The following is a 71,579-nucleotide window of genomic DNA, read 5'->3' as shown; positions in this document are numbered from 1 at the left end:
GAAGGAAAGAAGGAAAGAAAGAAGGAAAGAAAGAAGAAAGAGAGAGAGAGAAAGGAAGGAAGGAAGGAAGGAAGGACAAACAGCTTTCCCCTCAGATTTCCTTATATCTGCTAGGTATATGTATATATACATATGCAGTCATTTGCTAGTGACAATATTTTTGCCTTTCTTTAAAAAACCAGAGCCATGGGTAGAAACTACAGAGAGGCAGATTTGAGCTAAATATAAAGGAGAACTTTATAGCCCCTAATGTTATCTAAAAGTGAAAAGGGCTGCCTCCAGAGGTGGGTTTCCCCCTCATTGGGATTTTCAAACACAACTGAGACAGCAGCTCTTTGGATATGTTGTGGAAGTGATTCTTGGTTGAACCTGATTGTCTCTGAGATGCTTCCCACCAATGAACTTCTGGAACTCCATAACTTTGGTAAAATGGAAAGAGTGCTGTCTCTGGATTCAGAAGTCCTGGGTTCCAATCCTATCTTTGATACCTACTACCTGGGTGACCTTAGGCAAACCCCTTAACCTTCCTCAGTCTCAGTTTCCCCATCTATAAAAGGAGGGAGTTAGACCAGTTGGCTTCTGAAGTTTTCTAGATTCTATATACCATGAATTTTTGTTCAAATCAATTTGTGAAGAGCAGAACCGTAGTATGGGGTCAGAATATTACCAAAAGCAATATTGAAAACATTCAGGTTCTATGTATGAGTTTAAAAATATCCCTCATACTAGTGAGAGGTATGGAGAGTTTACTCCATCTGCCAGCTCAGTAGCTAAAGCCTCAATTCCACTTATAACTACTTAACATCAGTTAGCTTTTACAAAGGGACACTTACTTTTTTTTAACATGTTTTCAAGAACAAATACAGAAATGTTCCTCCCAGCCCACATCACCTCAGGGAAATGGGCCTCCATCCCACCATCCCACTACTCTCTGGGGAGAACAGGCTCACTGTTGGCACTCATTCCTATGTTTATTTTGGTCCCACCAAGTTCGTGTGCAGAATACACAAATGTTGTGTGAGTCCTTGTCTCCACTGCCTTCCGCTGGGGTCCCAAAGGTCACTCCTTGCTCCTCTAGCCTCTTTGCTGGGTTGACTGCAAAATCTATTTTGTCTTCTGCCTCTGAGACTCCTGTGACTTGCTCTTCTGACTTCTAGATTAATCTCCTTCACCTATAAGGGAAAAAAGCAAATTCAGATGCCCAAAGCTGAGGCCCATTTCTTGGGACCACATGGCTTGGATGCCTTAACAGCATAGCCTAAAAAGTCCAACCAATGATGCGGACATGATTTGGGTTGTAGACTCTAAACAACCACCCTAGAGGATTATCAATAATATGGAAATGGGTCTTGATCGATAACACATAAAGAAACCAGTGGAAATGCACATCAGCTACAGGTGGGGGTGGGAGTGGAGGGGAGAATAAGAACATGAATCATATAACCGTGGAAAATTTTTTTCTAAAAAATATAATTAAAAAAATAAATTAAATAAATAAAAAGTCTGGCCAAGAATAGAACATCTAAAAGGACAGAAGCAAGATAAATGGCTCAAAAAGGTTTAAACCAAGATGGCAGACCTTCTTAAATGCTTCTTCCACACAGTTAGCATACTTCTTCTTTACCACATGGTTAGCTAGCAAAAACACCTAAAGACTATCCACACAGGCTCCACATTCTCTCCAAGACATTTCCATTCCATGTCATCACAGCTCTCTCTCCCTCGCCTCCTCATCTGAGCCATCCAAGGCTGCCCTTTCCTTAGATTCCCATTATAGAGAACCAATTCCCTTCTGGGACTCCATAACTTTGTTAAAATGGAAAGAGTGCTGGCTCTGGATTCAGAAGCCCTGGGTTCCAATCTCATCTTTGATACCTACTACCAGGGTGACCTTAGATATTTATATACTACCCTTTAAAAAAAAACAAACAAACTTACCTTTCATCTTAGAATCAACACTAAGTATTGGTTCCAAGGCAGAAGAATGGGTCATGGCAAAAGGGGTTAAGAGATTTTCCCAGGGTCTCTCAGCTAGGAAGTGTCTGAGGCCAAATTTGAATCTGGGACATTCCTTTCTCTAGGCCTGGTTCTCTATACCTGTAGGTCCTAGCTGCCCCTACATGTTATTTTTAAGTGACTCCAGCATTTAAAACCTAGAACAGCGGTTCTTAACCCTTTTTGGTGTCTTGGCCTCCTTTGGAAGACTGGCAAAGCCTATGGACTCCTCAGAGAAATGGTTTTAAAGGCAAAAAGTAAATAGAATTACAAAAGAAGTCAATTGTTTTAGAATACAATTCTCAATTTTTTTTTTAATCCAGACTCCAAGTTAAGAATTCTTGGATAAGAGAAAGACATAGTGGGTGGTATGTAACCTACACATCATTATACTAAATTAGGAGGGGCCATAATGGTTTAATGGCAAAGCACTTTTGTTGGGGGGCAGCAGGGTAGTGGCTCAAACATGCTCTTAGTTCAGGCTTGATATTGGAATGAAATGGGCCACTCAATGGTCATTGAACTGTTTACAAAAGGAGGTTTACTTAGCTCTAGTATGGGAAGAATATTTGACAAGAATATTGTTGCATTTAACTATAAATATATCCTCCTCCCTCTCTGGTCTATGAGGCAGGTTGTGGTGGCTCCTGTGGTCTCTGAACATCTACCAAGTCTGAAGCGTCAGACCCCATGTGAGTGGACCTTTTTATGCCATTAAGTGACCAGAAAACCACATCACTATAACCCAAGCTACCAAGAAGCTTCATCAAAGGAAATATAGCTTGAACCTGTCCGGTCAAATCTCAGCTTTGTCACCTCTGAGAGGGAAATCTAGCCTAACCCAACCAGGAGAGAATTTTCAAGGGAAATCTGGAATGTTTATCCTGTCACAACTCTACAGACATCTCATTGGATCCTCGCAAGATCCCTGGGAGGTAAGTGCTATTATTTTCTCATTTTACAGATGAGAAGATGGAGGCTAAGAGAGTTTAAGTGATTTGCCCAGGGTCACACTGCTAATAAGCATCTGAAGCACAATTTGAACCCAGATGATGTCCTGGCTCAAGCCAAAGCTTGTACCTTGTACCTTGTACCTTATTGGGAGTCTTCAAGAACCCAGGGTCCCCTGTCCTAACATGGCCTAAAATGTGTGTGTGTGTGTATATATATATAGATACATATATATATATAAAAATATTAAAATATATAAATATAAATATATGTTAGTATGTTTTCCCTTGACTCTGTAGATAAGACAAGGAAATTAGTAGAGGAAAAAATGCAGTGGCATCATCATTATAGAATAAATATGAAAACTATGTTCCACATCAGACATTTTTTGAATTGATTAGTAATTGTTTCTGATAAGTTGAGTGACTGGAGAGAGAAGTTTCTGTCAAAAGGGCTCAAGTCAGTTAAAAATGCAAAACCAGAGTTCTGTTGGAATTCCCAGATCGGGGTTCTTAACTGTCACAGGGAGTTCTGAGATTCTGAGTAGTTTGCTGGCTGACTGGCTCTCTTGGATCTCAACTTGTCCTGGAGATAGGGAAGTTTCTGTGACATTTTGGGTTCGTTGATCATTTGGCTGTGATTAGAGAGAAGTTACTGACAGAGAAGAAACCAGAAGATCTTGTTTTTCTCTGGGCTCTGTAGAACTCACAGCAGAGCTTCAGCGAGGCCTCAACCAAATTGCTCTGGCTGGTCTTTTTGATAATTTTGGAGACAGAGATTTAAGATAAATATATTACTTATAAGTTACTGAAAATAAGTTATTTAGATAGAAAATTTGGGTTTTATTTAGTAATAGGGAGAAATAGAGTAGCCTGGTTTCAAGGAGAAGAAAACCCCTTGAGGGGAATCAGTTGGAAGCAGGTAAAAGCTTAGTATCCCCTTAGTTTTTTAGGGTTTCCTGTTTATCCATCACCTTCTTAAATCCTTATAACTTTTATTAAATTCAGATTAATTTTTTATCTGTCTCCTACATTATCCATTGTGCAAACCTACAAGGTAGGCCCAATACTGCTACCTTGGCCCTTTTATCTCAAGCAGTGATTTCCAAAGTGGGCGCCACCGCCCCCTAGTGGGTGCTGCAGTGATCCAGGAGAGCAGTGATGGCCACAGGTGCATTTATCTTTCCTATTAATTGCTATTAAAATTAAAAAAAAATTAATTTCCAGGGGGCTAAGTAGTATTTTTTCTGGAAAGGGGGCGGTAGACCAAAAAAGTTTGGGAACCACTGATGGAGAGTATCTGACTAACAACAAAAAAGAAGAAACTGAGTCTAGAAAGGATCTTAACACTAAAAACTTTTTTTAAGTTTCTATTGTTGTGTTTCTTTTCTTTTCTTTTCTTTTCTTTTTTTAAACCCTTACCTTCTGTCTTAGAATAATGGATTCTAAGGCAGAAGAGCAGTTAAGGCTAAATAATTGGTGTTAAGTAACTTGCCCAGGATAACATAGCTGGGAAATATCTAAGGACAGATTTAAACCCAGAACTTCCCATCTCCAGGCCTGGCTCTCTATCCACTGAGTCACCTAATTGCCCCCAAAATAGGGGTTTTTAAATAGATTTTAAAAAGTAAATGTTATGGACAGCTAGATAGCACAATGGCCCTCTGGTCTGAAAAAATCTGGGTTTAAATTTGGCCTGGGACACTTCTAGCTTGTGGGACCCAGAGCAAATCATTTAATCCTGTTTGGTTTGTCCTTGCCCTTCTGTCTTAGAGTTGATACTAAAGCTGAAAGTAAGAGTTTAAAAAAATTTAAATGTTAATAAATAAACAAATTAACAAACCAGAACTAACAAATGAATGAATGCAAGGAAGAAAGCATTAACACCTGGGCTCTATTTTCACAATAAAAGTTTTCACACTTTCCAGAGGAGGGGGCGTATGAGCCAAGCCCTGAAGGAAGATTCTTAATTGGAGATAAAGAACTAATTTGTTCCAGGTGTGAGTGATGGTTTGTGAAAATCCATGGAGGAGGGAGGAACCATTGGTAGTTTGCTTTGCTTATAATATAGAATCTGTGAAGGAGAGTAAAGCAGAATCAACCTGGGGAAAGTAGATTGAAGCCAGGTTGTGAAGGCTTCCAATCTCTAAACTCCCTTCTAGCCCTAAAATTATATATTCTAAATGTACAGCTAAACCGCAATCTCAGACAAAGGAATTTTGGATGCAGAATTGAAGTGAGGAACAAGGATCAAATTGTTCAGTGCTTCACAGGGCCTGGGTTTGAAGCCTTTTAAAGTCCGTTCCGATTGTTTCTAGGTTTTAGATCTGTTTCTTTATATTTCTTCATCCTAGTCTACCCTGTTTCAAACCAGAAAATGCATGGTCAAATGAGCAAATAAATGGGAAATGCTTTATGAACCTTAAAGTGCTATCTAAATGTTAGCTGACTGTTAATTTTATTTCCATCCTTCGGTCCATGGTCCAATTATTTCTTTTAACTTTGTGTTTCTGTTTCTGTATAAGATAGATAGATGGATAGATGGATAGATATATGCACTTTTCTCCTCTGATTGAACGTAGACTTCTTGAAGGCAGAGATTGTTCTATTCTTTGACTTTGCATGTCCAGCACCTAACACAACTCCTGACACATAGTAAGGGCTAAATATAGACTAGTGGACTTGGGAATTAATTGATTGGTCGGGAGGTAAAACTTGTCTCCTACTCTACCTCCCTCATGAATGTAGTTGGGTTCTCCTGGTTTTGCCACTGAGGATTTCAACCCTTTTTCCTTTCCTTGACCTTATTCACAGATGCTTCTAGAAGCTGTTCTCTATCCCCTACCTCTGGATCATCTCATCCTCTGGCTGTCAGTCAATCAGGAAGCATCTTTTTATCAATAAATATTTATTGCACATGCTATGTTCTAATCTGATGAGAGAGACAACATGATGATAACTAGGGCCAAATAAGTGATAGGACGAATTAGTTAGAAATAATCTAGCCAAGGCAGGTAGGTAGTTTGGCAGATAGAAAGCCAGGTCTGGAGATGGGAGGTCCTGAGTTCAGATCTGATCTCAGACACAATCCTAGCTGTGTGATCTTGGCCAAGTCACTTAACCTATTGTCCAGCCCTTATCTCTCTTCTGCCTAGGAACCGATACTTAGAATCAATTCTAAGAATAGGTAAGGGTTGTTTGTTTATTTTTTAAAGAAAAGAAAACAACCTAACCCCATTTCTTCCTGTTCTTTCCCCAGAAAGGTTCTTGAGCTCAACATACCTTTTTCCTTCCTCTGAAACTTTTGAGGGGAGTTCCTTTTTTGCCATTGCTCTGTCACCAGTCTTCTCCCACTCTCCTCCTTGACATATCCTCTTCGGTTCAGTGATCCCTGACTTCCTGGACATTCTATGTACAAGATACTCCACCCCTTGGCTTCAAGCATTTTCTTTGATTGTTCCCCATGTCTGGAATGTTCTCTCTCTTCTACTCTGGCTACTGATCTCAGATTCCTTTAAATCTCAACTAAAATCTCCCCTTCTACAGGAACCTTTCCCCAATCCCACTGAATCCCAGTATATTCCTTCTGTTAATCATTTTCTATTTATTGGATCTCTGTCCATCAGGTTTTCTTGGCAAAGATACTGGAATAGTTTACCATTTCCTTCTCCAGTGGCAGTCAGAGAGTAAATGACTTGCCCAAGGTCACACAGCTAGGAAATTTCTGAGGCTGGATTTGAACTCAGATCTTCCTGACTCCAAGTCCCATATTCTATCTATTGTGCCACATGCTTAAGAAATATGTTAACTGGTTAATTAGCTTTGTGACCTTGAGTGAATCTTTTATCTTCTTTGGGCTTCAGCTTCCGTAGTAGTCCAACAAAGGGGCTTGATTAAAGTCCTGGCACATAATGAATGCCTGTCAGCTAAATGATTTGAGCAATTTTTGAAAGTCTCTGCTTGCTCTAAAATTCAAAGATGCCATGACCATGACAGTCTTAACCAGCAAGAATTAGGATTATTTTTTCATATGCATCCCTAATGCCTTGCATACAGTTAGTGCTTCATAAATATTTGATAAGGGGCAGCTAGGAGTCACTGTGGAAAGTGCCCCAGATCTGGAGTTGGGAGATTGTGGGTTCAAATGTGGCCTTAGACACTTCTTAGCTGTGTGACCCTGAACAAGTCACTTAACCCTGATTGCCATTTGCCACTCTTCTGTCTTAGAAATATAGGTATGGTTTAATATATATACATATATATATATATATATTTGATGAATTGAATTACATTTGAGAAATTGTGAAGTTCCCTAAAATCACGGGTTATAGAATCCAGAGCAGGACTTCTTTCCTTATTTCACAGCCCCCTTACAGTCTGAGGAAGCCTGTGGATCTTCTCAGAATCGTGTTTTTAAATGCATAAAATAAAATATATACAATTACAAAAGAAGCCCATTTTATAGAAATAAAGTTATGAAAATATTTTTTAAATAGTTCATAGACCTCATATTAAGAACCTTTGATCTAGAAATAAAAGGGACCTTGGGGGATGTTCAAGTCAATCCCTCTCACTTTATAGAAGAGGGAAAGGAGAATCCATGGAGGTTAAGTGACTTGCCCCAAATCATACAGCTAGTTGATATTAGAGGTGGGAAACAAACCCACGTCCTTTTACTCTAAAGAGCGAGTGTTCTTTCCAATGTATTTTAATCATCTCAGATTGACTGAGGCTACAAAAGTTTGTGTGTCTTTAATAGTAATATTCCCCTGGTAATACCATACATTGATAATAATGGAAAATCACCTTCTATAGAAGTTTTTCTTAGATCCTCTGAGTTCTAATTCCTCTCCTTTGTTAATTATCTATAATTTATCCTGAATGTAGATTATTTGTGTGTAACTATATGTTGTCTCCCTCCCCATCTAGAGCTGGACTATCTTCCACTCTTCTTGGTATTCCTTGTAGTGCAAAGGTGCAAACAACCCTGCAGAACCTTGCTAACTGCAGAATTTTTGGCAGTTAAGAAGTGTTTATAACCCTGACTAGAGGCAGTTGGTCCTAGAGGCTCGGTCAGAGCAGAAGGGTCAACTGAGTTTGGTCTTGGGGCTGAAACCTGGCCTTGATTCCTTGATTCTGTGCCTTTTCTCTTGAGACTTTGTACCTTAGCTAATTCCTTTGGATCTCCCTGACCTTCCCTATTCCATTCCCCATTTCCTTCCTAATTTCCTGTGGGTTCTGGGAGAAGGGTGGATTTGGGTGGTAGCATTCAAACTTTGAAGACTTAGGTTTTCCCCATAGTCAAGTAGGGCTTACCCTTGATACAAATTATCTCCTGATTCATTGTGTGCAACTTTCCTAACCTAAAAGGCAACAAAACCTCCAGGAACTGAGTGAGGCAGGCCCTTTCTCAGTCTCTCATTCCTGTATCTCTCCCCCACCTGAAGCTTCTCCCTAGGCAGTTGTTATAGAAACCTTGTATCCCTCTGTCCTTTATAATCAACCCTGAAACTCAATAAACCCTGTTGTCATTTAATCAAACCTTTTGCTAAATCATTGGTTGAATGATAAAGGAGGGAGAAGGAGAGAAAGGAATAGTTTCTCTCTGGGTCCTGAGGGGAGTTAGAGGCATCCATCTTGGAGGAAGCGGTGATCTCTGTACTTCCTCTGAGTAAGCCCTTCAATTTCACAGACAGGGAAGAGCCTTGAGACTCTTCATTTGTGAACCTGAGAAATTGACTAGAAAGCCCTCTAGTTAGTTTCAAACCATTTCTGGCTGGTCCTAACCTTTGTCTGTAGAGGAGCCCCTCCTACCTAAAGGGTTCAGCCTGTTCCCTTTCAGTGTCCTCTGTCTCAAGCCTGTGTACCCAATCTGTGTCTCCCTGTTACAGCTGCCTGCCCAATTACCTCAACCTCTTCCTTTGCCACTCATTCTACTTCATAATCTTATATTTCCCTAAACTCAGTCATTCCCTTACATCTCCTACCACCTCAATTTACTACCGTCCACTATTGCACCCTCCTTTCCTACCTACTGACTTAGGGACCTACAAACGCCATCCACTTGTTTTATCCCCTTATTACATCCTATTGCTTAGTACTGTGCCTGGCACATAGTAGTCACTTAATAAATGCTTGTTGACTGACTGATAGATAACCTGCAAAGAATGAAAATAACAACCCAAAGAGCAATGGTAAGATAAATGGTAGGTGTAAGCAGGCTACAGAGTGTTTCCATGATAACCTATGTTTGAAAAGTGATATTATAAACTTTAGGGGCAAATAGGTAGCACAGAGGATAGGGTTCTAGGCCTAGGATCAGAAAGATCCTTCTTTGTGAGTTCAAATCCAGCCTCATATACTTAATAGTTTTGTGACCCTGGACAAGTCATTTCATCCTATTTCCCTTAGTTCATCATCTGTAAAATGAGCTGGAAAAAGAAATGGAAAACAGTATCTTTTCTGAGAAAACTCTAAATAGGGTCATAAACTGTTGGACATGATTGAAACAACTGAACAACATTATAAAATTCATCAAGTATATGCATGACTAGAAATGGGTCAGTTGTGTTCCAGGAATATAAAACAAAATCTGGAAAACCTCAGTGAGTTGCTACTTTGACACCCATGGGGTAGGAAAAGAGAAAAAAAAATGAAGACTTCCAATAATTGGATTATTGTTACTATTGTTTGTCTATCCTTTGGGTTTTTTAAACCTTAGAATTAGAATTAATACTCTGTATTGGTACCAATTAGAATTAATACTCTGTATTGGTCTCAATTAGAATTAATACTACATATTGGTCCCAATTGGAATTAATACTAAGTATTGGTCCCAATTAGAATTAATAATCTGTATTGGTCCCAATTAGGATTAATACTCTGTATTGTTCCCAATTAGAATTAATACTCTGTATTGGTCCCTATTAGAAATAATACTCTGTATTGGTCCCAATTAGAATTAATGCTATGTATTGGTCCCAAGGCAGTTAAGCAATGGAGGATAAGTAACTTGCCCAGTATCACACAGGTAGGAGGTGTCCAAAGTTAAATTTGAACCCAGGCTCTTTATATACTAAGCCACCTAGCTGCCATCTAGCCTGCAATTTTGACATCATAGGGTAATGTCTTGACTTGCACATGACTTGGGTTCAAGTGAGGCAGAGTTGCCCAGAGTTGTCAGCCTTACCTCCTCTTCCAGAGTCATCAAAGTCCAATGGCAAGACTAAAGTCAGGGCTACTGGCAGTGGCCTGGGATACAGTGGATGACCTTGTCATCTTTGATGTCTGATCGAGCTCTAAGTGTTCCACAGGAGTCGGGTTCAGCCGGCCTTCATGGCCATTGGAACAACTTGCTTTTCTCTGCCCATTCTGCAAGGGGAGGTCCTCACATCCCAGGCTGAATCACCCTCCACTTGGATTAGTTGTCCTCCACCTGGATTAGCCTGTCTGCTGAAATGGCTTTTATCCAGTGAATTGGGTAGGTTTCCTTGCAAGGGCTTAGGGGAAATCATGGATAAGAGCCCTACAGGATGAGAAGTCACTGATGGATTTCCAATTATGTAAAGTAGAAGTACTTGTAGCAGAAAAATCTTTCAAAATGGAGGTACATTGGATGTACCAAAGTACCTGTGCAAATGAGCACAGTTGGAACTCCTAAAGAATTTATTAGGCTGCAAAAGCCATCAGGTTAAAGATTAGTAAAAACTTTAATATGAAAATGTTCATGAATGGAGGCCCTAGTCTTGGGCCTTTCTAGGGATTCTTTTTACTGTACAAATTATCCTTGATCCCCAATATCCTCTTGACCCCAACCCTTAATATCTGACAGGCTCAGCCTACAGAAAGTAATTATGGGGACTGGCTGTGATAAAGTAGGCAAGTCCAGAGCTCAAGAGCAAAACGTGCAAATTAAAGAACCCCCAAGAAGGGCATGGTAGGAGATGTACTAGCTTTACTTAAAGAAATGGGACTGGACTCTATTCCTCTGGAGGAGGACTCATATTTTGCTTGTATATCTTTCTGGTATAGGAAGGAAGTCATGCAAATATAGTGCACCAATACATGGGCAAAAATAAGGATATCTGCCCAGCAAAACACTCTAAAGCATTTTTGTTTTTTGTTTTTATGGGGGTTTTTAATGCTCATTCAAAGTCCAGCACCGAATATCTCATAAAGAATTTAGAATAGACCCTTTTGTTAGAGTCAATCTGTTTTGTGGAAAACCACCAGTACATCTAATGTCCCTTTAAGGTGTCAGTAATGCCTGAGGAGAGAAAGAAATCTCTTCTGTACCTGGTACTTCCTGTCTCTGGATCATCCAAAGCTAGGAAAAGATTGGTGAAATGGAATGAGCAGTGGTCTAGGATTCAGAAGACTTAGGTTCGAGTCTTGATTCACTAGCTCACTCTATAATCTTGGGTGAGCCAATTAACCTTTCTAGGACTCAGTTTTCTTTTCTGTAAAATGAAAGTGAAAAAAGTTGTCCCCAAGGTGATAGGCTCATAAATCTAGAGATAGAAGATAGATAATCATGAGTCTTCTCCCACTGTATAAGTCTATGACATCTGGTCCTGTAAGTGGGAAAAATCAAGATCATATGGAATCTCAGAAGTAGAAAGGAAATCCAAAATCTTTAAATCCATCCCTTAGCTGAAAATAAAAAGCATGCCTTCTATAACATATCTGAGATGTTATCTAGGCTTTGCTTGAATATTTCCAAGGAAGGAGAACCCACTACTGGCAGAGGTAACCTATTCCATTTTGGGCATAGCAATAATTGTTCAAAGGTTTCGTTTTTTTGCTAGGGTGGGGATTTTTTTTTCCCCACATAAAGTCTAGATTTACCATTGCAACTTCTAACTCATTTTTTCTAGTTCTTCCCTCTAGAACCAACAAGAATCTACTGTCACATAACAGCTCCAAAAGAGAGGATAAGAGGGAAGATTTTGTGATACTCCCTAGTAGAAATGTTTCCCACCGCCAGCCCCATCACCACTTAGGTCCCAGCCAGAAAGAAAGCTTTAGGCAGAATCAACCTGTTAGCCCAGCCAGGAAAAAAAAAAAGAAAAAAGAAAAAAAAGAAAAGTCAGCAAGTCACCTGTTTAGAAAGTATTTAACACTGATAGGATATGGAGTATAAGAAAAGACAGCCTATTTCTGAGCCTTCACACTAGGGGACCACTCCAAGTCATTTGTTGCCATTATCTCCTTGACATCAGTGTGAAGCTCCCCTAATTTCTGTGGTCATTTTATATTTGTCTTCAATTCAAGGTCAGCAGCTATCTAGAGGAAAACCATTTGTATGATTAGGGTCTGGAAAAGAATAGAAAGAAGATTTATGAGAAAAATCACCCTTCAAATGATTGCCTCTAAGATGAGCTTTCAAAGCATTTAGGAATTCCATAGGACCTTTGTGTTTTCTGTTCAGACAATATTAATTGGCAGCGTGCCATGGAGGAAAGAACTCTAGACTAGGAGTGAGGAGAAATGAGCTTTAATTGGAGATATAACTAGCAATCTTTTTCATTTCGCAAAAGAACTTGAGTAGGAGAGGGTGAGCAGAGGCTAGAAAATCCAGATGATGGTCCAGACCAGTGGTTCCCAAACTTTTTTGGCCTACTGGCCCCTTTCCAGAAAAAATATTACTTAGACCCTTGGAAATTAATTTTTTAAAATTTTAATAGCAATTAATAGGAAAGATAAATGCACCTGTGTCCATCACTGCCCTCCTGGATCACTGCAGCACCCACCAGGGGGCGGTGGCACCCACTTTGGGAATCACTAGTCCAGATGCTGTGGTTTGGGGAGAGGGGAATGTCTGATGCTCAACCCAATGAGGCTTATTTCAGTGGAGGTGCACCAATATGGAAGGTGGAGGCAAAGAACTGAGTACTTTGTTACTGGATAGAGTCCCTGTGGTTATTGCAGGACGGAGAACTTCCAAGAGAAGAAGGTTCACCTTACACCATATTCGTGTCCCAGGGCTCTGTTAAGATTTTAGTTTTAACTCTACCATTAAGTCTCTGTGTAATTTTAGGAAAGCCAAAATTCCCTCAGTGGGTCCTAGTCTCCTTACCTGTGAAAAGGGTCCTTAAATATCTATATCTATTTTTCAGTCATGTCCAACTCTCCATGATCCCATTTGGAGTTTTCTTGACTGAAATACTAGTGGCTTGCCATTTCCCTTTCCAGCTCATTTTATAGAGGAGGGAACTTGGGCAGAGTTAAGGGACTTGTCCAGGGTTACATTGCTAGTAAGTATCTGAGGACAGATTTGAACTCAGGAAGATGAATCTTCCTGACTCCAGGCCCAGCCCTTTATCCACTGCACCACCTCACTGCCCCTTTCTATGATCCCACAGAAATTCCATAGATACACCTTTTCGTGTCTCAGTTTCTTTTTAACTTTAACGTTCCATGAACAACATCATACTTTCCAGAAAGAGTAAAAAAATATTATCCCCATTTTATGGATAGGCAAATCTGAGCTCCAGACCAGCTAAACATTTTGACTAGGTAATCCAGCATTCAGTTAACACTCAGATACAATACCTATCTATGCAAGAGGTACAGACTATTATGCTAATAATAACAGCTGACAATTCTAGAGTACCATAAAGAGTTCGAAGCTCTTTGCATACATAATCTCCTGTGAGTCTCACACAAAGGCATTATCATTATCCTGATTTTACAGATAAGGAAACAGGTTTATCTAGGGTTAGTGGTGCCATGAGGCTACAAGTAGCAAATGTCACAGGCAGGATTCAAACCCAAGTCTTTGTGATTCTCAAGCCCTGTACGCATTCTACAGTAGTATTCTGTACCACCAGTATAGGAGTGGGGAAAAGAGGGAAGTAAATTTCAGAAGTTTTCAACTCGTAGAGCCACATTCTTTGAGCAAATAAGACCCTTTTTACTCGTTATTATAGATGCATCCAATACATTCATTAGGACAGTATGTGGAGAGGTGCAAGAGTCCTTGAAGCTAATCATAAGTTTCCATCATAGAATTAACTGAGAAGCCCTCTCCACGGAGATCACGGAGGTCTCTTCTATTAACAAAAAGCATTTGCTGGATGAACCATGCAGCAGCTTGTCGAAAATATTGGAGATTACACACCAGGTGTTCCAAGAAGCATCCTTCAAACCCAGTCAAGCATCGTATGCCTCAGGGAGAAAAAATTAAAAATCTATAGAATCTCCTTCAAAAACTAAGGTTTGCTTTTCCCTCCTTAATAGGAAATTAAAAAGACCTCATAAAGAACTGAGTTTGTGTACTATAGTCTTCCATATGGGCACTCTGCACTGAGGATGATTTATTATATTATTAATTTCTTCCTATGGGAGCGTCTTCTGTTGATGTGAAGGAAAACTAAATAAGTCATTAATCATGGAGACACACCTCTTTGAAGTCAATTACTTGGGTAAAAAAATTCAGGTGGGTCCATTTTGCATTCTCCCTCCAGCATCATTTTTTTCTTGTTGTTGCCATTCAGTCAAGTCTGACTCTTTGCATCTCCATGGACAGTACTGTCTATGGGAGTCTGGGGGGCAAAGATACTAGAGTGTTTACCATTTCCTTCTCCTGTGGATTAAGGCAAACTGAGGTTGCACAGGCTCACATAGCTAATGTCTGAGGTTGACTTGAATTCAGGTCTTCTTTACTTAACTAAGCCACCTAGCTGCCTCCAGCATCATTACCCATATTTAATTCTTTTTTTTCCCCCCCAAAATCCTCACCTTCTGTCTTAGAATCTATACCCTATTAAAAAGAAAAAAAAAAGTAAGGGCTAGGCAATGGGGGTTAAGTGATTTACCCAGGGCCACACAGCTAGGAAATGTCTGAGGCTAGATTTGAACCCAGAACCTCCCATCTCTAGGCTTGGTTCTTAATCCACTGAGCCACCTAGTTGTCCCTGCCTATATTTAATTCTCTTTATTGTAATGGAAAAAAACCATAGTTGTTTTTTTTCAATCAAGACTTAGATTCTAGTTCCAGCTTTGCTGCTAAGTTATTGGGTAACAATGGGCAGCACCTATCATGTCTCTGGGCCTCAGTTTCCCTGTATGTAAAAATGAAGAGAGGTTGGGTCAGGAGTGCAGTATCCAAGATTCATAAGATCAGATTTAGAACTGTAAGGAATCTTAGAGATCCAGTCCATCTCCCTTGTTTTACACATGAAGAAACCAAGACCTAGAAAGGGATAGGGATTTATTTGGGGTCACATAGGTAGTAAGTAGGAGAGCTGAGCTCTGAACCCAGGTTCTCTAACTCCAAATTCATCACTTTTTTTTTCACTTTTTTTTTCTTTTTTATTTTAAACCCTTAACTTCTGTGTATTGACTTATAGGTAGAAGAGTGGTAAGGGTAGGCAATGGGGATCAAGTGACTTGCCCAGGGTCACACAGCTGGGAAGTGTCTGAGGCCGGATTTGAACCCAGGACCTCCCGTCTCTAGGCCTGGCTCTCAATCCACTGAGCTACCCAGCTGCCCGAAATTCATCACTTTTGCCAAAAAACTGAGCATAACTCAAGTGGTCTGTCACTTGGAGAAAAAAAACCCATAATTTCACAATATTTATAGTTTAACAAAAATGTATAATTATAATATATAACTGTATTTAATAAACCAAAAATTAATTATTTAACTTACCTGCTTAGTGACTTCTTTGTTCATCTGTCAGTTGGTTTCTTTTGTTGGTCTTGATATTATTTAACTTGTGTGGGGTGCTGTGAACTAAAATAAGTGAGGGGGAGGGGGAATTCTTTAACTGACCTGCCTATTAGTGACTTTTTTGTTGCTGAATTTCATTGGCTAATGAAAATTCATTTAGCCAGTAAATCTTCAATTGAAGGTTGGTATTTTGTATACTTCAAGCCCAAGCAAGCACTACTAACTTCATCTGTCAATCTGTTTTGTTGGTTTTGATATTATTTAATGCTGAGAATAAGGTCTCACAAAAGTACATAGAGGGAAAAATTGTGAGTAAAGCCATTGCTATATTTTTCAGGGTACTAAAAGTATCTGGTAATTGGGTCCAGACACTCCAAATTTCCTGTTCGTAGTGGCACTCCTCTTGATTTTCCAAGCGGCACCTTTCCAGATTCTCAAGCTTTGACCTCAAGTCAACAAACACCTGAGCCCAGATGCTGTCTTGAAATTCTGTAGGTTGCATCTCCTTATCATCAATTTGTATCCATTGGAAACCATTTGATGCCAAACTACTGCAGACTACTACATCAGGATACGTAATTATTTTCATGGTCTGTTCTAGGCTTCTAAATTGATTAACTCTATCACTGAACTGGTCAAGTAATGAGTCTAAAACATGCTGGTACTTTATATGCAAGGGTTCTATTTCATTTTGTACAGCTGCACTGTATTTTCCATTGTTACTCATGGAAAATACTTATAAGTTTTAGTTTCTACATCTTGCTTGAACATTTTAAGTTTACTTTCCAAAGCTTTTATGTATCCAAACATAATCTCAATACTTTTGCCAAAACCTTGTAACTTTAAATTCAGTTCATTAATATGAACAGAGACATCTGTAAAAAACATCACGCTGTTGACCCACTTATCATCATTGAGCTGAGGAAAGTTTCCCAGATCCTTATCCTAATGAAATACCTTAATTTCTTCAAAGCACTCCACAAAGCACTCAAGAACTTTGGCTCGGGTTCAGCATCTTACATTAGTGTACATCAGCAGTCCACTGTAGGTGGAATCAACCTCCAGTAAAAGCACAGAAATTTCTCGCTTGTGAAGGGGGCGTGTAGCCATTAAATTAACTATTTTTGTAACAATTGACATTAAGTCGTTTAAGTTGGTGAATCCTGCCTTGGCACATAAAGTCTCCTGATGGATAATACAATGAAAAGGCACAATTGGATGTCCAATAGCTTCGGTAAACAATTTGACAAATCTGACTTTTTTCCCACCATTATTTGGTGCCCCATCTGTCATCACTGACATAACTTTAGAGATATCCATGCTTAAGTCACTGAATGTTTGTATAACAACCTTACATATTCTGTTTCCTAATGTACTTGTTGGCACTGATACTAATTTTATCAACTCTTCTCTCATTGTGAGATCATCAGAATATCGACCAATAATGGTCAACTGAGCATGTGATGTGACATCAGTAGTTTCATCAAGAGAGGTCGAAAAATATTTACAATGACTTATGTCTCTCTTTAATTGATGTACATTTGTGTTCAGTCTCATTATTCAGTCTTTTATCATATTTCTACTGTGTGGTAACTCAGATATTCTCTTAATAATTGCATCTTTATTCTATATATTGTGAAATAGAACTGGTGCACATCTTAGGAGAGTTTCTTTAATAAATTCTCCCTCGCTGAGTGCTTTTCCATGCTGAGCTATGGAGTGAGCAATGCTCAAACTTGCAGATATTAAATTTGTAGAGCCTTTTACAAATTTAAGGATGGAATTAGATTGGCTCTTATAAAGGTGTAGCTGCCTGGAAATGTATTCCTTCCTTTCATCCTCACTTTTTTTCAAGAGCTGGGAATGATTAGTTTCAAAATGTCTATTTATATTCCACGTTCTGTTTGCTACTGTTTCAGTACATAGAACGCAAAATGGTCTGCCATTTTTTTCTATAATGCCACACATCTCTGTCCATGTCTCTTGAAAGGGTTGGCTACAGCTACTACCACTTCCTTTACTTAACCTTGGTTTTTTTATTTTTGGGGTTTTCCATCAGGGAGGCAATGACAGAAGATAGAATTATAGTCTATAAGCCCTGCAGGCAATTAGGGGTTAACTAGCCTAACTGACCACAAGATGTCACACGTAATTGTCTTTTAGGAAAGAGCAGGGTTAATAAGCAGAAATAGGGGTTAATAAGGATGCACAATAGTAATAGTGGTGAAATGGAGTTTGTACTATGCTGCAAGATGGTGTTCCTTATGTAAAGATGGCTGCCACTTTTTCTAATGGCAGGAAATGGCACCTATAGCACAGGCCCTCGCCTCTCCCAGTCTCCCCATCACTTATCTCAGTAATGATGGTCAATTAGAATCCACAACACCCCAGAACAGTAGATTGGATGATGGTTGCTGTGGTTATATAGTTGCTGGCAATGGCGATCGTAGGGAACCCAGAGATGCGTCCCCCACAGCATTCCGCTGCTCCCTGTTCCAGAAGTGAGGTCAAAGCTCCCCTGATGGCCTGGAAGTCTCAGAACTAGATGTTCTGTGCCAGAGTTCTATTCTTTCGGCCTATAGACCTCCGGCACAGAGTGTCTACACTACACTACAGCAAATGCTTCATCCTCGGCATGTGGCCCCATTCTTCTCTGTATGTGGCTGCATGCGGCCGTGTGTCATCAAAAATGGCTACACCTGTCAGTACTGACACGCATGTCATAGGTTCACCATCAGGGACCTAATCCTTACAGTTCTGCTTTGGAACCAATACACAATATTGATTCCAAGATGGAAGGTAAGGGTTAAAATATATATAACCTGATTGGTGCCCATTGTTGGTAAAGGCCTGAGAGAAATGGATCCCTGTCCATCCCTCCCCAAGAAAACCACAAATGGGATCACAAAATGTCAACATGCCTGAAATGACTGAACAACAACAATGAAGGGAAAAGGTTGATAGAAAGTGTTTGACAATTTGACTAAGAATTAGGGGGCTTTGAGCTAACTCCCTTTAGGAGGCAGAGAAAAGCCCAGATGGCTTAGATAGCCTTTGGTAAGCTCATCCATTCAGACCAACAGTGTCTTACAAGAGTCCTAGAGGAAGCAGGCATGACCCATGACACTAGACACTGCCTTCCTACACATGGCATCCAAGACAGATCATCTCCCTGCTTTTCCTTCCTAGAAATCTTTTTCACATCAGTAAAACCCAGGTGAATTGGAGGAGAAGTTCTGATCTATTATTTCCTCAGCTTGACATCTTAGTGGCAATTCTCACAGCCCAGCAGAAGATGGCCCAGGTGAAAAACAGAATGAGAAATAGCTGTAGGGATGCAGCTTGTAATAACTGATGTTACTTCCCATTAAATCTGTAAGAATCGGCAACAAGAAAACCTGGGGACTGGTGATCTGGTCTGGTTAATTGTCCTGAGACTGACCAGACAGGTTTTGATTGAAGTGAATTCGTTTGATCAGTTGCTGCAACATTTATAGGCCCTTGTGAACCAGGAAGCTCCTTGCCTGGACCTAGAGGGAGACCTAGCGTTTGTTTTTTTTGTTTTTTGTTTTTTTAAACATTTACTTTTCATCTTAGAATCAATACCGTGTATTAGTTCCAAGGCAGAAGAGTGGTAAGGATTAGGCAATGGGGGTTAAGTGACTTGCCCCTTGGTTGGTTTTCAGGTACTTCATTAGCTCCTTTTCTTCTGCTTAGAATCTTAGGGTCTCACTAAAATTAGAATGCTCCAGATTTCTCTTCCTTGAACCCAGATAGTTTTAGGGACCCCCCTTTTCCTAAACCATCTTATTTTGTACACTACCTAAGTCCAGGGACTAAAGTTGCCCATGTCCCAGGCATGGTCTTGGGTTCAACTCTGCTGACCCTAATATAAACTCTTTAGACCCATCTCTGAATTCTTGATTAAGAAATTTTTCCTTGCTCTGGAATTAGAAATGGCATGTGTGCGAGTTTACCTCTTTTCCATCCCTTAGGAGGTCAACAGTATGTTTATGTAGCATAGATGGAAAATAACAGAAGACCAGGGAGTGCTCCAGGTCATAGTCCTCAGACTACCAGTTATGGTGGTCCGGAAATATTTTACTCTAGTCATATTTCTCTGTAGCGCTGATTCAGAAAGGTCATCACTGCTTGGAGCAGCCATAATCCTGTGGTTTGTGTAGTGGTCAGCACGCTGAGTGAATAGCAAGCTGGAGCCTGGATTTAAATGGGTACTTTTGCTTTTCTGAAACAATTTTCTTGTCTCTAAGAGAACATCTGGTGGGAAAAATATTAGGTAACATCTAGGGTGGTTTATGATAGGGATGAGGATGTTATAGATATAAAAAACCATCACTACTTTTCGGATGAATTCCAAAATAGGCTTCCTCTATGTTGAATCTGACTATGGAGGGCTCTCTGGGCGAGGCTATATCTTTATGTTTAAATGTTCTATAAAGAACTCAGCATGTAAACAACAGGGAGCAAACTTTCTTCCTTCAAAGCTCATCTCAGGTACCATTTTATCCATGAATTTTTTTTCCTGATCTGCCCCCAGCAAGAAATTTCTCCCTTATAGAAAATCTCTCATGCTGTTTTTAAACCTCTCGCATATATCTAATCATATTCTAACTCAAATTATAATTGTTTCTATTTGGCTTTACCCTACTAGCTCCTTGAATTGGGGGGTGGCATTATTTTTTCGTTTATATGTCTAACACATAGTAGAAACTTTATATTTGTTGATATGGATTGTCAAATGATAGTCCTAGTAAATAATAGCAAACATTTATATAGTGCTTCCCTTTTTTTTTTAAACTCCTACTTTCTGTCTTGGTAACAACTCTAAGAGAGAAGGGCAAAGACTAGGCAAACACAGTTAAGTGACTTGCCCAGGGTCACACAACTAGGAAGTGTCTGTGTTCAGATTTAAATCCAGGTCCCCCTGATTATAGAACTGACTCTCTATCTACTGTGCCAGCTGGTTACCTCCATGATGCTAAGCACTTTACGATTATTATCTCATTTAATCCTCACAGCAGCTCTTGGAGGTGGGTACTATTATTCCCATTTTTTAGACAAGAAAACTGAGGCAGACAGAGATGAAGTAACTTGCCCAAACTAAGAAATGTCTGAGGCTAGATTTGAACTTGAACTCCAGTCCCAGAACTCTGGGCACCACCATCACTTAGAGCTATAATACTCTATCAAGTTCTCTGTGAGAACAATCTGGCTCAGATTGAATACCAAATTATTTAGACCACATCGAGGGTATTGTTTATTTTGAATATTTTTATTTCATAGAGACTCATCATGACAGGGACAATGTTATGTCTTCTTTCTTGGCATCTCTTACATTCTGAGTGCTTACTAAAAATTCATTGATAATGACCAGTGACGATGCAAAACCCAAAAGATCAGCCCATGTTTCCTTTCATTCCATTAAGGGGGAGCAGCTGTAAGGTGATAGGAATAGTTCTGACTTGGAAGTCTCAAAGCCTGGGCTCAAGCTTTTTGTCTCTGGGCAAATGATTCAGTCATTCAACAAGCACTGATTAAATATTTCTCTCAGTTTACTTATCTGTCAACTGTGGATGATGATTAGAAGAATTCAGTTCAAAAAGCAATTATTTGAAAAAGGAAGGGTCAGGGGAGATAAGCGAGGTGTCTCATTGGATAGAGAATCAGCCCTGGAGACAGTAGGTGCTTAGTTCAAATCTGACTCCATATACGTCTTAGCTGTGTGATCTTGGGCAAGTCATTTAATCTCAATTGCCTAGACTTTACTGCTGTTCTGCCTTGGAGTCAATACTTAGTATTGATTCAAAGTCAGAAGGTATGGGTTTAAAAAAAAAATTAAAAAACATTTGTTAAGCGTCTATTCTATGCTAGATATTGTACACTGACAAACTCTGGGGAGACAAAGACCAAACATGAAAGAAACTCATGCCCTTGAGGATCTTACAGAACTTCATAAACTATAAAGATTTCTATAAATAGCTTACTGTTTGTGGACCAAAAAAAAATCTCCAAAATTATGAATACAGATACTCTTTTTACTCCTAGTGGATAAAAAGCTAGCCTTAAAACCAGAATGGCCTTGTTTCAAGTCCCACCTCTGACATACTGTGGTTGTGAGACCGTAGGCAAGTCTTGTTGCTTCTCTAGACCAGTGGTGTCAAACTCAAAAAGAATCAGGAACCTATTTAAAGATCTCTGTGGCCACATATGACTTGGAAAACCCCATGGTAACAGTATCTATGTTTTATTGTGTTTTAATTTATTTTGTTAAATATTCCACAGTTTTATATTTTAATCTGGTTCTGGCAACACTGGGTAGTGTCGTAGACTACTTTGGCACCTCTCTTCTAGGAAAGTTTATGGACAACTCTAGACTACAAGAAAATTGATGGTCTGATTGGCAGACCTATTTTCCTCATTTGGGAGTTCTCTAAATGAACAAAATAATAGGACCAGTCCTTTTCCCTTCTGAAGCTACTTTTAAAAAGTTATATTTTTATTTGTCTTTTTGTAACATTGGAAAGTACCGCTCGAAAGTAAATGCCACTGATACAACCATTCTAGAGAATATGGAACCAGACTCAAAGGGCTATGCATGCCCTTTGACCCAGCAATACCACTACTGGGTCTATATCACAACGAGATCAGAGACAAGGGAAAATATTTTCGGCAACTCTTTTCATGCTGGCAAAAATTGGAAATTGAGGGGTTGTCCATCATGTGGGGAATGACTGAACGAGTTGTAGAATATAGTTGTAATGGAATACTATTATGTCATAAGGAATGATGTACAGAATGAATTCAGAAAAACCCAGAAAGTCTTACATGAACTGATACAGAACAAAATGAGCAGAGCCACAACATCATACATAGTAGCAGCAATATTGCACAGTGATCATCTGTGAATGACAACTTTTCTCAGCAATACAAAGATCCAAGACAATCCCAAAGGACTCATGATGAAAAATGCCATCTGCCTCCAGAAAAAGAACTGATGGAGTCTAAATGCAGCCTGAAGCATGCTCTTTCACTTTCTTTCTTCATTTTTTTTGTTTGACTTCTATTCCACAAAATGACTAATATGGAAATATATTTTACATAATTGCACACGTATAGCCTATATCAGATTGGCTTACTGTCTTTGGGATGAGGGAGGGAAGAGAGGAAGGAAGAAAATTTGGAGCTCAAAATTTTATAAAATGAATATTAAAAATTGTTTTTACCTGATTTGAGGAATACTAAAATATTTTTTAAAAAGAAAGTAAATGCCTTTGTTGTAGTATAATGGTTAAAAATAAATGAATATTTAGGTGTTTGGGTTAGAAGAGGGATGTTATAAATGATCCAAGCTCACATACTTTCATGGTTCATACAAATTTATAGGAACCCCAGGACATCAGAATTTATTGTAATAGTTTTGAAAGAAGTTTCTCTCTCTCTCTCCTAGGTTTTTCATGTGCCTACTTGTCTAGATCTCATCCCTCAGGTTTGATTGCTGTTTTTAATGAACCCAGCTTTTAGGTCTCTTACTCTTAAAAAAAAAAAAAAAAAAAAAAGAAGAAGGCTGGGTAAGGCTTGTTGTTAATGAACTGTCAAATCTTTTCAGGCTTTTGAAGTTTAGAAACCAGGGATGCCGGGGAAGTGTAATCATGGGCTTTTGCATTTGATAAGTAATTACATGACTGCCAAACCTGTTGTAGTCACTAGGAAAAACCCTAAGACATCTTCCTGGTGTAGCAAACTAATTCTGCAGCCCCTGCTGACACTTGAAAGACTCACTAATTAATTAATAGCCTTTGGGAATGTTCAGGGATGAGAATGTTGTTTCCTGATTTGCTACTAAAGATTGCCTTTCCTGAAAACTCTTCCCCTCTGTTAAGCCTCCCTTTGGAGGGACAATGGGAAGGCCTTCACCATTTCTCATTCCCAACTATTTGAATCCTCCCCATCTTCTCAAAGAGCTCAGATGTGAGAAGCTAGTAAAAGGCCCTCTGGGGTGAAATTGTGTTCTAATTCTTCCTACACCTTATTAAATATAGCCATTCTCTGAAATCTCTGGTAGGTGAACCTTATCTTAGGAGGCCTCCATGCTGCTGAGTCATCTTTCTCTCCTTATGCTTGTTTTCCTTGCTAGGATTGTCTTGCTTGCTAGAATCTGTATCAACAGCCTACTGCCTCACACATAATAAATACAATATATTCAACATCTACCTTTCTACAGAGCTGGTGGTTCAAAGCTGGGCTTGGTGACAGAAAGACTTCATTTTGTAATTTAGCCTCTAACACTTTCTAACTGTGTGATCCTGGGCAAGTCACTTAACCTCTATCTGTCTTGATTTCCTTATCTGGAAAATGAGGATAATAACAGCCTCTAGCTCACATGATGGTTGTGAGGATCAAATAAGACGACAAATGTAAGATGCTTTGCAAAATTTGAATATTTTATTATTACAGATGATATTATTATCTACCTATTTGTCATCCAGAAACAATGTTCCATCCATCTTTTTTTCTATTTGTTTATCTATTGTTTTTCTATTTCCCTATCTAGCTATTCATCTTTTAAGATCTAGATCACATCCAGGAACAATATTACATATATTTATTCATCTATTTCTTTTGTCTGTCTATCTATCTATCTATCTATCTATCTATCTATCTATCTATCTATCTATCTATCTATCTATCTATCTATCAATCTGTCAGTCTGTCTTTACTATTTATCTGTTCCTCAAGGTCAGGCTCATGTCCATCTCAGGGCCTTGCACCTCCTCCTTGAAGCCTTCCCAAAATACTCTAATCGCAGTCTCCTTTATCTAACCACAGATCAGGGACTAAAGGCCCATCTTCTTGTTTTTGCTGGTTTGGGGTTTTTGTGTGTTTTTTTGTGTTTTTTTTTTTTTTTTTTTTTTCCATCTTGCTGAAATACTTGGAGGATAAAATACTGGTCCAAGGAGCCGGGTTCCCTGGCCTCGGAAGTCAGAATAGAAATTTGTTTGGGGCTGCTGCTGCGTGTTCTCCTGCCCCCGTCCCACTGAGCCGCGTGCTGAGGGGTGGTCATAAGGCTGCCCTCAATCCGTCGGCGGGGCTATCGTTGAGGAGAGGCTGCAAATGGAGCTCGCCGTTGGGATCAGACAGGACGGCGCACCAGGACTGCACCTCCTGCGTGGAGGGGTGGGGTGGGTTAGACATGCCGCCGGAGGGTACCCGTTCTCTGTTAAAGGAAATTAGGTTTAAGACCCCAATTTCATTCTTTCGATCTTCCGCTTGCTAGGGCTCCCCGGGCTTGAAAAGACTTTAATCTGGCTAAAGGCTTTCTTTTAAAGTCCAAGCAGAGGCCTCCAGCACCAGCAGGCCAAGGCGGGTGGGGGGAGCGCTAAAAGGAATAGCAAAGAGGAGAGAAGCCACAGAATCTAAGGGAGGGGAGGGGATTGTGGGAGGGGACAATCTCTGCCTCCGCCCCGCTCCGGCTTTGCTCCCTTTTTGTCCGCGATAGCTCGGGTGAGAGGAGGAGAGGGGCGGGATTAAGGACGGGAGACCCAAAGCTCCGCCCCCAGGAGCTCGGGGCTCCTCCCCCGGGCCCCAGACTGAGTGGGGAGGGGCACCTGAAGGCTCTGGGAGTCCGGAGGAGGAAGAGTGTGAGTAGCAGCTGCACCTGGGTTCGGTGAGGTTGCTCCTGGTCCTTGGGGCTCCCTGGGGAAAAGGGCTGGGGTCCCGATCTTAGGTAACGAGTCTTCTCCCCAGTCCTATGAGCCTGCAGGACTCCCCTATTTCCACGGATCCTGCACCTGCTGGGGGCTTTGCAAAGATGGTGGGAGGGTTACAGAAAAGCCCACACGTTGGTTGGGGGAGGGGACAGGTCCGGCTTCCAGACAGCCCTGGAGTTGTTGCTCCGTGACCTTGGTCAAGTTCACTTTCCCTCCCTGGGCCTCAGTTATCAGTTCTGTAAGACCGAGGGGCGGGAGAGGAGCGCCGGGGCTTCTCCTTCCAGCCCTGGATCCCGGGAGTTCCCCACTCCCACACGTGTCAGCCCGAGCCCAGTGTTGGCTGAACGCCGCGTGCCGGGTGCTGTGGGAACTTGCCGGGCCGGGGGAGGGGCCGGGCCGGGCCAGGTTGAATTGAGTCACTTCTCCACGACAGGTGTGTACAAAGTGCGTGCGCATCCCTGCTACGGTATTTTGCTGTGGGTGCTAGCTGTGAGGCTGGGCTTGACTTGGGGTGGTTATTTATTTACCGGGCGTAGTCTGTGCGCCTAGTCTGGCCGAGAGTCCAGACGAGTGGTGTGACTAGATAAACCTAGTTAGCGTGGACTTTGGCCAGGGAGCGTGACCGGGCGCAGATCCCATTGATAATCTGGTATACCCACGGGAACTCTGAGAACAAAGAAACCAGGCCCGTTTCCCAGCGGGGTCCCCAGCAGTCCAAACTCCCCGTCTCCTCGCGTTTAGTTCAGCTCACCTCGCCTACCCCCTCCCGCTTTGCCGCTCACTACTGGAACGAGCCAGCGCCCTGATGAGCAGGGATGCAGGAAAGAGTGATACAGTATTTTGAAGTTAGATGTTTCCTTCTCTGGCACCAACTTTAGAGCTTCTAAAAGAAAATGCTTCCAAGGTGGCTACCCGTAGGGTTCCTCTCTGCTTAAGAGTTAGTTTAAAATCCTGTTTAGGATTGATTCTAAGACAGCAGGTATGGGTTTAAAAAACAAAACAGTTTACAGTCTAGGAGGAGGAATAAGACAGGGACATAAGAGGAGCATTGACTAGGGCTATACATAAATAACCTATCAGCTTATCTCCCTTGATAACCAATTGTAATAACAACTGGTTTTTATATAGCTTTAAAATTTGCAAAGTGCCTTTACATAGATTATCTAATTTGAGCCTCATAGTTCATGAGATAAGTTGAACAGGTATCATCCCCATCTTTCAGATGAGAAAACTGGGCCTCAGAAAAATCAAGTGATTTGCCCATTATCACATGTTGGGGGGAGGTTGGTATTTGAACCCAGGTCTTCCAGATTCTCCAGTAGAGAATTCACTAGGTTGGGCTGTCTCTCTTCCAGGCACCCAGATCTCCCCTGTTTTAATGACCAATTTTTGCATCATAAATTACTTTAAATAATTTATCTTTAAATAAATTCATTTAAATCTATTTATAAATTGGAGATTTTCCTTGAGGAGTGAGGACTGCAGACAGTAGTTGCTGAGCTGTCAGGGCACAGTTTGGAGCTGAAAGCTTTTTTTTGGAGAACTGCTTGCCTTAGGCCACATCTTTCAGTTTCTGTGAATGAGCAGAAATTACAATCTCAAAAAGGATGACTACTTCCAACTAAGAGTAAGGCAGGTATTTCCAGGGAGTTTTCTTCGGAGCTGGTAATCTCCTGAACTACTAAGCTATGATTTTCTACTAAGCTATGATTCTGTTTTCCAACTATGTTGTGTTTGCAGTTAAAAAGGAAAACATTGTTGAGAAACTCGTGATGGATTTATTTGTAGGTAGGTTAAAGTTCTGGTCAGTTATGTTTGGTAGGGAGCAGGAAGTGGAAAAAACAATCATTGGGGCTACAGAATAATTCATTCTTTTTAATGCTCCAGTGATCCAAAATGTAAATAAAAAAAGTAAGTTTCATAGCCTAGAGATGGGATGCTCAGCTAAATGAAATAAAAACATTCCTATGAGTGTTTATGAGAGAATCAAAGAAATAAAAACTAATTAGGAGAGAAAGAATGTAAGAAACCACATCTGGGAAAGCATCATGTTTTAGATATTATCATGGTTCTTACATCAGAATTCAGTGGACCTCATTTCATTAGAAAGGTGGGGGAATTTCCTAGTTTCTTGACCTGGACAAGTCACTTAACACCAACTGCCTAGCCCTTACCACTTGTCTTTTTAAAAAAATTCTTACTTTCCTGGAATCAATATTGTGTATTGTTTCCAAGGCAGAAGAGCACCCCAAGGCAATTGGGGTTAAATGATTTGCCTAGAGCCACACAGCTAGGAAGTGTCTGAGGCCATATTTGAACCCAGGACCTCCTATTTCCAGGCCTGACTAAGCCATTGTTATGGATAAAAATAGGAGACACTAAAATTTGGGGGTGATCTCCTTCCCTTGCTGAGTGACGGAGGGGTAAAAGGTGATTGAGGTAATAGGAAAGGATTGAAAGGGATGGCTGGGTTTAGGGAGGAATGGACAAGGCAGTATTAGGATAGTAATGATATAGGGTGAGATGCTCAGGAGAGGCAGCCGACACAGACTAGACACCCAGGCTAGAGACAGAGGATATTGGGGTAATAGGCTGAAACCCTTCCAGGCAGGAAAGGTACTTTTACAGACACAAGGAATAGGGCCAGTCAGAAGTGGTTTGAATCTGACTTGAGGGCTTTCTTGTCAGTTTCTCAAGTCCTCAAAGGAGGAATCACTAGGCTCCTCCCTGTCAGTGAAACTGAAGGAATTCAGGAGGAAGCTTTGGGCAACTACTTCCTCTCAAGATGGATGCCTCCAGTTTCCCTCAGGAACTAAAAGATAATTATTCTTTCCCCTTCACCCTTGCCTAATTTCTTCAACACAAAGATTTTCCAGAGGGTTTGATTAGGTAACCAAGAGTTTTATTAATGTTTCAGGATTGGTCAGGAAGGAGAGAGGGGTTTGGGGTTTCTGACAGCTACTAGGGAGAAACTCAAGATGGGGGAGGGACACAGGAATGGGTTAGACAGAGAGAACCTGCTCTCTCAGCCTGGGAAGATTTGGCTGCTTTTAAGGTAGAGGGTATACTAAAGGGATAGTTTGAATTCCTACTTGCCTATTGGGTAAAACTAAACTCACAGAGTCTTTTCACTAAAAACCCAAAAGCCACCCTGCCTCCCAGAGTCCCGAAAAAACAGGCAGGGGAAACAGGAAAATAAAATGGAGAAGGTCAGGGAGAGGTCCAGAGAAATTAACTAGGTATAAATTGTCCAAAGATAAGGCACAGGCCAAAGCAAACCAAAAGCCAAAATAGAGCTCTGGTTGATCCTATCACACTGTTCAAGCGTCAGGGACCAATTGAACTTTCTCAGAATTCTAAGGCTTCTAACTGCCAGAAGTTTTCAGTTGGTCCCCTGTAAGAGCAAAAACCTCTCTCTTGCATCTTTTGCATTACACCATCTAGCTGCATTCTTTGCCTTGGAAACAATACTTAGTATCAATTCTAAGACAGAAAGTAAGGATTTAAAAAAAAAAGAAAGAAAAGGAACAGGAAATTATGGGCATGGAATTTTATATCTATTGTTAGATTAAGTTGATATGTTTTAATATAGCTGAACATCCTGTTTCTTCATTTTTGTTACAAGGGTTGGCTCGATGAGTAGGGATTGGGATGGATATGTTCAGAAATGACATTGATATAAAAATAAAAGATATCAATACAAATTATTTTTAAAGGGATCCATAACATTAATGAACACAGATTATATACTGAGTTATAATGCTAATGACAACAGAATAAATGCCATACTAGGATTTTTTGGGAAGAAACAAGAAAGAAGGTTCTACTGAGGCCATTCTATGTGCACAAGTTGACCAAAGGGAAAATGGGGCATTGAAATTAGACCTTGGTCAGCCAACAGAGAATGTAATGGGATTCCAATACCCTACAGTGGGATATTTAGAGAGCCTCTTGTGTCCCTTCCCATTCTGGAGATTGTCTTTTACTCTAGTCATAAAGAATCTTGGAACCATGTTTCTTTGTGTTAGGGACTCTTTTCTTCTGTCTTTTTCAAATTCAGAAATTTATCCTCTTGTTTCTTTTTAAGATAAAGAAATGAGTTCATGTTAATATGATAATATGTTCCCCACCACAAACCTGTGAGGTAGATGGTGTAATATAGGATTACCCTTATTTTAAAGATGAGGAAACTGAGACCACTTAGAAACTTGACTAGAGTAATTTGGTCAGGACACATTAAAACTGAGATCTGAGCTGAGGTCTTCTGATTTCAAATCCAACCCTCTTTACACTGAAAATTTAATGATTAGGGTTAGTCATCACCCCACATTCTTGCTTCTGTTGGCATGTGAGGAATATGTGTCACATTCTTGGAAGAGAGTAAGAGCAGCTGAGTACACAAAGATCCTACTGGATGGGTGGTTTTTAAAACAAATATCACAAGTATAGAACACCCCAGAATTCTGCCTAGGGGCTAATGAATGTGGACCCATGCTACATCCAAGCTATGTTCAGGAAAGAGCATAACTCAGTGCATGAAAAGGGCATGGGAATACTGCTAAGAAAAACATTTCTGCCCTCATCTAACCTATACTCAAATGAATTGATTCACTAGAACCAATCTTCAGTGAATTTGGATTTTATTAATAAAGCTCTCAGAGTACCTACTCTCCCTGTGTAGGTCTCTCTGAATTACCCATCATTCTAGGAACACTGTCATCAGCACCCACTCAAAACTGTAGTTCACAAATCCCTACAAATATATGAATTTTTTTAATGAAGCAGTCAGGATACATTTGAAAGAATATAAAAACCATTTGATCAAAAGCACAGCAAATCAAATGAAAAAAAAAATATCCATAGTTGCTGTGTGGAGCCTGGCGCCACAAAGCCTCCCTCCTTCCAGCATCTTCTCAGAGTGGCATGCAAATGAATAGAACCAGGATAAAAAAAGCTTTGCCTAGTACACTTAGTCTTTCCTCTCCATCCTCCTAGCCCACATCTCTGGGTTTATTATATTTGGTGGTGTTAAGTCATTTTTTAGTCATGTCTGACTCTTTGTGACCCCATTTGGGGTTTCCTCGGTAAAGATAATGGAATCTTTGCCATTTCCTTCATTTTACAGATGAGAAAACTGAGATAAATAGGGTTAAAGTGACTTGCCTACGGTCATGCAACTAGTAAGTGTCTGAGGCCAAATTTGAACTCATGAAGATGGGTCTTCCTGACTCCAGGCCTCTATATAATATATATAGATTTATGTATGTATGTATGTACATACGTATGAATATGTTCTAGTAACAAACAAAAAAGCCCCTGCATTTTGTTATATTCTTTATTTTCCCCATCTCCCTACTGGACACAGAGAAAGTATGGCATCATAGATAGGAATCTTAGACTAGGAATCTGGAAATCTGCATTCTAGTCCTGACTGCCACAGACTACCTTTTTACAGGATTAATTAGATTTAATATATATAATCTTAGAGAGAAGGCACTAATATTAAGGGAGAGAGAGAAAGGCTTCTTATAGAAAGTGGGATTTTGGCTGGGGCTTAAAGGAAGCCACAAAGCAGAAATGAGGAGAGAGAATTCCAGGCATTGGAAAACAGTCAGAAAATGAGTAAAAAGATGAAGCTTCTTGGTTTTTCTTCTAAGTTTTTAAAATTTAAAACACATATCTTCTGTCTTAATATCAGATCTAAAAGAGAAAGTAAGGGTTTTAAAATAAAAAATCCTTGCCACTGCTCTTCTGTCTTAATATCTAAGACAGAAGAAGAGTGGTGTCAAGGGCTAAACAGTTAGGGTTAAGTGAATTGCCCAGGGTCATACAGCTATAAGTGTCTGAGGTCAGATTTTAACTCAGGTCCTCTCAACTTTAGACCAGACACTTTATCCAGCTGCTCCAAAGTGTCTTGTTTGAAGAGACCAGTGACCCCAACTATAGCAATCCCAGAATACACTAGGAAAGTGAGGGTGGGGAGATCTAAGAGGATTAGAAAAGTAAGAGTTTGCCCTATTATAAAAGGTTTTTTAAAAGTTAAAATACTTTAAATTTAATCCTTGAGGTGATAGGAAACTGCTACAGTTTATTGAATAAGGAGTGACTTCGTCAGACCTGTGCTAGTACAATGAGAAGTTCAGCTGGACAATCTTTTTCTTTTTAAATATTTTATTTTCCCCATTTTTACATGTAATATCAATTTTTAACCCATGTTTTCTGAAGTTATACGGTCCAAATGGTCTCCTTCCCCCCTCTTAGAGATGGTAAGCAATTTGACCTGGGTTATATGTATATTATGATGCAAAACATACTTCCATATTGGCCACTACTATAAGGGAATACTCATATAAAACTAAAACCCTCAAATAAAAACATAAATAAACTAATGTGAAAAATAGAGTGCTTTGATCTGCATTTCAGTTCCAATAGTTCTTTCTCTGGAGGGGGAATAGCATTCCTTCAGAATTGTCCTAAATCTTTGTATTTGCTGAAAGTAGCTAAGTCTTTCCCACTTAATCATCATACAATATTGCTGTCATTGTGTTCTTCTGTTTCTGTTTATTTCACTTTGCATCAGTTCATACAAGCCTTTTCTGGCTTTTTCTGAAATCATCCTTGAGCTGGACAGCCTTTATAGTCTTTCCAGGCTCTAACTTTCTAAGATTCAGACAAGAAGAAAAAGGATATTACTATTTCTCCCCTCTCTCCTTAATCTTAAGGGTTCATCCTAGCGTAGGTATGAGAGCCCTGGACTTGGAATCAAGAAAACTTGATGTGAGGATCAGGAAGATCTTGTTTCACTTTTTGACTGTGGGATCCTGGAAAAGTCACTTACCCTCCTCTCAGCCTCAGGTCCTTCATCTATAAAAGGAGAGTCCTAACAATCCCTTCCTCAAAGAGTTGTTGTGAGGGTATAAATTATTTGCAAGCCTTTGAGCACTACATGAACAGATCCTATTATTAATGCTACTTAAGAGCTTAGTCTCTCTTTTTGTATCCAGTTGTGAATAATAAGAGCTAATGTTTAAGGTGAAGGCTCCATCTCCTCCAGAACCTTCAGACAGCAAAGAAAGATTCTGTTTTGTTCATTGTACTCTGCTTACTAAAACAGGAAAGGGAACTTAAATGTTTTTAAAAGATTTTTAAAAAATAAGTGTTGAAATAAAAAAAAAATTGGATATAATCCCTGTTTCCTAGAAAATTCTGTTAATGAGAACTCTCTTTTTTCCAGAACATTCCTCTTAACTGAAATTTTAATATAACTCCCTTTTTTCCAGAACATTCCTCTTAACTGAAATTTTAATGTATGTCATTGCTTCTGCAAGAAAAAGAGATCATGTTCATAGTTTTTGTTTCATAGAGCTCAAATCTCAGTAATTCATGATTTCCTTCTTGTTCCTGTTTAAGGCATGAACGAGCAGGAACATTTGACTTTAAGTGAGTCTGAGAATAGACTGTAAGAACCAAGTCTTTTATCTCACGGGAACAATGCTGGCCTTCTTAAAGTACTTTTCCTGCCAGGGCAAAGGGCAAATGTGTTTCCAGCTGGGTATTTGCCACTGGGTAAAAAGTCAGACAGTTCCAAGTCTTGTGTCATGACTAGGCATTATCTGTCTTTCAAGTATAGTACCCAGAAGTCCCTTGTGGAAGTCAGCCTGAATTTGAAGTATGTATTCTGTTCTAGGTTACCACATTTTTTAAAGTTTTTTTTTTCAATTAACAGACATTTATTTTCTCTCTCATTCGTTCCTGTTTCCCTCCCTGTTAAAACACAAATAAATAAATAAACAAACAAACAAGCAAGCAAATAAATAATAGATGGGTGAATGAATATACAAATAAATAAATGAATAAATGAAGCAGGTTGAGGGCACTTAAGTGACTCAGTGAATTGAGAACCAGATCTAGAGATAAATGTCCTGGGTTCAAATCTGGCCTTAAATACTTCCTAGCTGTATGACCCTGGGCAAGCCACTTCACCTTCATTGCCTAGCCTTTACCATTTTTTTCCCCTGAGACGAACACACACAGTATTGATTCTAAGATAGAAGGTGTAAGGGTTTAAAAAAAAAAAAGAAGTAAAATAAACCTTGTGATAAATATGTTTGGTTCATCAAAACAAATTCCCATATTCGCCATGTCCCAAAAAAATGCTATTGTTGTCTCATTCTAAATTTTTAATCCATCACCATTCTGTCCAGAAGTTAGTAGCATGCTTCATCCTCTGTCCTTTGGAGTTGTGGTTGGGCAACACATTGACTCAGAGTTCTTAAAGTCTTTCAAAGCTGTTTGTCTTTACAGTATTATGATTATTGTATTTAAAAAAAAAAGTTAAAAAAATCCCAACTAATAAGTGGCAGAAGTAGTAAAGTAAGTAGCAGAGATAGAATTGAAACTTCTGAGTCTTCTTCCTTTCTTCCACCGTCCCATGTGATCTCCCAAAGTGAAGTGACTTGTCCAAGATCACACATAGGCAATAGAACTAAGGCTCAGGAACTTTGGGCCCAAATCCAGTGTTCTACCTATTTCTCCTTCCTTTCTTTAGAATCCCCTCTTTTGTGTAGGAGTGGTCCCTTCAGAATCATAGCCAGTAGAGAAAAATAGAGAAAATACTTGACTGAAAGGCCAGCATCCAGTTGCTAAAAATGCATGCTTATTTTCATAAAAACCTATTTGCTTACTTTTAGTAGGGAAGCTGGGAAATGACTTTTTTTCCCCTTATGATACTCCAGAACGACAGCTGGAAGACTAGAGAACACACTGAGGCAGAAAAGAAAGATTGCTCCCCATAATAGGAGACTGCCTAGTGCCATCCAGGCAGTGTGGCTAGGCATCCCAAGCTGCATCCAGCCCTAGTGAGTGTGCATTCTCCCTCTTTTCAGGAAGAGAACTCATTTTTCTTCCCAGAAAGAAAGGAAGACCTTCCATCCCCGCTCAGTAAACCACAGGCCTTTGGTCTCAGGAACGTCCTTGATTTCCTAACCCTTTGTTCTTCTAAAACGTTTTTGTTGTTGTTCAGTCCTGTCTGACTCTTTGTGACTCCCTTGGACCATCCCGTGTCACTACTCTCCAGGGGATTTTCTTGGTAAATGACTTGCCCAGGTTCACAAAGCTATTAAGTGTCTGAGGCTGGATTTGAAAACCAAATCCGACCTCAGACACTTAATAGTTGCCTTATAAAATATTGAAAAAAAAATTAAAGTATTTATTAATATATGTGTATATATAAATATTTTATGTTTTGTATTGTATATATTTGTGTGTATGTGTACACACACACACATTTATTTTTCTGTTTATTTATTTATTTATATGTTTGCCCATTCATTCATTGATCTATTTTTTTCTCTAAAACAATATTCAGAGCCAAGAAATTCCTACACCCAGGTATTTAGTTCAATGGCTTTGTGATCAATCACAGATTTGCTAGTTTGTGACCAAGCCCACCTGTTGGATCCAGTGGCTGCCCAGACACAATACTTGCTCCGCTCATCTGGCAAGGGCCTGTAGCAATGTTCTGGAGCCCCATCAGGGATTATGGAAGCATGAGGAGCTCTTATCAAGGGTGTTTTTTCCTGGGAATTCTTCTGGTTTCACAGACGGATTTTTGTTTTGATGCTACTAGGGTAGGGATTCAGTCTCTTGTGTGGGACCACTTTCTTCTCTTGTACAAATGACAAATCGTGTCCTGTTATTTCTTGTCTGTGCCCTTTCATACATCACCAGCTGAGATCTACCCCAGATCTCTCCATGTTTAAAAACAAAACCTCTTGTCTATAACATCCTCTCAGTCTCCAGCCCTGAATCTCTCCTCTCTTTCCCAACCAAATTCCTAGAAAGAGAAAGATATTTTCATTGCCCTTTCACTTCTCACCCTTTCCTATTCAGGCTTACAATCTCATCACTCAACTGAAATGGTTCTTTCCAAAGTTATTAATTATATTTCTATAATATTAAATATACACATACATGCATATGTAGACACATGTGTATCTGTGTATATGTAAATATAGTGTATTTATAGGTTTGTGTATATATATACATACACACACACATATATATATATACATACATATATATATAAATATAATTAATCATCAGACATGGTGGCCTCCTCATCCTTGACTTCTATAGTGTTTGACACTGTTGACTCATCTCTTCTCTATGGATTTGTATGACATTACTTGTAGGACATTCTTGGCTCTTCTTCATCCTTTCTCTCCAGCTGTAAGATTTAAATTAATATCTAATAAATCTAATTAATATCTAATATATCTAATAAATCCAAGTATTCTATTTTATAAAGTTTATTAATCATCACTTGAAGTAGAAAGAAAATAAACTAAAAGAAACAGAAGTTCATAGCTAATGATCTAACAAAAATAAACTCTCGTGAGTAAGTTCTCCTGCCTGCCCCAAAAGCCCGCTTCTGCAGCTCCAAGGGGGAAAAGAGAGGCGGGGCTACCCTCCCTTGTTAGCACGTAACGTGACAAGGACCATGGAATGCTGGGAGAGCGAGTCCTGGGAAGCCGATTCTAATTACGCACAACAGGAGAACTGTAGATATGCCTGAGCTCCCACCCTTTTTCTCTTTCATCAGGTCTCACAGTTTTCATTATCAGTTCACTGCAGACGTCTCTATATCCAGCCCTAATTACTCTATTCCATTTCAGTCTCGCGTCATCAACCACCTATTGAACATTCTGTGGATGTTCTGTGGGTTTCTCAATTTCAACGAGTCCAAAACAAATTCGTTTTGCCCCTCTTCTGAATTTCCTTGTTTGTGTCCAGAATATCACTATCCTTCTCGATCTTGTCAATTCTGCCTTCAGAATATCTCTCCCATCTGTCTCCTCTGTACTCCGACACTAGCCACCCCTAGTTCAGACCCTTATCATTTCTTACCCGAAAATTATGATAGTTTCCTAATTGGTCTCCTTCCCTTAAGTCTCTCTCAAATCCATCTTCCACACAAATTGCCAAAATGATTTTCCTTGATTAAAAACAGATCTAGGGGGCAGCTAGGTAGCTCAGTGGATAGAGAGCCAAACTTGGAGATGGGAAGTCCTGAGTGTAAACGCGATCTCAAGACACTTCCTAACTGTGTAACCCTGGACAAGTCACTTAACCCGTAGCCCTTACTACTCTTCTGCCTTAGAACCAATACATAGTATTACTTCCAAGACAAAAAATAAGGGTTTAAAAACAAAAATTTCGGTGCCTCTGCTCTTGAGGGGGTTTACAGTCACTTTAGAGGAGACACATATAGAGATAAATACAAAATAGATACAAGTGAAAAGGGAAGATATTAGCAGCTGAGGAGACGGTTATTTGAAAAAACCTTCATGTTTGGGAGGGTTTTGAAGCCAATTCTTGAAGAAAACATTTCTCCACCAAGACATAAGAGTTGAGCTTTGGGCCATGGGGAGGGCTGTGGAGAAGGGTTGTTGAGATAGGTTTTATGCGTGCAAAAATGAGAAATTCAGGGAACAACTCTTCTGTTAATCCCTCGAGCTTCTCAGAGGAAAGGTACTATGTAAATGCAAAATAATAATAAGATGACCAATCTTTTCATGAAATTATAATCACATAAGGATGAGAAAATAAAATGACTATAAACCGGCTCTTATAGGTAGAGGCTGAGGCATTGTGGATCCAGACAAATGGCACTTAACAGAAATGGATAGTTAAGTTTATGATATGGTTTCGGTTTAAAAAGTAATTTTGAGACTGATTTTGAGGGGGAAGGGAGTGACAGGCAGTGATGGAGAGACGTTTCTTTCCAACTCGAACTCCCTTTCCTTTTAAGTCAGCATTTTTAAGTCTCTTCATTCAGTCTTACTAACAACTCTTTTCCAGATGGAGAGAACAGCTAACAGGAACAGGGACAAAAATCTCCCCAGATCAGCATTCATTTCCTTAGCTTGGAGCCCTGGTTGTTCATAGCAACTGGAGACCTTTCTTAGGGGGTTGGGAAGTTTTTCAAAAGGAGTTAAAATAGGATCTTTTTTTTTTTTTTTCTTTTTTGGTCAGCAAGGACTGTTGTTTAGAAAATGTTTAGTTGTTGGGGTGTCCTTTATTTTAAATGCATCTTCTTAAAAATTAAGGTTATTTTGTTTCTCCCTAAATTTGCTCTGTTTTCTGATCCTTTTCTGTTTGTTAGCACCACTAGTCTCCTATTTGAAACCATGATATGCTCTTCAATGTTCTTTTCTTTACTTCCTACATGAAGTAGTTACAAAGTCCTTTAAATTCGCTATTGTAAGGAAAAGTTTGGCACAGAAAAGGTTTGTAATGTTGAAAGCAACTTTTCCTTACACCATACACAAAATATCTCTCAGGTCTTCCACTTTTCAGTCAGTTCCCACTAATGCTGTCTCATGTACTCATTACCATCTTCCTAAACCTGTCTCCTCTCTGAACTTTCTAATATATCTAACATAAAACATCTAAATAGTACAGTGGATAAAGTGACAGACCTGGAGTCAGAAAGACTCAACTTCCTGAATTCAAATTTGGACTCAAACATTTTGTAGATGTGACCCTGGACAAGTCACTTAATCCTGTTTGTCCCAGTTTCCTCATCTATAAAATGAGCTGGAGAAGGAAATGGCAAACCTCTCCAGTATCTTTGCCATGAAAACCTCAAATGGGATTACAAAGAGTTGGATGGGACTGAAAAAGTGAACCATTCTGCACTCTGTATTTTAGAAATAGTTGTGCTCATGTTCTCCACTCAAAAATCTTCAAATGAATCCATATTATCTACCAAATAAAAGCTCCTTCCCTGGCATTCAAAATCTTTTACCACCACCTAATCTGTCCAGCCTATATCAAACCAATCTCTACTTTTTAATCATCTCTCTAGGCAAACATGAACATTCTCTGCCCTCATACATCCCCTAAACTTTCCTATTTCCAGGCCTTTGCCCAAATTGTTCCTCCTGCTTAGAATGCTTTCTTCTCTCTCTTTGCCTTACCCAAGACTTCAGAGAACAGCTAAAATGTCTTCTTTCATTATGTCTCCTCTGCTATCCCATGTTAGTACTGATCTTTTCTTCCTTGGATCTCATTCTGCATTTTGTTTTATATCTCTCTAAGCACAATATCATGAATTATTTTGTTTTATAACTAGATTTAGATAAGGAGGTAGATAGATAGATAGATGGATGGATAGATAGATGAATGGATGGATGGATAGATGGATGGATGGATGGATGTAAAGATAGATGATAGATGGATGTATGGCTAGATAGATGATAGATGGATAGCTGGATGGATGGATAGATAATGCTTTTGCAAAAACTCAGAGAACTATGTAAATGTCAGTTATTAATTTTGGTTTGGTTGTTGTCATTCATTTCATTCTTCTCATCTCTTTCAATGTGCTTCAGACAGAAATGGTCCTAGAAATAGTCACTATACAGTTATTATCCTTTTAGAGTTGATGCTCCGTGGACTATTGTAGTTAAATAAATCTTTTGTATCTGAATAAAAGTTTTAGCATATAACCCTCTCTTCTGTAGGTTCAAAGAAAGTTTCTTTCTTTTTCCTTTTAAAACTCTTTACCTTTTGTCTTAGAACCTATACTGAGTATTGATTCCAAGGCAAAAGTGGTGAGGGCTTGGCACTTCCCCAGGGCCACACAGCCAAGACCTCTTGTTGGTAGGCCTGCTCTCTATTCATTGAGCTCTCTAGCTGCCTCTTCACAGAAAGTTTCTTCAGAACAAATCTAGTAGCAGACAGGACAACAGAAATGAGAGATACCTCACTGTGTTTCAATGTGATTTTGTTTTTTTCTGCTTCGTGTCTATATATTTAAAGCTTTTCATTTCATATAGCTTGGAGACTAAATATTTGTCATGGCCATATATATTAAAAACATTGTTCTTATGCTTTTATAGATCAATATTATATCTGGAACAAAAAGTTTTGGAATGACTTCCTCTTTAATTTGAAAACCATACTCACTCTGTTTTGGACTAAGGATAAAGGTCTAAGATTAGGCAGAACCATAAGAGGCTTAAACTATCCTGAAAGATGCTACATTTTATATCAATTGTCTTTTTTTAATAGTAAGCGGAGGATAGCTTTCCCTATGTGCATCAAATAAATAGCTTTAGCATCTTCATTATACTTACACAAACTCTAGAAGAACTTTTAAAAATTCAAGTCGCCTCTTTAAAACCATATGAGTTACTGGTATTATTTTTGTTGTCCATTTGGTTATTATGTAGAAATTCCAGAGTTTGCATTAAGATGCATATTGCTCTTAAGTGTCTCAACTTGTACTGCTTTAGATTTTAGTAGCTCTTTGATTTCAACTTTCATTTCTTCTCATCTCATCTTAGGGACGAACAAAGTCATTTCTTATGATTAACTCTAATTGGTCTGCAATATGTTGTTGTGTAAATTGGACCTAAAGGTACCATTGTCCCAAAGTAGCAAGCGTGAAGCTTTTGCTTATAATTACGGTTCCGCCTAACCTTAAACCTATTATTCTTACTCCTAACTAGAAGGGAGTATGGCTTTCAAATTAAAGAGGAAGTCATTCCCAAACAGATCTAACTGCAGGCACTTACTAGCTATGGGACACTGGGCAAGCCTCTTAATCTCCATCTGCCTCAGTTCCTTACATGTGTAAAATGAGACTAATATTGGCATCTACCAAAAAAAAAAATAGCATCTACCTCACAGGGTGGTTGTGATGAACAAACGAGGTAGTAATTATAAAACACTTAGCACAGTGCCTGGCTCTCTATAAATGTGATTATTTATTATTATTAAATGTCATTATTCTTATTGATAAGGGGTCTTTTCCTGAGGTTAGCTGTGTGTAGAGGTGGGACTCAGATTCGTTTTAATTGTCTCACTTCTAGGGAAATAGTCTTGCCACTAGATTATAAATTGCTTGAGGGACAGAGACTCTATTTGATTTAAAAATTGAATTTACCCAGTACCAAAAATAATACATTGAGCAGAGCAAGTGCTGAGTTAATGAACGGAATGGAAGAATAGAACTGGAAGTCGTTTCCTGGGAAGGTCCTGCCAGGATCATAGCGTTTCCATGAGGTGAAAAGAAGCAGGAATTAGTCCTCTTTGCCACCTGAAAAAAGGAGGATGCAAAGATGGGGGGAGGCGCTCTCCGTAGAGGGGAGATAACTGAACTTATGATGTTTGCCTTCCTTCCTGTTCTACCTTGTTCTAAGCAGCACTTTTTCTTTCCTTCCTCACGCCTACCTTCTCCCACCTACTTCCTTTCTTCTTCTCCCATTTTTTTCCTGCTTCCCTGCCTATGCCTCTGGCCAGTATCTTCTTGGAGGTTCCGTGCTGTGGGGAGCACCCAGCTTGGTCTTGTGTACAGGTAAGGTTCCTAACATGACAGTGTCTCTACTTGTTTCTGGTAAAAATTAATCATTTGCTTAGGATGCTTTCCATTATTTGGTAGCCTTTTATTTATCCTCCACTCCACCCTGCTATGCCTCATCATGATGTGGGGCCATGCTGGGCTCTCAGCAGAGCACAAGTTCTAGCAGCTCCTTCCCAGAGGGAAGGGCCCCAAGTCCAGGCCCTGTGGGGGACAGATGGTCTCCTCGCCCTCCCAGGTCAGGACCGCCAGGCTGGAAGAGATTCTGCACCTCGAGGGAGTGCCTGTGAAATGCCGAGGTGGTGGGGCTGCAGCAGTTCTTTGAAGTTGTCTTCAGACTCACAGAGAGGTCCTTTCAGAAGGACAAGCATTTCTAAAATGCCTCCTACTTGCAGAGGCTGAGGATGCAAAGACAAAACACAATCGCTGTCCTCAAAGACCTTAGGAGGGACCCTGAAGAAATCAGAGATCTTTGAATTATTGAAATAATTTAATGAGCATCTTATAAAAAAGAGGCTCTTCTTTCTCATTTTTTTCTTTAAATAAAATACAAATAGGGGAGTAGAGAGTATAGATAAGTTTTCACCCAGCCAGTCGCATCCATGGATATCACATAGCCTAAAGTCTTAAGCTTTTTCTAGGACAGGGACCCTGTATCTTATTTATCTTTGTATCTCCTCCTATACTTAACACTTAATCATAGAATCACATACAGTCTTTTGAAGAGTTCTACGTAGATATCTGGTCCATCAAATACTGAGTAAAAATGCCCTTTCTGGGAGGTCACTAGGTGGCTCAGTGGATTGAGAGCCAGGCTTAGAGATGGGGTCCTGGGTTCAAATGCTGCCCCAGACATTTACTAGTTGTATGATCCTGGGCAAGTCACTTAACCCCCATTGCCTCGCCCATGCCACTCTTCCGTGTTAGAGTTGATAGTGAAATAAAAGGTTTGGGTTTTTAAAAAAAGAGGAACTTTGCAGTTTCCCAAAGACAATCCATTTCACCCTCCTTCTGTTCAATTCTGAACCCAGCTCATTGTTCATTTATAATGTCTTCCATAATATAAAAAAAAAAAAATAGGGGGCAGCTGGGTAGCTCAGTGGATTGAGAGTCAGGCCTAGAGACAGGAGGTCCTAGGTTCAAATCTGGTCTCAGACACTTCCCAGCTGTGTGACCCTGGGCAAGTCACTTGACCCTGTTATTTTTAAAAATTATGAAGGCTGATATTATGAGGAAAATTAATATTTTAATTAAAGCCATGTTGATAGAGTAAATTAGACCACATGCCTGTAAAAAATTCAAATTGCTGCCTCAGCCATTAGTTTCGTACCTTAGCGCGATCAGGTACCAAAGAGGAAGTTCAAAGCGACTTCCCAATATTTAAAGACATCCTTTACCTTGAAGATGTCATCCAAAATAGGAAGCCTGTTGGATCATGGGAAATGTAGTTTCAAGGTCCCCCACATATCCACAGGAAGTTTGTCAAATACTACATATCTTGAGGCTTAATATTTCTAAATAGAACCCCAGTAATTTTAAATAACACAACCCCCATTGCCCACCCTTACCACTCTTCCACCAATGAGCCAATACACAGAAGTTAAAGGTTTAAAAAAAAATAAAATAAAAACTAAAAAAAAAAAAAGTATATGTTGCATATACCTATATAGACATGCCCATGTACACAAATGTCAATAGATGAATTCTAGGAGTTGTCCAGTGTTATAATTATTGGAGGTCTCTTTATCTATTTGAGATGGTAAATTGATGTACAGAGAGAAATAAGATGACCCTTCTCCCTTATAACAGTTGCCCAGGCAGGATCCTTCAGGTCTAAGAGGTATATCCCTTCAGGACCCACCTGGGGTTAATTGATATGTTGATTTGGGCTCTTTAGCTAGGATAACGCCTTGTATTCTGACTGCGATTTCTCCCTTCCCAAAACAAGCTTTGACACTGCTTTAAGAAGGTACTTTAAACTTTATATTAAACAAGAAGGATAAGGGTAAAGAACTGTGGTATAGGAGACCCTATTCTAATGGTTACTAATGAAATCTCAACTGCTGGCAGATGAAGAATCAATGTAGCTTCCCTCTGGTTTAGCCTGGCCAGGACTAAACCAGAGTAGGTAAACTGCTGGGATATCTTTGGCTTCTTCTTCAATAGATCTTCAGCCTTACAGTTGAGTTATGTCCACCTTTTCCACCCTCTTCTTCATCTCCTGCCCACTTCCCGGATCCCTCCCGGGCCCTGGGAAACCTAGATATCTAGATGATGAAACTCCTAATGTCTAGGGGCAGTAGACACCAAGGTGGTGGTCAGGTACAGGTTGGGACGGTATCTCAAGTACAGGAAGAGTTTGCAGAGAGATGTTTGCACCCTCTCACTCCAAGACCAGGATCCACGGATCTCCAGCCTCAGCACAGGTCAAAGACCCAGAACTTCTGCTCAGGGTTCTCAACTGCCCCTCCTCCTGCCTCTCGCATTACTCCCTGGGAACATTCCATCCAACTGACTTTTTTGTCAATCAAAGGTGAACTTCAAGCTCCCAGAGATTCAATATAAAAACAGCCAGCTACAGAGCATAGACTGGACAATAGACATTCATTATCCACTTAGTTTTCCTTGTGTGGATGATTAGCCTCAACTGTTTTGACAGAGACAATGGGAATTAAGTGACTTGTCCAGGAAATGTCTGAGGTCAAGTTTGATCCCAGGACCTCCCATCTCTAAGCCTGGCTCTCAGTCCACTGAGCCACCCAGCCACTCCCTCTGCTACATCATCTTCTTAACACTGGTGAACACCTTTGGCAAAAGATGACCACTTTTCCCTCTCTTATGCCTCACCTGATGTTAATAATAAGAGGATCTTTGAACAAGATTTTCTATTACTATTATTATTATTATTGTCTCTTACCAGGAATCTTGTAACATTTTAACAAATACATGGAAAATATCTTGTTGAAAGGGAGTCTTTAAGATTCTGTCCAACTAAGTGCTTTTATTTTTTCTAAAAAACAAATGATTATTAAATATTTTATTTAAATTTTTAAATTTTAAATTTTGAAAATTTTGAAAAAATTAAAAATTAACAAACAAACAGGGGATTCTTGTATTCTCGTAGACTTGGAGCTAGAAGAAAGGTTAGAGGCTGTGGTGTCCCAGGCTCTCCTTTTACAGAAGAGAGCTCTGAAGCCCAGAGTGCTTTAATACAATTACACTCCTAAGGGTCTGAGAAAACTCAGGTCTTCCTGTTTCCAAGCCTAGCTTCTAGTTCATTCTGTCATAGTATTCGTGTGGTCTGTAGGGATGTCTCAGCCCACCAGCAGCTGATTAATAAAGGTTTGTTGAAGGAACGTCCCATCTAAAATTTTGCTGCCTAACGACACTTTGCAAATGACAGTTCTTTCTTGTTTCATCGATTTCTTGCGGCCAGGAGGAGAGCCACCCTTCCTGGGTGTGCAGCGAGGAATCTGGGTGGGGGAAGAGCCCTGAAGCCCGTTGTCCCGGCGTGGCTCTTGGTCTAGGCAGGGGGAGAGAGCAGAAAGGGCTAAGAAGAGGATCTGCCTCGGAGGGGGGCGGAGGGGGCGGAGGGGGCGGGCTGCCTGGCTAGGAAGCCTGTTGTGGAAGCACCGCGTGGGCAGCGATGCCCGGGGGCCCGGGGAAGGTGGGAATGGTTGGTACTTGCCAAGTGTCACAACCTGCCTGATCGCTAATGACTCAAAGCCTTTCTCTCACGCTTTGGTTGGGCGCCTGGGGAACCTGGCACGGGGGTCAGCCCCACTGGCTGCCCCCGTGCCATTGGCCGTCGGCGCGGGTTTGGGTGCTGGCCCCGTGCCCAGGCCCGCCCAAGGGGTGCACCTTGGAGGATAAATGAGAAGAGATCACAAGGACCAGCTCCACGGCAACGTGCGCTCGCAGCCTGCAAAGCCTCGGCTCTCCCAGGGGTCGCGGCTGACAGCAGGAGACCGGTGTGGAGGAGGTGGGGCGGGGGCGTGTCTTTGTCCCATCGAGGAGGTGAGTCTCTTCTCCCAGAACTTCCTCTGCAGCACCTGCTGGGGGGCCTGCGGTCCAGTGGGCCTCCGTTTCCCTAACTGTCCCGCCCAGAGAGCAAGGGAGAAGCTACCGAGACCCGTGCCTGGGAGAGCCGGAAGGCGGCAGGGGACGTGGGCTTTGTGTTCTCAGTGGGGGAGGGGGCGGACAAAGCAAATGATTCTTCTTCGGTTCAAGCAGTTTTAGTTTTAGGTCCTTCTCCTGTTGGAGCTCATTTTTCTTTCTTTCTTTCTTTCCTTTTTAAAAATTCATTTAAGAAAAAACCCTTCCTTTCTGCCTTTGAATCAATACTGTTTATTGGTTCCAAGGCAGAAGAGTGGTTAGGGGCTAGCCAGTGCTACTTAAGGAATGGTCACCCAACTGAGGCCAGATTTGAACCTGGGACCCCCATCTCTAGATCCAGCTCTCAATCCTGGTCACACAACTGAGGCCAGATTTGAACCTGGGACCCTCATCTCTAGATCCAGCTCTCAATCCACTGAGCCACCTCATGGTCCCTGGAGCTGAGTTTTCTCGCTACACTAAGCAGACCTGGGGCTGTTAAATGTCGTCTTTCTATCTGTGCCTTATGAATTACCCATGTTAGAATAGGGTCATTCCTGGCTCTAAGGATACAGAAAATCTATTGATTGACACTTTAAATGATCTTTTAACTCTGTCCAGCCCTCTCAGAAATGATTCTCTGCTTAGATTCTGGATGATTGCTTTCTACTGTTTTTGTTGGTGTTTAGTAACCAACAATGGCCTTACAATGACTTTACTGTAAAAACAGATTGGGTCTAACTAAGGTGCTTCTGTTAGGTCTGGTTTTGTTGTTGCCTGCTGGGTAGGCGGTTCCCCCACTTACTGCCGGGGTTCAGATCTCAGGGGAGTCCAACCGATGATGCAAGATCTGGAGCAGGACCTGGACTCTCAGCCAGAGGAGGAGGCTGGTGTCTGGAGGCAGACCTCTAAGGGACGTTTCTGCATGGGAGCTCCTGAGACCTTTGTACTTGGTCTGTTTGGCGACCTCCCATTCTCCCAGGAAACTGCACTCTGGCTAGCGAAGCTGCTTTTAGTTCTCTAATCGAGTTAAATCCAGGACCCTACTAGTCAGTCCATAAAATCGGTCAATGAATACTGAATAAGCACCTACCATGTACCAGGCACTGTGGTAAATGATGGATCTACAAAGAAAGGTCAAGGACCATCCCTGAAAATCTGGCCTCGGACATTTCTTAGCTGGAAGACCCTGAGCAAGTCACTTGACCCCCACTGCCTAGCCCTTATTACTTTTATGCCTTGGAACTGACACTTGGTTTTGATTCTATGATGGAAAGCAAGGGTTTCAAAATAAAAAATAAAAAGAGTCTCCTCTCTCAAGGAACTCACAGATGAATAGAGGAGTGTAGGAGTACATAATCTAATGATGGCATAGAAGTGACATGTATTCTTTTTTTTTAAAACCCTTACCTTCCATCTTGGAGTCAATACTGTGTATTGGCTCTAAGGCAGAAGAGCAGGAAGGGCTAGGCAATGGAGGTTAAGTGACTTGCCCAGGGTCACCCAGCTAGGAAGGGTCTGAGGTTAGATTTGAACCCAGGACCTCCCATCTCTAGATCTGGCTCTCCATCCACTGAGCCACCAGCTGCCCCTCATAACATTTATTCTGATATCCTTATAGGTAGGAGGGAAGTATACTGGAGTGGACAAAGTCCTGCCTTTGGAGTCAGGGAGAACTGGGTTCAAACCTTATCTCAGATACTTGTGTACTATGGACATATAACTCTCCTCTGAATTTGTTTCCTCATCTATAAAACAGAAATAATAATACTTTGAGGACTAAACTCATATGGTTTTTGTGAGCCTCAAATAAGAGAATGGATGTAAATCAGCTTTTATGCAAGTGAGGATGTCTGTGTGGTTTGCATATTATTCAATAAGTATAGAGATGTGTATATAATATGCCATAAATATTATACATATGCACATATCTGTGTATACATTAAAAAACCCAAAATGCATGCTTTTGTTTATATGCTAATTATATTCTCAAAACCCTACTCCAGATTCATCCCAGATTTGGACTCAACCTCACAATTATTTTCATTCTTCTTGAAGTTGTGGATATCATAGAAGTTTCATGATGAGAATCATATGGCTTAGAGGGCTCAGGAGATAATTCCCATTCTTGAATTTTGAATTAAATGGGATCAAAACCATTAAAAAGTTGGTGGGTAGGGAAAGGAGGCAGAGGGAGTCAAAGGAAGTATTTGATAAGTCATTAAATAATTTTAAGGTATTTACAGGTATAAATGAATATCTTTAGAAAAGTAATTTTCTAAGGGCAACTAATTGGCCCGATGGTTAGAGAGCCAGCCTTGGAGATAGGAGGTCCTGGGTTCAAATTCAGCCTCAGATACTTCTTAACCATGTGACCCTGGGCAAGTCACTCGGCCCCGGTTGACTTGTCCTTTCTATTCTTCTGCCTTGGAAATAATATTTAGTATAGATTTTAAGGCAGAAGGTAATGGTTTTAGGAGAAAAAAGACAGAAAGGGAGGGAAGAAGGAAGGGAGGGAGGGAGGAAGGAAAGAAGGGAGGGAGGAAGGGAGGAAGGAAAAAAGGAAGGAAGGGAGGGAGGAAGAAAAGGAGGGAGGGAGGGAGGGAGGGAAGGAATCAAGACAACCTGAGATCAAATCCAATCTTGGACACTAACTAGCTGAGTGATCCTGGGCAAGTCTTACAAGGTCAGACTAAACTGATCTTTGCAGACAGACTCAGAAATGATGATGCCTGTAATCTTGCTGGGTAACTGGGGAAAACAATTAGGTTGGAATTTGACCCCACAACTGAGCAGTATTCTCCTTTGAGTCATACATCCATATCAGGAAATTAGAAGAATTGACTAAATGAGTGGAACACGTGGAAAGGACTCCAGCATTGGGGTTCTGGCAATCTCGCATGGTGTGGCTCTTAACCAGAACTACCACCGGGATTGTGCCTCGAATTTGGTTTTTTGGATGGTAATGCAGTCCCTTGGGCCATTGTTGTAGTATTTGCTGAATGGAACAGCCCCAGTTGGATATTATCCGGTACTGACCCAGAAACTGTGGTTTGGTAGTCTGTGACTCCTTCACAACATCTTGTCCAGCCAGTCACGAAATCCTTTTGCTTCTGCCCACTGAAGTGACTGAATTTCTTCTCCTTTCCCCTAACCCAGATCAATATAGCATAGAGTAGAAAGAGTGATAGCCTTGGCAAGGGCTGGGCGGGAATCCTGCCTGTGGCATTCACTAGCTCTGTGCACTTAGAAAGAAGGTTTTTGTTTTTTATTTATTATTAAATTATTATTTATCATTAACATTTATTAAGCCCCTACTACGTGTGAGACGTTATGCTAAGTGTTTTAAAAGTCTTCTCTAATTTGATCCTCCTAACAAAGCTGGGTGCTATTATGATCTCCATTTTAAAATTGAGGAAATCGAGGCAAACCGGCATTCAACGACTTGCCTAGGACCTTGTCCCTAATAAGTAAGTGCTTGAGGTCCGATTGAACTCAGGTCTTCCTGATTCCCGGCCCAGCACTCCGCTTAGCTGTCAAATGGAGTGGAAGAGTGTTAGATTTGGAGAAAAAGGTTCTGAGTTTGAGTCAAAACGGGGAGTTTTCCTTACTGACGAAATGACAAATGAGTCGATCAGGAAACGTTTATGAAGTGGCTCCTGGGTGCAGGTGGGTGTCCAAAGTCTGGAACCTGCCCCCGCCCTCCCCGATAAGCTGGGCGGCTTCTGCCGCAAGTGGAGGTAAATCCTTTACGCTGCCCGTGGCCAGGGCTTTGCTCTCTAAACCAGGCTTGCTGTGAGACTCCGGGAAGGGGTGAGAACTCACCCCGGAGACCTCCGTGGGCTTCCTTGGGGATGACTGTTCTGGGAGCGGGGCGGGGACCCGTCTGGATGGTGTCTGCGCGCCCCAGAGCTCTCCCCGGGATAGCGCTTCGCCTGCTGCCCCCGGGCAGCCCCGTCTCTCTGGGTCTTTGCAGGGGCTCCCAGTGGGGGAGGAAGTAACACACGGTTGCTTTTCATCTCCAGAAATGTCTTTCCTGGACCTGAGCTTCTTCTCGGTGGGGATGTGGTCTCTGGGGGCCGGCGCCCTGGGGGCGGCTGCGCTGAGCTTAATCCTGGCCAACACGGACCTGTTTCTCACCAAATCGGTGGACGCTACGCTGGAGTTTCTGGAGGAGATCCAGCTGAAAACCCTGGATGAAGGTGAGGACGGAGCCGCGGAGCTCCCGCTGCTCTTAGGTCTTTCAGGACGCTATTTCGGACCTGCCTAGATGCCTCCGAAGCAGTAAGTGAAACACGGATGGAAAAACACCGAATGCCTTTCTTTCCCTTCCAGAATCCCCAAAGACGTTCAAAGCCCGAGAACTCTGGGAACACCGAGGGGCAGTGATCATGGCGGTGCGGAGGCCGGGCTGTTTTTTGTGCCGAGAGGTATGTTGTTTTTTTAGGCTTTTAGTCTTCAAAAGAGCCAGGATATGTGAGAGACCTTTGTGGTTCACATGTCCATAGCACTGTTTTTTGTAATATTGGTTGTTTTTTTTTACTTACTATTTATTTTTAACATCCATTTCTTTTTAAGTTTTGAGTTCTAATTTTTTTTAAACCCTCACCTTCCACCTTAAAGAGCTACTATATTTATTTATTTATTTGTTTGTTTGTTTAAATAACCCTTGTCTTCTGTCTTAGAATCAATACTGTGTATTGGTGCCAAGGTAGAAGAGTGTTAAGGACTAGGCAATGGGGGTTGAGTGACCTGCCCAGGGTCACATAGCTAGGAAGTGTTTGAGGTCAGAGCCACCTACCTACCCCCTGTTCATTTTCTTTTCATAAGTTTCTTGTATGGCTCTCATATCTTTTCCCATTTTTTTCTATCCTAATTTGTTTTATAATTTTTTGGTTATTTTTTAATCTCTTTCTTTAACTCTCCTAGGAATTCTTTTTGGGCTTGTGTCCAATCTGCATTTTCCTTGAGGCTTTGCTGTAAATATTTATGAGTCATTATCTTCTTCTGTGTTTGTGTCTAACTTCTCTGTCACTATAGTAACTTTTTATGGTCAGATTCTTCTTTCTTTGAGCCAACTTCTTGACTTTGATTTTATATTAGGGCTGGACTCTGTACACTTCTGGGGGTGATGTCTGGCCTGAGCTTCTGCTTTCTTAGGTCCTTCTGTTGCTTTCACACCTCAGTCTGGGAGCCTACAAGTTTTCAGTGCTCCCCAAGTGGTGTGATCCATGGAGAGGCTTGTTCACTGCCCTCCTGGTCTGCGCTCTGCAAATTTCTGACCCAGGAGTGGGTCTCTTGACTTCTACAGGGTTGCATTTCAGTAAACTTTTGCTGGATTCTGTCACTGTTAGCCCACCGGGAGAGTTGTATGTTTAGAGCCACTGAACTGCTGGTTCCCCTTTGATCTTGATCTTCTCATCCAGGCTCAGAGCCACACAGATATGTTTCCAGAATTTGGTCCTTGTTCAGTCCATTACTAAGACCCCACACACTTGCCACTCCTCTTTTGTACCTGAATCTCTGGTCTGGAGCTGGGTAGTGGGCAAGAGAGAGCTGCCAAATAGTGTTCATTCCTACACCCGGTGCTAGCTGAAGGATCCACTGGGATCTCTCTGTGTGCTGGTGCTTCCTACCCTGGTTTCTTTGTCTTAGCCCCCTTTCCATCCTTGGGTTCTGGAATATTGCGTGCCATGTCACTGCACTCCCTTTTGGCTACCCTCTGCCCCCCTCTCCAGGTCTGTCTTGCTAAGCTGCTCCAGACTGAAAAAATGACTCATTGTGATTTCTTGACTTGCTCCATCAGAATTTGGTCTGCCAGAATTCTAAGCAGTTATGAAGGAGGTTTCCTGGGTGAGCCAGGCAAAAATCCTTTGTCTCATTTTGCCACTTTGACTGTCCCTAACCATTTTGCCATCCACTCAAACTAGCTTTCTCTCTGTTCCCACACAACACTTCATCTTTGGTCTCTGGCTTTAAGCTGGCTGCTCTTGAGCTTGGTAGGCACGCCCTCCTCACCTGGGCCTCGGAGAATCCTTTTGTCCCTTCAGGACTGAGTCCAAGCACCCTGTTCTCCTTGAATCCTTTTCTTCATTCCCTCAGCTGCTAACGTCCTCCCTCCCAACTATCTTGTATTTAACTACTTTACAATTATTTCATGTACAATTCTATGTGTACTTAATGTTTCCCTATTGGAACCCAAGTTCCTTGTGATCCAGGATTGTTTCACTTATTGTATTTGGATCCCTAGCTCTTAGCACTGTATCTGGCACAGGATAAATCAATAATTGCTCATTGAATGCCACAGCTGGAAAGGAGCTCAAAGACCAGATGATGGTCCAACTTGCTTCTGAATAAGCTTTCTCTCTAGAGCATAACCAAACAAGTCTTTGAATTCCCAGTTATAGAGAGCTTACTCTCTTCTAAAGCACCCAGCGCCACTTTGGAGAGCTCTAATCCTTAAGCAATCTTGAATCATTTCCAGTTTGGTGCCTTTTATGTCCTAATTAGTAATAGTGAGAATTCTATTCAGATTTTGTTTGCCCACTCCCTGACCTAAAGGGATTTCCTTCTTGACTCCTTACCTGTCCTTGGCAGGCTGGGTTGGGCTTTCTTGGCGAGATAGAGGAAACCTCTGATGATACCAAGGGAGCAACTCCCATTTACATTTGTTGGTTGTTGCCTCTAAAGAGCATTCTAGGAGCTTGTGCTGATTTTAGTTTCTTCTACTTTCAAAGTAGGGGCCTGAGAACTTGGAAAAAAAAAACCTTCCAACATTAATTAAGTAGTAATGTGTTATGGAAATTTTTGGTTTCCCCAAGGATGAGTGAAAAGGATATGCATGTGTATATATAAGAACCCTTAGGGTAAATTAATTAATAAAGAGACCCAGAATCAATAAGCAAGTTCAACAAGCATTTTCTTAAGCATTTGCTATGTGCCAGGAATTGTGCTAAGCACTAGGAATATAAATGCAAACAAAAAGACAATCTCTGCCCTCAAGGTACTTACATTCTAATGGAGAAGACAACACATAAAGGAAGTGAAAAAGAAAAGATGGGATGGGGGCATGGTGGAAAAATCTAGGGTGTTACAGCCTTTTGGAAACTGAAGAGATGGCTGTCCAGGAGACCCTCCATCTGTGAAGATTCTGGGAGGAGCTTTCCACCCTCCAAACCGGAAAATATATGCAGTATCAGTTTATCTAATGTATATAGTGAAGAATTGTTGTTGTTCACTTGTGGCCAACTCTTAATGACCCCATTTGGGATTTTCTTGGCAAAGATACTGGAGTGGTTTGCCATTTCCTTCTTCAGCTCATTTTATAAATGAGGAAACTGAGGCAAACAGGGTTAACTGACTTACCCAGTGTCTGAGGCTAGATTCGAATTCAGGAAAATGAGTCTTTCGGATTCCAGGCCCTGAGCTCTATCAGTTGTGCCACCTAGCTGCCCCACAGTGAAGGATGAATTCCTCTGAATGAGGGGAACCTTTCAGCTTACCAGGCAAGACTTCAATAAGGAAAGGATTGAAGGAGGAAAGAATGAATTGATTAAATGCCACTATTTACCAGACTCTGTGAGGCCTTCCTGTTCTGCCCTCTGTTTCTTTGGCTGAGTCTTTTGTTTAGTTACAGCTTAATTATGATGGGAGTAGGAATAAGAACTTAATATGTGATTTCATTAATATAAAAAACTTACTAGATAAGAAAACCCCTTCTGTCAATGCAGGACAGGATCTTCACTACCACTTATAATCGTAAGCGTTCCCTAGATGCTGAGGAATTAAGTGACTTCCTCAAGGCCAAACAGCCAGTATGTGTTAGGCAGAATGGCCTAGTGGCAAAAGAATTGCTTTTAGAGCCAGAGTATCTGGCTCTGAGTAATTATAACAATCTTAGCACTTTTATTCGGTTATTAAAAAGCAGTATCTTCCACCTGTCTAATAGTCTATCAAACATCTATCAAAAATAGTCTATAAACACAAGAGAACTCTAGTATGATAGAGATCTGTCCCAGAACTGCTTCTATCTGAATTCTCTACTGAATATAAGAAGAGAATGAGAATTCAAGCAGCCCACCTTTATTTGGGGCGTTAAGGTTTGTTTTGTGATTATTATTATCTCATTTGAACCTTACAATCCTGGCAAATGGGTGCTTTTATTATCTCTATTTTCCAGTTGAGAAACTGAAGCTTCCCCTAATAGAGCATTAATTCCTTGAGGGTAATGATTTTCATTTTGGGGTTTGTATCCCAAGAGCTTAGCACAGTATGTGGCACTTCACTTGATGCCTTCTGAATGAATGAATGAATGAATGAATGAATGAATGAATGAGTGGATGGATGGATGGATGGATGGATGGATGGATGGATGGTTGGATGGATGATAGTCTCAAAGGTTAAACAGTTTGTCCAGTTAATAAGTATTCTAGAGAAGATTCAAACTTAAGTCTTCCTCACTCCAAGTTTAAGTGATTTATCCAGTTATTGAGTTAATAAGTATTCTAGATAGGATCTAGGAACATGCAACCTCCCTAATTAGGTTGAAGATATAAATTAGGTCCTTGCCTGTGATGAAATATCTTTATTAAAGGTGAAATCTCCTTTGACACCATAAGCATCCCCTTTTGCCATTTGTACCACGAAGGCCTTTGTCCATTATTATAACGAACTACTCCATGCACTGTCTCAGTGAATCCGAATTGGACAAGATTCCTCTGCAAAACAAGTTTCTTCTTTACTGCTTGTTGTTGACCGAATAATGTTATAAAATATAAGTGAGCTGTTGTTTGGCCATAAAAAGAAAACAAACCATCTTTGTCCTCCTCTTGGTTCGAGTGACAATCAGCCCTTTCAGCCCCGCATCAGGAGGCAGCCTCTTTGGATGTTGGAATGGAGAGGGGTTTTTTCTGTGTTTTCTTTGAAGAATTAAGAGGAGATTGCAAACCATTTTATCAATCAGGAAGAAAATTGTTGGAGAGTGTATATATTTGTGTACTTGTGTGCGCGTGTATGTCTACTAACCCATCTCTCTCTTTTTTCTCAGGAAGCAGCTGAACTTTCTGCTCTCAAACCCCAGCTAGATCTGTTGGGCGTCCCACTCTATGGTGTGGTGAAAGAGAAGATTGGGTCAGAAGTGGAGAATTTCCAGCCCTATTTCAAAGGAAAAATCTTTCTGGATGAAAGGGTACATCTGTGGTTAAACCGATTCTAATGCCGTGTGTTTCTTCAGAGTGCCAAATCAGAGGTGGCTCCTTGCTTGGTTGAATTTCTGGGGGTAGCTTGAATGCTGAATTGCCAAAGTTCAGCGGACTGGGCCTGAATTTGGGCTTGAGAAAATGAATTCCTTGAGCAGCACTATAGCTCACTTGGTTGAAATCAGCCTTGGCTTTCTTCTCTAGGCTGTATTGAGTTCCTTTGAAAGCCCAGCAGCCTTCCTGTTTGCCATCCTCTCACATGATTATCTTTTTCATGCACCTTGGATAACATAATTAGGAGATTATAAGAGCTTTCTTCTTGCTTCTTGCTTAAATGCTTCTTGAAATGAAGTTCTGTGAGCCTGACATATTGCTAAAGACAAGTAGGACTAATTCATTCTATAATGGAATTCAAAGCTCACAAGGAATCAGACTTCAGGGTAACATGGAAACAGCCCATTTCTCTCCCTATTGTTCACTACTTGTCATGGCCTACTCCTAGCCACAGATTAATAATAATAATGAGGAGGAGGAGGAGGAGGAGGGGAAAGAGGAAGAGAATGGCTAACATTTATAGAGCATTTACTAGGAGCCCAGCACTGTATCCTGGTTTGTTTTTTGTTTTTTTAAGATTTAACAGTTTTTATTCCAGATTTTGGGGATAGGGGAAAGGGAGTATCTTATTTGATTCTTACAATAACCCTAGGAGGTAGATGCTATTGTTTTTCCCATTTTACCAATGAGAAAATTTTCTTCTACCTTCTATTGTACCCAAGGAATTATAGCAAAAATAAAAAGATTGCTATCATCCAGTTGAGAGCAAGAATATTTCAGGCTGCTCATGTTTAGCTTCTCCTCCATTAAGTTCCATTAAGCTCTAATAGCTATTCCTTATATATTAATTAAATAATTATTTATATATCATTATATATAATAATAATGATAATAATGACTACTTCTATAGCCTTTACTAGGTGCAGACACTGTGCTAAGTACATTACCATTATAATCTCATTTGATCCTTACAATGACCCTGAGAGGGAGGTCCTACTATTATCTCCATTTTATAGATGAGGAAATTGAGGCAGAGAGAGGCTAAGTGATTTTTCCAGTGGCACCCAACTCGTGCCTGAGGCAGGATTGGAACTCAAGAAGACATCATGTCCTTCTAACCGCCATTCTAACTCCGCAGCCACCTAGAAGACCCCAGAATTCCAAAAGCTCTGTCAGGAGAAGGCAAGCTCTAGCAGCCTTCCCAAGCTGCTATCCAAGCACCAACCTAGCTAAGTACAAGTCATAGGATCATAGATTTAGATCTGTAAGGGACCTAGAAGCCATCTAGCCCAAACCTCTCATTTTTTACAAATGAAGCTTCTGAGGCCCCCCAAAGTTAAGTGACTAGCCTAAGGTCACACAAGCGGTAAGTGTCAGAGGTAGGATTTAAATCTAGGTCCTCATAGTACAAAACCAGTGATCTCCCTTTTGTACCCCTCAGGAGATTGATTCTTCAACCATAGAAACTCTCAGAAAGAGTTTACCAAGTCATACAGAGCTCATGAGCAGGATTCTGCCCCCTCCCCATACATACCCAGGATATCCCCCAAACTAAAAAGGTCCAAGTCTAAATATTCAGCCAGGATGTAGGCTCCGAGTTACATGTAAATTCTCACGAGGCTTTTACCGTGTCCGTTTTAACGAGAGAACTCAAGCTTAATTCTTGGAATTCTGTGTGAGTTTGGGGTATTACACACAAAACTTTTCCAGGCACCAGCAAATGCTATTTTTCTCTGAAGAACTAAATACTTCTTCTGCCAGCCTTCCTGCTCCGAAGAGGTGAGGAGAGATTGGAGAGAGAGAGGAGAAGGAACAAAGACATAAGCAGAAAAGATTTGACATCTGTCTCTTTTCTGCAGAAAAAATTTTATGGCCCCCAGAAGCGGAAGATGATGTTTATGGGATTTATTCGTCTGGGCGTCTGGCAGAACTTTTTCCGGGCCAGGAGTAAGGGCTTCTCCGGCAACCTCGAAGGAGAAGGGTTCATCCTTGGAGGCGTTTATGTGATTGGGCCAGGCAAGCAGGTAGAACACGTGTCTGAGTGTGTGTCCTTGTACCTCGGTGTTTGCATGCTGTCTTTTTCGTTTTCCTCGAGAACCCCAGCCTGCCCCCTTTTCCCCACTTCCCTTTTTCCCTGAGGTTAGAAATCATAGCTACCATCCCATTATCTGGAAGAGACAAGCCAGGAATCCTCCCCAACTCCCCAGGCTCAGAGTAGCCCTTGATATTCAGTCACAAAGACGTGTCTTGCCTTAAAAATAGAGGTTCGGTTTGGCTGAGGCCGGAGGGTCAAAGCCGTGTCCTTTGCCCCCCATCTCTGCTTGGGCTCTAGTGGGGACCCGGACCTCAGCTTCATTAGCTCATTTGTCCCCACTCCAGTGACTCTTAGAACCAATTTGATTTTGGGTTCTAGTCTAGGATTCCCCCCAAAGATGAATAACTTTAAAAGGTGTGCTATGGACAAGCGTAAATTAAGTACGGGGCAGGGAGAAGTTTTTTCCTACGGAGAGACGAATTCTAAGCCTAAAAAGATCAGAAGTTGGAGGATTCAGCACATTCATTTAAACAGGATTCCCAAGTTCTATTTACAGTCTGCTGGGAGACAGGTGAGAAGTCTCAGGAAGACTTAATACGGTTTGGCACCTCTGCTAATGGTCCATTTCTTGTTTCATCTCTGCGCTGGGCATCGTCCCTTCAAAGACCAGCCCTGATCTGCTTTCTGCTCGCTTCGCCCCGGTGCCAGCCTTTTCCTGTCATGCTTAGGCACTCCCTCCCGGCTGTGGTCTGTCCGCCCGTCCAAGCACCTCCCCCTGCTGTCCACCAGGGCAGCTCCAGGGGAGAGGAAATACCTTCCCTGCTCCTTCAGGCCCTGAGCCTGGCCGAGCCACGTCAGCCTCAGTCCCTCATCCGAAAAGGGCTGCAGAATAACGTGGCAAACACTCCAGCCTCCTTCCCGAGAGAATCCCCAAAGGAGGGCCGAACCACAGTGTGTTTCAGAGTGTACCGAGTGCTTTTCTCACCATTGTTCTGTAAGAGGGGCTTGGAAAGGGTCATTAGCCCCATTTTATAAACAGGAAGCAGACGGGCTTTGTGGGCTTTACAGAGAGGAAGCGCTCCCATCCAGCCTGCTCATTGGACTGTGCTTTCGAGTTGTCTCTCCCTCTCACCACTGGCCTTGAACTCCTTCTTTCCCCATCTGTGCCAGTTCTCCCGTCCTTAAGCAGCCTGGCATTCCTCCCCCCCTTACCGCCTCCCTGCTCCCAAGGACCGGCTTTAGCCCTGCTGCAGCCTAGAACCCCCAAGCCCAAGTTCTCCACCAGCCTCAGCCCCTTTAGGAGCAGATATTGTAGACATGCATCACCATACCTGACTTTTCTCTCCTCGTCTTATAAACGAAGACACCGAGGGCTAGGCCCGACAGAAGCAAACTAGTGAATGAATCTGTGATAAAACATTTATTAATTTATTAAGTACTTCTTGTATCTATATTATGATTCCCCCTAATTATTCTATCATTTATTTTAACTTTTTTAAAATTTATATATATAGTTAAATTTATTTTAAACTTATATATCTTGAGATATATTTATTAAATTTATAGATATAGTNCTAGTGAATGAATCTGTGATAAAACATTTATTAATTTATTAAGTACTTCTTGTATCTATATTATGATTCCCCCTAATTATTCTATCATTTATTTTAACTTTTTTAAAATTTATATATATAGTTAAATTTATTTTAAACTTATATATCTTTAGTTAAATTTATTTTAAATTTATAGATATAGTTAAATTTATTTTAAATTTATAGATATAGTTAAATTTATTTTAAATGTATAGATATAGTTAAATTAATTTTAAATTTATAGATATAGTTAAATTTATTTTAAATTTATAGATATAGTTAAATTAATTTTAAATTTATATATAATTAAATTTATTTTAAGTTTATAGATATAGTTACATTTATTTTAAATTCATATATATAGTTAAATTTATTTTAAATTTATATATAATATAAATTTAAAATATATACATATAGATTTAAAATAACTATATATTTAACGTTATTCATTTATTTATTTATTTATTTTGAGTATATGTATAGTTAAATTTATTTTAACCCTAAACTCCATACCTTCTGGATCTTCACATGTTCCCTTTATTTCTACTCCCTCCCAACCCCAGCCTTCACTCTTGGCTTTCCCTCGAGTCACCTGTAGGGATCCAGGCTTGGTCATCAGGAGCTGAGCCTTCCTGGGGGCCTTTTGCTTACTGTCTTTTATCCAATCTTTGAAAGACAACGTTGGCTTCTACCCAAATAGCAGTAGCTGGTTCAACTTTTCCCAAGGAAGAGCCCATCCTTCCTTTAAATTAATATCACTTTTCAGCATTAATAATTAAATAGGACACAAAATCCTTCCTGCTAGAAGGGCTAATAAGTCTCATTTTTGCTCTTTTTTTTTTTCCCCCTTGATTCCCTCAAAATCCCTTTTTACTCTTCAACCCAAATGGTAAACTTTCATTAAATACTTATATGAAGAAGGTGCTTTGCTGAGGGATGGGGATACATAGAACCAAAATGAAATGCTTTTGAAGGGACTGAATTCTATTGGGGAACACACTATGTGCCCAGAGAAATAAATGCAAAATATATACAAAATAATCTTTAGGAGAAAGCACTCACCACAGGAGATGAGGAAAGGTATTATGTAGACTGTAATGCTTGAAGGCAGCTGGGTAGCACAGTGGATAGAGCACCCAGAATGGAGTCGGGCAGTTCTGGGTTCAAATATGACCTCAGATACTTTCTAGTTGTGTGACCATGGGCAAGTCACTTAGTCTCAATTGTCTAGCCCTTGTCACTCTTCTGTCGCAGAATTGATTGAAAAACAGAAGGTAAAGGTTTAATAAACAAGTAAACAAATATAGGAAGCTAGAGCTTCCCCAAAGCAGAGGAGAAGAGGAGGGCATTCCAGGTTTGGGGGAACCCCTGCTCAAAGGCTCTGAGAGGAAGCATCAAGCTGGTTTATTTGACTGAATGATGAGTGTGTAAAGGGAAGTGCTCTGAAATAAGACTCTAAAGGTGGGGAGATTTGAAAGCCAGGCTAATTTTTTTTAATGTACCCTAGAGGCAATAAAGGGAGCCATCGAAGGTTTCTGGATGAAAGGGCTGACCAGATCTTTATTCTAGAAATATCAATTTGGCAGCTTCATTCTCCACTTCATTGATCTTCTCGAGCACCAATAAGCCTTTGGGAAGAGCAAAGGAAACCTTGGTTTCCATCCTCGTCTTCCCAACTAATTCATTGTGTGCTTTTGAACAAATCACCGTGCCTCTATGTGGGTCATTTTTCTAATTTATCTAATGGGATAGACACCTTTTATTGCCTCCCATGGTTATTGTGAAAATAAACTGAAATGATTGCTTTGGACACATAAAATGCTGTGTACAGTCTTACCTTTGACCTCTCCCATCCCTGGTGTTTTAAATAGATGGGACCGAAGAAAAAAGGTATTTGCTCATTTTTTTCATTGATAATAAAAATCAATGAGGCATTGGTCTTGGGAAAAAGATCATTAATAATAATAATACTATTATTAATAATAGCCAAGATTGTTATAGCATTTTATGTAAATTATCTCATTTTATATTCAGAACCCCTCTGGGAGGGAAGTGCTATTATTCTCATTTTACAGATTAGAACACTGAGGCTGGGAGATGTTAGAAGGCCTGCCCAGGTTTGCACAGCAACTTCCCAAGTACAGATCTAATACCTTCCATTCTGCCACCTAGCGGTCTCCTGGGCATCCTTACAACAAGCAGAGATGTTGACCCGAGTTCTAATTCTGCCTCTGCTCCTAACTTACTCTTATGTCACGGTGCCTGTGAAGAAGGGCCCTCCAGAGCTTCCTGACGGCTCACACATTCTAAGAGGCTGTTCTTCTCCACCCCTCACTGGCAGCCCCTCAGGCCAAGGTTTGGCCAACGTGCCAGACTTTGCCTCCCGATGACTCCCGGGGTGCTCATCCTTCAGAGGAAGGCTGGTCTCCCAAAGAGCCTGGGTGGCCCCCACCTTCCTCCCTGGAGCCCGGAGGGTGTGATTCATGGCCCAAGTGGCTGCTCTCTCTCCCGATGCCCAAAGCCACGTGGCTAAGAATTGTGACGGGGATCCACACCCGCCTCCTCAGGCCTGGGTGTCTGCCGTGGCAGAAAAGCCAAAGCCGCCTTCTGCTCCTCACCCGCACATCAGCCCTTTAGATGGACACGTTTCAGTTTGATTTACACATTTTAATGGACCCGCTTCCTAGTACCGTACTAGGGAGGGAGCGTTCGCGCCGGACATGTGCTGCCAAGCAGGAAATAAGCTTAGGGAGAGGACAGAGATTTTCTAGGGACATTCATACAAGTAGTAATTGCTACCATCACCACCACCACCACTACTACCACCACTACTACCACTACTACTACCACTACTACCATCACTATTACTACCACTACTCCTACCACCATCATTTACATAGTCATCTAAGGTCTGCATTCACTTTATAAAAATCTCATTTTATCCTCATAACAATCCTGGGAGATAAGTGCTATTATTACCCTCATTTTACGGATGGAGAAACTGAGGCTAGGCTAAGTTGACTTGCCCAAAGTCTCATAGCTAAATAAATATCTGAAAATGGATTTTAACTCAGGTCTTCTTGACTCCAGATCCAGCCCTGTGGCACTACCTCACAGTGTCCACATTGCTGTCACAGATTCAGAGTGCCTTCACACATTCAACAAGTGTTTATTGAAAAGGAATTTTCTCTAGGGGCAGCTGGACAACTCAGGGGATTGAGAGCAGTCCTGGGTTCCAGTCTGGCCTTAGACACTTCCTAGCCGGGTGACCCTCCCCCCCCCCAACCCCCTTTGCCTAGTTCTTATTGCTCTTCTGCTGGGAAGCAGGACACAGGATTGATTCTAAGATGGTCAGGAAGGTTAAGGGTATTTTCCTCTCCTTTCCCCTCTGTACTTTGGCTCGCCCTACTTCGCTGCCCCCTTCTCCTGCCCTGTGAGCACTGCCGCTGGTTCATTTCTTGCCTGAAGGACCTGCGCCAAGCCTGCCTTTCTGCCCTGGCTCTGGCTCACTCTCTCCAGAGAGCCTGTCATGGGAGGAGGTGACTTAGGGAGAAAGTCAGTTGCTTAATCACCAAAGTCATGATCCGACAGGCAGTTGTCTCTTAGCAAAAGGAAGGCAAAGGTAGCTTTATCTCTTTAAAGGATTTTACTTTGAGAAAATAGAAAAATTTTTGGTTGCTATCAAAACAAAAACCTTCCAATCTGGTTTTCTAGAAGTCATTTTAGAACACCATAGACATTCCTTCTGAGTTTTTTTGTTTTGTTTTTATAACAAACATTTGGTATCTGAACTACTTTTCTTCTAGCCTGCTTTTCCTATCTTATTTGTCTATTAATTTCCTTTCATTACCCTGGACAACTTAAGAAAAGATGTTTTAATCAAACACCTTTAAATAAATAAAAAGGTTTTTTTTTTTTTAAAAGAAATCTCAAAAACTCCTCTTTCCCTATGGAGCCTAGAAACAGGCCTAGCATCTATACTCTCTGCCCTACTTAATTCTTTTCTTTAATTTAAAGTTTTGTTAATACTTCTGGTCTTTAAATTAATTTCTAATCTCCTTCTCTCTTGCTCTATTTCCATTATAATACAGAAAAATAAACAGAATCAATATTCACAGCAATCCAGGATATACAACATTTGGTTTTTACACCATTTGGGTATTCAGTCAGCAACAATGTATTAAGGGCCTACTATTTGCTAGATGTGTTTTTTTTTTAACCTTGACCTTCCATCTTAGAATCAATACTGTGTATGGGTTCCAAGGCAGAAGAGTGGTAAGGGCTAGGCAATGGGGGTCAAGTGACTTGAGTAGGGTCACACAGCTAGGAGGTGTCTGAGTTCAGATTTGAACCCAGGACCTCCCATCTCTGGGCCTGGCTCTCCATCCACTGAGCCACCTAGCTGCCCCTTTGTGCTTGATGTTGAAAACAAAAGAATGTGTCATTGTCCAATAGTCTCTTTAATTGCCAGTTTTGGTGAGTATTTTCTTAGCTCTCGTCCTCCTTGACTTAGTTGCTGTACTGGACACTTGATCACCCTTTCCTAGGCACTCCTCTCTCTGGATTTTCAGGATAGCCCTTTTCCTGGTTCTTCTACCCATCTGCTGATTTTTCTCTCTTTCCTTGGATCCTCCCTGTCATAACTCCAGGACTCACCAACTCCACAAGTTTAATGAACATCTCTATGAAAATGACTCGCAGGCCTATAAATCCGGCCGAAGCTTCTTCCCTGTTATCCTGGTTCCTGTTCTATCGAACGTGTCAGACCAGGCGAGCCCAAAGCCCTGAGACTCAGCCTGTCTAAAAGAGAACTCGTCGGCTTTCCCCCCAAAGCCACCTTCCTTTTTAATTTCCCTATTTTCCTCCAAGGCACCATCTTTCTTACAATCTCTTAGATTTGTCCCCTCCCTGTGATCCTCCGCTTTTCCTTTCCTTCATTCCTCACATTTAGACAATAGAAAAAATCGGAACCATTTCTAATGCTTTATTATTTCTCCAATCTGACCCATCTCTCTAGTCGTCACCGTTCAGGCTTTCATCACCTCAAACCTAGAGTTTTTTTTTAAATGTATTTTTTCTTATTTTTGATATTTTTGGTGATTTTGTATATTTTGTATTTTGTATATTTCTTAGTCTTCCTGCCTCAGATTTCTCTCACTCCAGCCCCTTCTCCACATAATTGCCAAAGCGATTTTTTTTTTTTTAAAGGCAGATCTGACCATGTACATTCCACCACTCAACTTCTGGGATCAGATAGATCCTTTTTTTGCCTTTTAGAGCCCTTCGTGATTTGGCCCTAAACGGTCTCTCCAGCATCATTAGGGATTACTCCTCCCTCGTTCTACAGTCCAGGAAAGCTGGTTTTCCGTCTGTTCCTCCTACAAACATCCCATCTCCCGATCCTCGTACTAAATGAACTCCCTTCTTACTTCCATCTCAGAGAACACCCCTCTTCCTTCTGGAGAAAGTTCAGACACGACCTGCTCCCCAGAGGCTTTCGTGATGCCTTTAATTGCTGGTGCCTTTCTCCCTGCCTTCTCTGTACAGACCTGCCTTGTATTTATTGTGCATTCATTTATTCCACATACTCATACACACACATATATGTGTGTATATTTATATAGATGGGCTCCTTTTAGGAAAGAAAAGCTCCTTTAGAGTAGGTGTTCCAGAATTCCCAATGACCTGGAATGAAACAGACAATTTAATTTGGATCCCCAATACTTTGCATAGCATTTGATATTAAGATTTGTCATTACAGTGAATCAGAGTTTGGTTTCATTTGAGAATTGCTTTCTTTTATTTTGGTAATGGTGTATATTATACATGTTCTGTTTGATTTTGAACCTGTTCATATAAGTCTTCCCATGTTTCTCTGATGCCCCTTAGCCATCATTTTAGAATGGTATCCAATTCCCTTCCTATTTCAAAATTTGTGCAACCATCTCACAGTCAGTGGGTTTGTGCTTCATTGTTGGTTTTTTACTACCATGAAAAGTGATGCTTCCTATATTTTTGGTGGGTCTGAGGCCTTTCTTTCTTCTTTTGACTTAGGGCTATGCGTTGTATAGTGAAACCAGAGTCAAAGAATCTGGCCCCTTCTTGCCTCTGCTCTTGTCCCCCACTCCATTCCCCCCCCCCCAGATAAGAAAGAAGAACTAACCTCGTCTCACTTTCTCGTCAGGGGATTCTCCTAGAACACCGAGAGAAAGAATTTGGAGATAAAGTCGACCCTGCATCTGTTCTGGAGGCTGCCAGAAAAATAAAGCCACACACTTCGACCTCCGAGGGAAAATAATCACATGTTAAGAGTTGACTTTGGGGAAATCTAGGCAGATGAAAGACTTCAGCTATGTGGCTTTGGCTTCACAAGTCCCACGGATTCAAATCCATCTGCCTGATTCACAGATTCTGGATTTTCATTTTGCCTCAACAATTAGAACTCAAAACAAAATCAATTTTTCCCCCCTTTTTTGGTCCTTTTTTCTCTTTCTCTTTCTTTTTTTTTCTTTCTTTTTTTTTTAAGCCCCAAGCAAGTTAGTATTTTTTCACCAAGAAATGGGAAAAATGTGAGGTCTGGCTTTCTGAGCTATATATCAGTCATGCACCCACAGCTCCCCTCACTCACATTTGTAGCACCTTTGAGATTTGCAAAGTGCTTCCTTCTCTCGGTATTGCTATAAAGTCTGGAATGCAGGGATTTGGAATTGGAGGAGACAGAGATGTGGACTTGCCCTGGATCTAATAACCACCCGCCTCCCCCAAATAAGGATATAATGAAAAGAGCACCAAATTCAGCCTCGAGAGGCCTTGGTTTGAATCCCAGCTCCAACATCTATCTAATAGCTCTTTGGCAAATTGCTTAATCTCTATGAGACTTCGTTTCTTTATTTGTTTATAGTATCTAGTGAGAATAATAATAAACATGACCTAATGAACAGAGAGCTGGATTGTTAACAAAGACTGCTGTCCAATCTTGATGCTATCTGTATGGCAAAAGAGAAGCAACCAACAACCATGCTGAGCCTCCCTTTCCACATCTATTAGTAGAGGGATAATGATGACTGGTGAAGGGCAGAATGGCGTCAAGGACAGAGAGATGGCCTCAGGGTCAGGAATGAATGCATGGATGGATAGATGAATGAATAAATGTGCATTTATTTCAAGTTTACTTTTCCCAAACAATGGACTAAGCAGAAGAAATACAAAAAGAGAAAGTGAGATGATCTTTGCTCTGATTCAGGAAGAGAAACCTATCAAAGAAAATATGACTAGAGGGCCCAAGGTGGAAGCTAAGGGGTGGCTGGCAAGATCTAGGGGTCCCCCGAGTTTAACACGGTCAGATGTCAGTGTTAAGGGTTGGCGGAGAGTAGCAGTAGGCGGACCTGGGTTCCAAAACTGCTTCCAGTACCTACTGGCTATGGACTCTAAGCAAGGTACTTCACCTTTTGGTACCCCCTTTAAAAAGCAGCTTTTTAGAGGGCAGCTGGGTGGCTCAGTGGATTGAGAGCCAGGCCTAGAGACAGGAGGTCCCAGGTTCAAATCTGGCCTCAGCCACTTCCCAGCTGTGTGACCCTGGGCAAGTCACTTGACCCCCATTGCCCACCCTTACCACTCTAGGGGCCAATACACAGAAGTTAAGGGTTTAAAAAAAAAAAAGCAGCTCTTTAATGCCATATGTTGTCAAGAATGGATAAATCTCCATTTGAGAGGATGGCTCCCCACCAGGAGTGATGAGATCCTGAATCTAGTTTAGAGAGAGAAAGAGAAAAAAGAAAAAAACTTCTTGAAATGAGAAAATGCATGCGAGGGGCTTTACAAACCAAAAAAAGCACCGGAGAAGTGTCAGCTGCCATCATTAGCTATATTCCACAGATTTGTTGTGAGATTTATTGCGTTGTAAAAGTGGAAACACTTTTATAAATGGAAGTTGCTGTTCTTTGAAACTGAGATTTGAACTTGGGCCACCTGATGCCAAATTCAGTGTGTTTTCCATTATGCTTGGTTGTATCTCTAATGAGTATAATTTTTGGAGTGATATTCTTGGAATCCATTCCCATGGAAGGTTTTTCTGGCTTTTTTTTTTGCTTCTTTGTTTTTGCTCCTTCCTCCTTCAGATGCCCAGAGAATGGGGTGCATTTCACCTTCAGGCGAGATAGAATGGGGTCTTCATTGTGCCCGTGGAGTATTGTGGGCTCTCCAGGGATGGATGGTGTGTTGGTCCTACGAGGACCAGCCTCACCAAGGTGGGACGGAGGGACTCACCTTCGAGGACTGGCCGTCTACTGGCGACAGCAGCCCAAGAAACAGCTCGCCGAGTTGTGGAGGAGATGCAGTCTGTGCTGATGAAATAATGAATTGTTGTGTACGAGTGTGTTGTGATGACTTTATGTTAATAGAGATTTCCCTCGTTTTATGGAACAGATGTATCCAGCAAAGCTGAACCTTCGGACACCATTGATTTTTAATATGTCCTTTGGCTTGTCCTACTGGAAAATGTTTTGGTACCTGGCTAGAATAAAATCATGCTTAAAAAAACAGTAAGTCTTTGTGTATCCTTGAAAAGTAAGAAACAAAGAAACAAACAAAAAACCCTTACCGAAAGGCAGTGAGGTGGCCCAGTGAATTGAGAGCCAGGCATGGAGATAGAAGGTCCTGGGTTCAAATGTGGGCTCAGATCCTCCCTCAGATACTACCCTGGGCAAAACACTTAACTCTTCTTGCCTAACCCTTTCCACTCTTGTGCCTTGGAACTGATACTCAATATTGATTGTAAGAGAGAAGGGAAGGATTAAAAAAAACAAACAACAACCTTACTTTTTATCTTAGAATCAATCAGCATTGGTTTCAAGGAAGAAGAACAGTAAGGGATAGGCAATTGGGATTAAGTGGCTTGCCCAGGGTCATTTAGCTAAAAAAGACAGTCCACATTTGAACCTGGATTCTCCTGTCCCTGGGTCTGTCTCTGTCCACTGAGCCATCCAGTTGCCCCTGCCTATTTTTTTTTTTAAACCCTTCCCTTCCGTCTTGGAGTCAATACTGTATATTGGCTCCAAGGCAGAAAAGTAGTAAGGGCTAGGTAATGGGGGTCAAGTGACTTGCCCAGGGTCACACAGCTGGGAAGTGTCTGAGGCTAGATTTGAACCTAGGATACCCCATCTCTAGGCCTGGCTCTCAATCCACTGAGCTACCCAGCTGCCCTCCCTCCCGCCCATTTTCTTATCACTTGAATTTCCTGGTTTCTTTGGCAACACAGAAAGCTAGATCTCTGTGGGTCCTTATGACAGTTTTTTTCGGTAACTAAAAATATTGATGGCATTCAGGTCTTTCTTCCTTCCCTGGGAGACTTGACACTACAGATTTCTAAATAGCTGACATTTATATAGCACTTAATTATGTGCCATGCTTGCTAAGTGCTTTACAATTATTATCTCCTCACAACAATGACCCTGGGAGATAGTTGCTGTTATTATCCCTACTTTATAGATAAGGAAATTGAGGCAAACAGGTTAGGTGACTTGCCCAGGGTCACACAGTTAATAAGTATCTGAGGCCAGATTTGAACTCAGGAAGATGAGGCTTCCTGATTCCAGCCCTAGCTTTAGCCACTCTCTACTGTGCCACCTTAGCTACCTCCATCAACAAATAAAGAAATTATCTTCATTCTAACAAGGATAAAAAAAAAAACAAAACTAGTCCCATACACTGATAATCAAAAGGAACACACTCTCTCTACCTTCTTCCCTTATCTATTTCAAAGGATCATTACTCTAGAGCTAGAAGGGGGAGAGTCATTTACTCCAACCCATTCATTTTTTTAGCTAAGGAGACAATCCCAGAAAAGTCAATCAGTTTGCCTATGATTGGAACTGGAGCTCAGACAGATGAGGGTAACGGGGGGAGAGAGGGGGAGGGAGGAGGAGGAGGAGGAGAAGGAGAGACAGAGAGACAGAGAGACAGAGAGAGACCCTTTGAGTAAGTTGAAAATTGCACATGATGGCAAATCCCATTATTTAGTAGGTATTTCTTATACAAACATGCCAAGGCACTTTAATTTTCCTAGACTTATGAGAGCTACCAGCATCACTACTTTGTATTTTGGGGACATTATTAATGACTAAATAGTGTTCCTGAATCAAGGTGAAGCACTGCCGTAACTCGGAAACAACTTATTACAAGGGAGAATTCCAGACAAAGATTGATGCAAGAAGCTAATGTCTGGCTTACAATGTAATGACTGACATTAACGCTTCTCAGAGTGAGAATGAGTGTGACTGGGTGAACTGCTCCAAGACTACGCAGCTTGGGAAATGGCATGTGATTGCCATGTAAGAAAAATTTTTATTTCATGTATTTTTCTGCCTTTGGTTTATTGATTGCCAATCGTGTTTGCCTGAATTTGAGCATGTTGAGTTCACGTAAAAATTAGGTCCTACTGTATTTGTAAATGAATATATATTTATATCTTTATGTATGTATATTTATATGTAATTATTTGTGTACATTATATATGAATTTAGGAGTCATTTGGATATAAATGATAACTGAATCCTTGAGAACTGAGAAGACAGTCTAAAGAGAGAAAAAAGTAGAGTAGACTCTGATTTCTCACAAAAATTTTTTTAGCTCATTCATTATGGGCTCCATTTTCTCTTTTCATCTCATGTTAACGAAACTATGAGATTTCACTGGCAAGGTGCTGGTGTAGATGTGTCCTCCTATTCCAGAAGAAGAGAAAATGATGGCAGAGTATAGAATCATAGGCTTTTTGAGGTCCCCTTCTGTCCTACCATTTATTTATTTATATGTACCTCATTCAGGATATTGGGAAAGAGTTTCTCAAAGCCAACAACAATATTAGGCGTTGGCTAAGAGGCTTGGAATTTGATAAATGAAGATGAGTCTTAGAGACCGTATGTCCTAATTACTTCATTTTAGAGATGACAAAACCAAGGCAGGGATAGGGTAGAGGAGAAGTGATTTGACCTAGAGAATATAGTTGGTCATTTACAAAATCAGGACTGTTTTTGGTTGCTGCAGTGTCCACTATTAGGTTCCTCATGCAAAAGACTCAGATCATGCCCGCCTGGCACTTTTGAAAGAGTCTAAAAAGCTGATGTTATCAGGTTGATTTCTTGGCTTCTTGGAGGTAGAGCAAATGAGAAAGATCTCCCAGAAAAGTGGAAGTGAGTCAGCAATCCAACAGATAAAATGAGGAAGGAACTGACTAGCCATTTGAAAAATTGGTGCCAGAATGGCCTTGGTCTGTGTGTTTGAGGTATGATTAAGCAGAAACACTTTCTCAATCAGGAATTATGATGGTGGAGAATCACAAGTTTCTTGGTCCAGGTTCCTTCTCTCTTTAATGTCTTCCAATCTTGAGGCTTTTCTGGAACCCATGAACATCAGCAGATATAGAAAGAGGAAGATTGCTACTCAACAGGCTCCTAGAGTTGCCTAAGCCAGGCTGGCATGCCCTTTTTCTCCTATTCATCCAAGAGAGGCAGAGGCATTTAGTGAAAAGACTCACAGGGTTGGGAGTAAGAAGACCTGGATTCTAGTTCCTGCTGTGTCTCTAACTATCTGTATGACCTTGGACAAGTAAAGGATATTTCTGAGTCTCAATTGCCTCAACTGTCAAATGAGAGAGTGAAACTAGATAACATCTAAGGTTTCGTGCTATTCTTTATCTGTGATACTGTGACTACATGACTTTTCTAAGCTGTCAAAATCTGTCTCTATTACAAACTCCTTTGTTTCATTATGCTATAGCTGAGTCCCTTTCACTGAATCATTCTGCCTCCCCATGTGGAGAAAGAACCCACACTGGCCAGAAATGGGGCTAGCAAGTTCTTTCTTCTATAACCCAGAACTCTTTCACTAAACCCCACAAACTCCAATTTTTTTTCTCACTAGGTCCTTGGCTTCTTTCTTTGCTTTTGACAGAGCATGGTTGGCTATCCTGCCCAGACAGGAGAGGCAATATGTGTGTATGTGTGTGTGTGTATATGTATATACACACATACAAGTATCCCTTCCACATCACAACTTTCCCCATCATGGTTTCAATATATCATGGATTGGGAGATTGGCGGGAGCCACAGATAACACATAAAGACCAACAGATGACAATGCAGAAAAAGTTTGGAAGCTCAGAAATGCATGAAATATATATATATAGTATTATATAATAACAAGATATATTGTCCTTTAATACCATAAATATATACAATTTCTCTTATTGTAAGTACCCCATAAAAGAAAAAAATTCAGACTTCTCTGCTATGAAAGGAGGGTCAAAGAAATTTATGCAGATTTTCTAGATCAAGAGGTTGCTATGCTCACAACCCCCATGATGTGGAAGGGATACCTCTGTGTGTGTATATATAGATATATATATATATATATATATATATATAAAGAGAGAGAGAGAGAGAGAGAGAGAGTGTCATCTTTGGTCATCTTAGATATAGATTTAGAAATCATTATAATTCTGTGGAAAAAACATTGTTCTCTCTAGATGTCTGTTTCCTCTTTGAAGGGGATTGGACAAATAACCTCTAAGGTTCCTTTCCAACTCTAAAATCTTATGATCTAATTGAGCTCATGTTAAGTGCTAGGACAGAAGACTGAACATCAGCTGGTAAAAACAGCTAATCAGCTCCCCCTTCCGTGATCCATGATCTATGATCTATCAGGGCTGAGAGGTAATCACACCCAATTTGATCAGAGATGGGACTGTTTCTGGATGACAGACCAAGCCCAAGAGAACCACAGTTTTAATGCCCAGAAATCTGAACTCTTAATGGGTAGTTAGAAAGCCTAATGTGCAGACAGAGTAATTATAAGCAAGAAGAACTGATGCATAAATAATAGTAGGAAGGAAAAGTATAGAATTCAAATGTTAGAACTAGAAGGGACTTTAGAGGTCATTTGACCCAACTCCTCATTTTACAGATGATATAGAGGTTTAGAGAGAAGTAAAGAATGCAAGTCAATGGCAGACCCAAGGGTCTAGGCACTCAGGTCTCTTCCCTCCCAGCCCTGGGTTCTTCCAGTAAACCATTCTGCCTCTTTGGAAGTAGAAAAACAAGGTCTATCAAGTTCTTTCTGCTACAACTCAGACCTTTTTTTAAATAAACCCCACCAATTGTGCCTTTTTCTATGTTTTGGCTGTAGGTCCTTGGTTTCTTTCTTCGCTTTTGACAGCATGATTGGCATAGTGCCTTGGGCTGTGGCTTGTCCACCCAGAGGGGAGAGGCGGTACTCTTGTTTTTTGAGATTTAGAAATGTCAGAGCAATCTCAGGCCTTAAAAATTACATCAGTAATTGTTTACAAGACGTATGAATCATTTTCTTGCCCTTTCTAAAAATACTTAATAAACACTACCTCAAATCCCAGAATATTAACGATTTCAGTAGCTCAGGGAGAAATGGACAAATGTTCAAGTTGAAAGGACACAGGAGTCATGTCCTAGCCTTGTGACCTCAGGCTGAAAACTCCCTGAGTTTCTCTCAATTTTCTTACCCGCAATGGAAAAAGTAATCCCTGCCCTGCCTACCTTTGTTGTTCAGATTAAATGAGAGTAGACAGATATACATGTGTGTATATATGTGCATAAACAAAGACTCACAGAGAAAGGCAGAGAAAAAGAGACATAGAGAGAGGTGGGGGAAGGGGAGGGGGGAGAGAGAGAGAGAGAGAGAAAGATAGAGGGAGAGAGGGAGAGGAAAGAGAGAGGGAGAGAGATAGATGGAGAGAGAGAGAGAGAGAGAGAGAGAGACAGAGAGAGAGACAGAGAGAGAGAGAGACAGAGAGAGAGAGACAGAGAGAGAGAGACAGAGAGAGAGAGAGAGAGAGAGAGAGAGAGAGAGAGAGAGAGAGAG

The 71,579-nt window shown here is 40.8% G+C and overlaps 1 protein-coding gene across 2 annotated transcripts; it reads left to right on the top strand.

Annotated features, from left to right (window-relative positions):
- Window positions 1–25,242: 25,242 nt before the first annotated feature.
- Window positions 25,243–65,242, top strand: PRXL2A (peroxiredoxin like 2A). Of its 2 annotated transcripts, none has more exons than XM_044665796.1 (6): window positions 25,243–25,280; window positions 48,840–49,016; window positions 49,150–49,244; window positions 53,861–54,001; window positions 55,925–56,089; window positions 63,877–65,242. In XM_044665796.1, exons 2-6 carry the CDS (start codon window positions 48,842–48,844, stop codon window positions 63,988–63,990), a joined length of 690 nt encoding a protein of 229 aa, XP_044521731.1. In that variant the 5' UTR covers window positions 25,243–25,280; window positions 48,840–48,841; the 3' UTR covers window positions 63,991–65,242. The 2 variants fall into 2 exon arrangements, with proteins under 2 accessions (XP_044521731.1, XP_044521732.1); XM_044665797.1 differs by having other exon boundaries at window positions 25,275–25,306.
- Window positions 65,243–71,579: the final 6,337 nt, after the last annotated feature.

Source organism: Gracilinanus agilis, chromosome 2, assembly GCF_016433145.1.
Source record: "Gracilinanus agilis isolate LMUSP501 chromosome 2, AgileGrace, whole genome shotgun sequence".
Classification (NCBI taxonomy): domain Eukaryota; kingdom Metazoa; phylum Chordata; class Mammalia; order Didelphimorphia; family Didelphidae; genus Gracilinanus; species Gracilinanus agilis.
The sequence above is the reverse complement of the archived record's forward strand: the minus strand, read 5'-3'. Positions and strand labels throughout refer to the sequence as shown.

Coding starts and splice junctions, on each gene's coding strand:
- PRXL2A (XM_044665796.1), top strand. CDS start 48,842: ATGTCTTTCCTGGACCTGAGCTTCTTCTCGGTGGGGATGTGGTCTCTG. Junction 49,017..49,149: donor GCTGAAAACCCTGGATGAAG/GTGAGGACGGAG, acceptor TTTCCCTTCCAG/AATCCCCAAAGACGTTCAAA. Junction 49,245..53,860: donor GCTGTTTTTTGTGCCGAGAG/GTATGTTGTTTT, acceptor CTTTTTTCTCAG/GAAGCAGCTGAACTTTCTGC.